The sequence below is a fragment of the Lactuca virosa genome, chromosome 7, assembly GCF_052849685.1.
Source record: "Lactuca virosa cultivar CGN04683 chromosome 7, Lactuca_virosa_CGN04683_v6, whole genome shotgun sequence".
Lineage (NCBI taxonomy): Eukaryota > Viridiplantae > Streptophyta > Magnoliopsida > Asterales > Asteraceae > Lactuca > Lactuca virosa.
In genome coordinates, this window is record NC_136432.1 from 193,995,343 (window position 1) to 194,067,431 (window position 72,089).

At 37.0% G+C, this 72,089-nt stretch overlaps 2 protein-coding genes, 1 long non-coding RNA gene and 1 pseudogene across 7 annotated transcripts; 2 read left to right on the top strand and 2 right to left on the bottom strand.

Annotated features, from left to right (window-relative positions):
- Positions 1-2,573: 2,573 nt before the first annotated feature.
- Positions 2,574-3,683, bottom strand: LOC145127418 (putative receptor-like protein kinase At5g59700 pseudogene; annotated as a pseudogene).
- A 481-nt stretch (positions 3,684-4,164) lies between these two features.
- On the bottom strand, positions 4,165-4,842 carry LOC145127419 (toll/interleukin-1 receptor-like protein). The gene is made up of 2 exons (XM_079062620.1): positions 4,286-4,842; positions 4,165-4,186 (listed from the first exon to the last, which is right to left on the bottom strand). Exons 1-2 carry the CDS (start codon positions 4,840-4,842, stop codon positions 4,165-4,167), a joined length of 579 nt encoding a protein of 192 aa, XP_078918746.1.
- Positions 4,843-20,026: 15,184 nt separating this feature from the next.
- LOC145126672 (uncharacterized) lies at positions 20,027-21,846 on the top strand. Its single transcript, XR_013716423.1, has 3 exons — positions 20,027-20,279; positions 20,511-21,148; positions 21,225-21,846. It is a non-coding gene; the product is annotated as an uncharacterized LOC145126672 (long non-coding RNA).
- Positions 21,847-46,413: 24,567 nt separating this feature from the next.
- Positions 46,414-50,765, top strand: LOC145124639 (G1/S-specific cyclin-E protein). 5 transcript variants are annotated; one of them, XM_079060052.1, is made up of 10 exons: positions 46,414-46,964; positions 47,048-47,154; positions 47,399-47,540; positions 47,698-47,991; positions 48,085-48,232; positions 48,333-49,235; positions 49,867-50,105; positions 50,202-50,275; positions 50,344-50,458; positions 50,595-50,765. In XM_079060052.1, the coding sequence occupies exons 2-10, from the start codon at positions 47,114-47,116 to the stop codon at positions 50,634-50,636; spliced, it is 1,998 nt and encodes a 665-aa protein (XP_078916178.1). In that variant the 5' UTR covers positions 46,414-46,964; positions 47,048-47,113; the 3' UTR covers positions 50,637-50,765. The 5 variants fall into 5 exon arrangements, with proteins under 5 accessions (XP_078916178.1, XP_078916180.1, XP_078916182.1 ...); XM_079060054.1 differs by having other exon boundaries at positions 47,051-47,154; XM_079060056.1 differs by having other exon boundaries at positions 47,095-47,154.
- Positions 50,766-72,089: the final 21,324 nt, after the last annotated feature.

Genomic DNA, 72,089 nt, shown 5'->3' on the forward strand with positions numbered 1-72,089 from the left:
TTCTCCGATGTTTCTTCTTCTCCGTAAAATCAAAATCAAATTCAAACTCTTCCAAATGAATTCAGCAGGTTACGTTTTCCCCTAATCTTCAATATCAATCATTTTCTTCCTTTCTTTTTCTCCTGCTTCCAACGACCTTAATGGTGAAACCTCCACCCACTGAATCAGGTATACTAGGGCTTTAGTTGAATTGCGATTACTCTCTCATCAATGATCAAGAGGACGCCCATATGCCTTCCGACGCAACAATTTCTGTTCGGGTAAACATCGATCTTCTTTGCACAACTTTACTCATCTAGGTTAAGCTGTTACTCCTAGATCTTGATCTGGTTGAGTTGAAAATTTATGTGCGAATTGATTGAAATAGTTTTTTCATCGTAGCTGATTACCTGATTTTGATTATTAAATATCATATAATCACTTGAATATCCCTTAGTGGCATAGTTGTTTTAGGTTCAATGTGAACACAAACATTGCATCGAGAAAAGTCGATCCAGTTAATTGTGTGGCTGTAGCTTTTGTACTGATGGATAATGTCAACACTTTAGCAATCGTATAAACGGTGTTGAAGTAAAAACAAGAGCTTTTTTTCTAATTTTGGAGGATGAAAGAAACAAGAGCATGATTTGAATCGTTTAGAAGTGAGAACCATTATTAGTTTTCATAACTAAAAAGGACATGTCTTAATGCAATTGCAATGTATCTATTTTGGGACAAAACAAACAGTTTTTCTTGATTGCATTCCATTCCTTGCCTGATTCATTCCATCATACCAAACACTACATACTTGTAGATTGTAGTTTTGATGATGATAGTATTTGTATATGTATAAAGAAAGTAAGTGTTTGATTTGAATAAATAACAGGTAAACTCACCATATGGAAACAATCTCCACCACAAAGAGAACATGACTCATGATCAATTTTCATTTACAACTAACGAATCAGGCAACTACTTGGCATGTTTTTGGGTAGATGGTCATCATCAAGGTACTAAGGGTCTAACTGTTAGTCTTGACTGGCGAATTGGTATTGCTGCAAAAGATTGGGAGTCCGTTGCAAAGTAAGAAAATATTGATGTTAGTTACTATTTTTCTTTTTTTCTTTTTCCAATATTATTATACCTTGCTTCCTTTATTTAGATGTGATTTATCTGTACTATAATTCTGAAGTATTTGACCTGAAATGGTCAAAAACTCAAATCTATCTCCAATACAAATAAGCATAGTATTTTATTATTTTTACTCTGAATGTTTAATAAATTATCTTCTTTTAGATGAGTTGTTAAAATTTGGAGTTTAGAGGTGGCATTGAAACTTGCATATTCAATAAGCTTCATTAATTTGCCACTTCTAAGGTTCAAAACATTAACTTCAATTCATCATTTCAATTTTCAATATTTTGTTTTCCTTTTATTTTTAAACAATATGGTTTTCTTTTCACTATGTCAACTCATTCAGAGGGATGACAGTTTGGGCATAAAAACAATGAATAAGAGTTGGGGTTGGATACGACCCAATATATCCAACACATGTTGGTGGGAAATGCACGCCTGGTTGCTGCTTGGTGTCACTCACTTGCACTGGAGATGATGATATTGATAAGAACTCTATTTTTACAGAAACTTCAATTTATTTATAAATTTTGCAAATATCTTTAATTTGTCAGGTTGATATCAATATAACATATTCTTAATTTATAACCAACTTTTTTGTAGCATCTTTTAGTCATTTTTAGCAAATCACACTTAATCCATCATATTAATTAATTTATTTATAATTACGTATTGTATTTTCTTTATATTAATTTCACTACATACATGTTCTGGTTGTTTTGTATCAAATCAATTTTGATGTTTTTTTTGTCGTTACTCAAACGTTTTTTGTCATATCTCCGTATGTTCAACGAAAATCATGCACCAAAAGTAAGGGTTTTAAAAATCTTCATTTGTAATTAAATACTTACCATTTACTGTGTAATTAAATACTTACAAATCATAAAGTTGTTAAAAAAATACAATATTACAATTCATAAGTTTTATAAATTAATGAAATATTACTTTATTACATAATTAAATTTTAAATTATATTTAAAATTAACACCCGTGGGTTCCATGGGTTTTAACCTAGTGAATGAATATAACTCCTCGGACATGTTCATGTTGTCTTGCGGTGGTGAAGTAAACCCATTTTTAACAAAGCTTGTCAACAAGTAACATTCACATGCCTTGGGTTACATGGTATGCAACTTTTTTATTGCAAGTACACTTAAATATAGTTGTTTTTGAAAAAAAAATAAGTGCAGTGAAGAGTAAAAAGATTACATAGCATAGTGTACAAAAGTAAAATGGAACGCACACAATGCAAAAACAAAAACACAAAGTGAAAGATCGAAAGAAGGTGAAAAACGACACAAGGAGATGAAATCAACAGATGATTATAATCTACAAGTTACATAGTTGTTACACAGAAGTTGTACAAGAAAAGAAGAAAAACAAAACAAAAGCATAAAATTGAAAATGAAGAAAAAAGAGAGATGCCACCAATGTTCTGAAGTCGATTCATGAAGAGTAATTTATTCGAGGATCTCATCTTCTAACTGAAGATGAATTAAAAAAACAAATGATGTGTCAGTAAGCCATGTACTTTTAAGTAGATGATCCTATTTTTTCCCTTAAAACATGTCCATATTAATGGATTTGATTTGATAAAAAACGAGATTGAAACTTTGATAAAAATGGCGTTCAATTCATATATACTTACTTGAATTTCCATGGCCTCCTTTAGTTGGAACACAACCTCAGCAATTGTAGGCCGGTGTTCCCGAGTTTCTTGCAAGCATTGATAAGCAGTAGCTGAAAACTTGAGCAATGTTATTGGATTGATGTATTTCCTTATTCTTAGATCAACAATCTTTTCCATATCACCGTTTTTGTAGCAAGTTGGAGCATAATGAAAGAGAAATTTCCGCTCATCATTGTAATCTACACACGCCACCCTTCCACACAAAACTTCAAACAAAACCACACCAAAAGAATAGACATCCGATTCTTTTGTTAAAAACCTCGTTCTTCCGTATTGTGGGTCGATATAACCATATGTCCCAGCAATATTAGTTATCACATTGCTGTTTCGTTGATTAGCTAATCCTATCTTAGCCAGCCCAAAATCCGCAAGTTTTGCATTCCAGTTTTCATCTAACAAAATATTTGCGCTTTTTATATCACGGTGTATTATTCTGTGTTTTTTTTGCGACATGATTATGAAGATACTCTAATGCAGAAGCAACGCCGATGCATATTTTGAGGAGTTGTAGCCATGAAAGTTGAGAGGAAGGGTTAAGCAAATGTTTGTCAAGGCTTCCATTGTTTGCATATTCGTAAACAAGGATCATCTCATTGTTAACATTACAAAACCCAATGAGGGTCACAATGTTGTGATGTCGATACTGTGAAAGCATTTTGAGCTCGGTGTTGAACTCCTTGCTACCTTGATTAATATTAGTGATCTCTAGCCGTTTTACAACAACTAGCTTGTTTACATGATCCCCCCAGGTGAGGATTCCCTTGTAGACCCTTCTGAATCCACCTTTTCCAATGATATTTTTTTCGTTGAAGTCATCTGTACAATACTTTATGGCCTGGAGTGGGATTTCGGGGTGGTTTGGCTGCTTCATCTGAGACATGACCAACTGGACTAATTAATATCTAACTAGGCTTAATGTAATAAACATAACCTAATTATATTATATACACATTTTTAGGTACTAACCTCTGGATGAAATCTCAGGTCTTGTGGTAGAGAACTCATTGAGGGTAAGTTTAATCTACGCGTGAGGTCTTTAACAATGTCTTGAATAACCTCTGTCTCTCGCTTAAGACTTGATGTTAGTAAGAACCAGAAAACTAACATACATTGGAGATTTAATTTATCCAAAAGATCCAATCAAACTTGCATAGTAATTCTTATTAAGTTATGTGTTTCAATAAAAATTTCATTGCATTAACCTATTTGTTTAATTAAGTTTTTAAGGGTTTATGTAAATAAATGAATGGATTCTCACTATAGTCTATCTTTCTATAATTTATAAAATCACATATTTGAAAACTTTTATGATAAATTGTGTGCTATCTCACCTTTATACATTAATCAAGTTACGTATGTCTTTATGTATGATGTTGAAGAAACCTATTGAAATGCACAGGAGAAGATTACATTGACATTTCACGTGTTATTTAGCAATATAAATCAAATGGAGTAAAGAAATATGGGTAAAAAACTGTTTACCTGTCCTCATATACTAGCATCCCTTTTAGATCCACAACTTCTGCAAGGGCATGTTTCCACATGTCCATCTTTTGAGCCCATTGACTTTTATTTACAGTATTGGTCTCCATCTCCATCCTTTGTCTATGCTTAGCCATGACATCTCCGAAGCTACTTTGTAGCTTCCTGACGTGGATGGGTTCAACATGATAAAAGATGGGAGCAACAATATGGTTGGATGTCAAACGTTGCTCAATAATCAACACCAATTCGTCAAGGCACCATGTCGAAGTAGCAAAAATTTTTGACAAGACGATAAGAGAAGACCTGGATGCTTTAATAGCACTCTCCAAAACCGGTTTCAGATCTCCCCCCATTTCAATTTTTTCATCACTACAGAAGATAGTGATGTTGGCAGCCACGAGGGCGTTATTAAGGTGATCAGTGAAATTATAACGAGTATCGACACCTCTAAAGCATAAAAATACGTCATACGTATAAGTATGACCACCAATTGGTGAAGAAGATGAACCACCAATTGGTGAAGAAGATGAAGACCCTAATTCCGGAAGAGCCATTATGAGTTACTAAAGAACTATCAATGATTTGAGACTAGATTCAACACCCACAAAACATTCAAAGCTCTAGCTCCCTAACATATTTTCAGTAAGAACAAGGATAAAATGGAATAAAATCCTAATACCCAAAAAACGTGATCACCTAAACGAAATTTGGAGGCGGGTGTAGATTTGAAAGAACATCATAATATTTGGGAGAAAGGGTTTCCGAGTATATATCATGTGATTCGAGGAGTACTGCTAAGAGTCAACGGTGGTTCCACAATCCATCCATCGGTTTCTCCTGGATCATGTCACAGTGTGGGTGAATAAAATGAGGTAGTGGGTGGGAACAGATGAGTTGCCATTTGTTTGAGACTATTGGAGTTTTTTTCCTTTTTTTTGTATGTATATATTAGGCCGAACGGAGTCGTCGGCGGGTTATAGATCGGCTTGGGGCGGTGTCACACCCCCAAACCAGAACGGCGGAAACGTTCGGGGGCGGAGGACGTCATGCTCAGTATCATAACCATAGTGAAAAAGTAAACACAACCATCATAAATATAATTTAAAAGGTTACATCGTTGCAAAAATACATGTTTCCAAATAAATTACATATGATGTCAAAATAGTTCAAAAGAAATCGGCGCCTTAGCGTCTTGCCTTCAAAAATCTTGTGGTTACCTGTATTACTGAATGCCTGAGAATACAAGTTGTTTTTGAAAGAGTATCAGCATAAAGCTGGTGAATTCATACGCAGTTTTATGAATGAAAGATGAATGTTGTTCCTTAAAGTTTGTTACAAGTTTGTTTCCAGAAAATCCAATATTTTCTAAAAGGTTTGTTGTAGTCTTAACTGAACCAAGACTTAGTATATGTAAGTAAATCGTCATACTTATGTGTGTGGTTTTATATTTAAATAAAACTCCTTAAATCCCCGTGAACTATGTGTTTTGTTAATTCCCCATGTGAGATGTTATAACCATGCTAAAACTCGAAGACCTCCTACTCGACGTTCTTCAGACGTCGGAATTGTTATCACACTTGTCACCCCAGACCTGCCGGTCTAGGGTTGCAAGCAGCTTAGGTACGGGTTTGTCCGACCCAATATAGATCTATACACAACTATCACGCTCTCCCTCCAGGAGATTCTGATTATAACTACATGACTTTTCTGTGGTACTTAAGAGTACCCCGGAGGAGAATGTCTCACAAATTTATTTATTAACAAGTTCACGTAATTTGTAATGAAATACTCGTTTTGTAAATCGATTGAGTTACTGTTTTCTTTGTTAAACGAAGTGCTCAAACTATACCTATTATAGTTTATCAAAAGTGTTGTGTGTTTGAATGAAACCTTGTTATGCATGTCTTTGTATTTCAATAAAATGACATTGAAAATACTAAGTGTAAATCGTACACACCTTGCTCAGCATGTTACAAGATGTGAATAACTCTTAAACTCGTTTTGACAGTTTTTCCCTTAACTGTCGCTGTTTTAGAATATTTATGGAAAAATCATCGTAAGTCGAAAACTAGATCCGTAAACTCAAAGAGTTTGGAAAAAGAGTATATTGTGTTCATAAAGTTTCCTATAATTTTTGGTGGTCTCAAACCAGTGTGAAAATGTTCATCTTCACAACCTGGTCCGATTTTGTTGCTGCTGTGATAGGAAGCTTTGTAAAAATCACCATAAATTGTAGAAAAATCGTATAGAGATGTGCAAGTAGTCATTTTAAAGGTAGAAACCTGAACTATTTTCATATTAAACAGTTTTGAAAAAATATTAAGTTTAAGTTGGGTAAAACAGTTCTTGAACAGGTCACAACTTTTCTGTTGTAAGCTGTCAAGTTAAGTTTCAAATATGTTTTGGTGTTTTAACTTGTATTACCCCCCCCCCCTTGAAAACTAAAGAAAACTGGAAAATGTAGGGGTATGAACTCACCTTGAGTGATCTTTTGAAGAGTGGAAGGTCGAAGGCAAGGGGTATCAAGTCAAGAACACTTGATGAACACGTGAAAGCTTGGATGATCCTAAGAACGATTCTTTGGTGTTAAAATGTGTGTAGATGATCCAAGAGTGTTATGAAAATATGGAATAACACTTGAGTTTAGATGAAATACTTACCAAAAAGTGAAGTAGTAGCTCAAGAACACTTTCACAAAGTGGTGGAAAGTAGAGAGTAAAGAAGCTTTCTTGAGGGGTAAGAAAAGTGTGTAAGTGAAGGAAATGATCAAAGTGAACAAAGAAATCCTCCAGGGATTTCTTTATATAGATGTTGCTGGAGCAATTTGCAAAGTTGAAAGGATGTTTACCTTGGTTTGTGTGTTGTGGATAAGATTGGGCTAATGAGAAGGTGACACATGGCTTACAAGTGGGCACACTTGACCCACTTGTGGTGTAGAACACTCTCCTTAATGTAAAATAATGTTCTTTAATTTATAAACCCTTGAGAAATGATTAAAACATGAGTTTTGGGAGTTTAAAATGGTAAAAATATGAATTTGGTGAAAAATCCCCGTCAAAAACGTCAAAAACGGGCTTAACAGGCGAAAGTGGTCGAAAACCGGACATTAGAAGCGAACCTGCGAGGTTCGGTCCTTAGGAGGTGAGAACCGAGAGAAGGGAGAAGGAGGGACCAAAGGGGAGGATTGGGTCTGAAGGGAGGGTCTCGGGTCCGAAGGTGCGAGAGGAGCGAAATGGACCGAAGGCTCGGTTCATTTCGGGTGCAATAGGTTCGGTCCGAGAAAGAAGATGAGAACCGAAGGTATGTTCGGTCCGAGGAGACTCGCATGCGAAATAGACCGAAGGTAGTCTGAAGCGAAATGGACCGAAGCTAGGAAGAAGCAAAATAGTCCGAACCCGAAGGTGACTTCGGTCCTTTAAAAGGCTTCGGTTCCTTGAGGGCAGTTCAGTTCTTATGTAGGGTTCGACTCTAAGAGGTTCCCTCTAAGAGGGTTCGGTTCCTAAGAAGGGTTTCAGCCCTAATTAGCTGTTTTCACGTAAACTCCCCGTTTCAAGCGGTTTTTGGCCAAGTTAAGGGTCGGGATGACCCCCGTTAACTATAAAAAGTTGAGAGAGATTTTGAGAGAGATTTGGGAGAGATTTAATTTTAGCCATTATTATTGTATAACCTCGTAATGCAAGGTTCGTGAACCCCGTTATGCTTCGTTTATGATCATTTCAAGTCCCCAAAAGGGTCCATAGTCGTGTTTTGATGCGTTTAACTCCCTTTTTAGGGTTTTACATTGATAAACACATAGATTCTCCGAGACACTTGAATTCTTGACATACAAATGCACATTTTTATACATAGAATAACTTTTATCGTACAAGTCCTAGTTAAGTTTGACCGATTTGACTTGTTGACTTTGACTTTGACTTATTGACTTTAACTTTGACTGGAATTTGACGGTTGTCACAGGCGGTACAGGCGGTACCGCCGGTTTGTGGTTCCTTCTTCGGCGGGTTGAGCAGGATGCAAGAATGATGAAGCTAGAACGGGTTCACTAACCCGTGAATCTTTCCCTCTCTGGTCTCTACTCTTTCTCTAGTGTCAAAAGATTTACAATATGTCACTTGAATTGAAGAAGGAGAAGAAATAGAAACCCTAAGTCGCATGTAGAGAAAAATTGTGGCTGTTCTTTTTGAATGAATATATATTGTGATTTTAGGTTATGTATACAAACCCTCTCTGGAACACATATGCATTCGGCCCACTCAATCCATTCAGGTTATATTATTTAGACCAATATATATAGAGATAGGTTCAGGTGTTTTAAGTAAGTATTGTGTTATTGTATGCATAAATGTGGGCCAATCAAAATTAAATAAAAATTTAAATAATTAAATAAATAAACAAGGGTATTTTAGTATTTTGATTAATAGATTCCACAAATAGTCCCTATAATCATGTTAGCATTCACTTTAAACCTATTTTTTTCTTATATACAGTCGTCATCAGTCAAACACCTTCTCTCCATCGTTTTCTAGTCGTCGGTTTCTGATTGCATCAGCGCATCGTCCATCGTCGCCTCATCCCTTCATCGGTGCTTCTGGTTCACGTTGGCGTCGGCGCTCATCATTCACGTCGGCGTCGACGCTCCTGTTCACCCTCGTGTCGCACCCTTTACTTCTCTCCTCGACTCCGACTGCTTCCCCTCCGATCAAATCCACATGTCGTCGCAACCTTCTTGTCCGACGCAACATCCTTCCCTGGCGCAACCTCCTTCCTCATCGTTGGTTAGCCGCCCTTCATCACGTATGTTTTTTTTTCTGCTTATAGTTGCTTCACTTTTTTTTCTTGTTGAATCTCGATTATATCTTGCAAACTTGTTATGAAATTGATTGTTCCTGAAATCAGTTTTTTAGAAATTGATTTATGTTCCAGGTAATTTTTTTGAAATTGATATATTCTCTTGGTAATTTTTTTCTGATTTATCATTCAAATGTTGTTGAAATCGATTTCATTTTGCTGAAATTGATTGTTGTTTCCAAATGTTGTTGGTCGTATGCAACAGGTGTGTTTCTATATAAGTTCTTGATTTGTTCAAGACAAGTGAATTACAAGCTTTTGAATGGTGGTACAATTATTAATTTGATGTGTAGGCGTGTGAGCACCAGGTGTTTGACGATTTGTCTAAGAGAAATAATTTATTTGTCGTAAAGTGTCAGATTCTTTTCTTAGATTATTGCTTTTAGGATAAAATTTCCTTGTACGTTTTTTGGTAATGCTTAGATCTTTTAGTTTCAAATCTTATTACTTGTTGTTTTTTAATTTCAGAGGAATCGAGTAAAGAGCAAGTTGGAAGAACTTAATCATATTTGCACTGCTGCAGATGGTGGCGAATTCCGATTTTGTGGGAATTAAATCACGAATTCCAATTCTACTGGAATGGAATCTTGAATTCTGATTCTGTCATAATAGAATCTTGAAGATGAACATTGTATGGGATGAAGATGAACAATGACCACCAATCTTCCAAAAAGAATGGATTATTCTACCATAATAATATACAATGTATTGAAAAAAATATATGTAATAGTATATTCTGGTAGAATGATTTATATATTGTGCTTTTTTGTTATTAATAAGTGTAACATTCTCATGTAATTCTTAACAATTGTTACTCGTATTCTATAAGAAATTATGTATTTTTTGTTTTTATTCTTCAATTGATTGTTCAAAAATTTGTTATTCTACAGGAAGTTCTAAAAGTCATGATCAAGAAATAGGTTCAAGAATATTTTTATTATTTATGGTCTAAGAATATTTTTATTTTGAAATATACTCATAAACATATTCTGTCAGAATGTCCGAATTAAAAGAATTATAAATCATCAAATCGGATTTTTAAAATTAATAGAATATATGATCCCTTCAAATGTAACACCCAAAAATTCCAACCAATTTAAAACATTTTATTTCATTCAAAAACCATTAAGTTCATACATCTTGTTTTCAAAATAGTTTAGATATCAGAGTATCCCTCAGAACCATATCACATAAATCAAAAAACATGAGGAGCGGTACGATCACGCCTTCGCCTTGCCACGATCTCCTGAAGTACCTGAAACAATAAACTGCAATTGTAAGCCCGAAAGCTTAGTGAGTTTCCCCCAAAGTACCCATACACACATAAACATACGCATGCAACAAAGAACAACCTACTATGGGTCCAATCATCTAGCAAGATGGAATACCCCAGGCCCCTCAACCATCGGGTTGGAATGCCACATACTATGAGTCCAATCATCCTACCGGGATGGAATACTCCTGGACCACAACCATCGGGTTGGAATGCCCCACTTCCTATACATACAATAACTATTACTATAGGTCCAATCATCCCTCAGGATGGAATACCCCAGGCCCCTCAACCATCGGGTTGGAATGCCAACCTACTACGAGTCCAATCATCCCACCTGGATGGAATACTCCTGGCCCACACCCATCGGGTTGGAATGCCCCACTTCCTATACATACAATAACTACTACTATGGGTCCAATCATCCCTCAGGATGGAATACCTCAGGTCCCTCAACCATCGGGTTGGAATGCCAACCTACTACGAGTCCAATCATCCCACCTGGATGGAATACTCCTGGCCCACAACCATCGGGTTGGAATGCCCCTACACTAGCAAACATGCACACATAACAGGCAACCACATAACACTCTACAAAACCAACATACTAGGTCCCTATCATCCTACCGGGATGGAATGCCTTCTGCTACTGCTCAACATACAAATCCCGCAGGTAACCTCCTACCAGCGTACATAAGGCAAGACCAACTACAGGTCTATGAATATAACCACTACCCAACTACCAGGGTGCTGATCCAACAAAACTTGCCATCGCTTAACTACCTTATTCTCCAGGATACTAAACTAACATAGCATAACATCATATCATTATCCTATCTACCAGGATACTAGCAAGCATATCATCTCATAAGCATAACAAGCTATAAACAACAATTCAAAGGGCCGGCCTTGGTGCCTTAGACCCTTGAGTATAGTGAGGATAACTCACCTGAAACGAAGAACCAAACCACGAAAGCACAAACCCGAAGCACTGCCCCAAACTCCAACACCTATAGCCATCAATGGACCATTGACATGAATAACCAATTACCATAACACCCATGAAGGTCAAAGTCAAAGTTCAGGCCAAAGTCAAACTTCATGACTGACTCTACTCGTCGAGTCAACCCGTTGACTCGTCGAGTCCTTATACTGTGAAAACTCTTAGAACACGACTCAACTCGCCGAGTCACCCCAAGATTCGTCGAGTCCAACGATCTCCGAGTCCCATCCTGCTCAACTCACCGAGTCACCTCCCGACTCACTGCTTTGAGGTTTAACCAGAAGAGATTGGGGTTCTGCAAACCATACTCGTCGATTCCAAGAACAGACTCGCTGAGTCCAAGGCAATCTTCAACAGACTCGCCGAGTTGTTCTTCCAACTCGCCGAGTTCATGCACATGTTCATACAACTCGTCGAGTACACCCATGTGACTCACCGAGTCTCTCCAGTTCTCAATCCATACAGTGGATTTTCGAACCATGCAGGGTCTCCAATCCATAGATCCACTCTTCTACAGTCTAACCCTCACATAAAGTGGCAAACTTTACGTGAAACCAAGGAGATATAGGCCCAAAACACTCTAGGGCTAGGGTTAAGGACTAGGGGGCTTCACCAATATCTCTTAGACAGGAGCTTTATGACATTTTGGACCATCACAAGCCTAGATCTGAGGTAGCAACCTCAGATCTAAGCCTCTAACTCGAAATAGCTCTCAATCATACAAAAAATGCCCCAAATCTCAAATGATAAAATATCTAGATGCAAAAGAGCCCAAGCAACAAATTATTACCTCCAATATAAGCTCTAACTGAAGTAGATCCCGGATCTACACCACTCCTTTGCAGCAAGCCTCTTGATCTTCAAGCCTCTTTCCAAGATTTCCTCCTCCAAAGCTCTATTCTCTCTAATAATGGAGGCTCACTCGATTTTAGGGTTTCTGGATCTCAAAAAGGTAGTAAAGAGGCTAAGGGTGGGTTATAATGTTCTTTATATAGGGCACAACCCCCGGGATTATGGTTTTCTCTCTACAGCGCCAACTCGTCGAGTCCAAGCCGCCGACTCGGCGAGTTGGCCACTTAAATCGCGACAGAATCCCGCTCCGACTCGGCGAGTAAGCAGACCTACTCGTCGAGTCCCTTCTTTTATTTACACTTTTGGCCCTTCATTGAACTTCTGAAATTTCAGGATGTTACAACTCTCCCCCACTTGAATTAGGCTTCGTCCTCGAAGCCTACTGCAACATACGCTTCAGAACAAACCCCTTGCACTGCAGACTCCAATTTCTCAATCAACTCAGGTTCTTACAAACCCTACTTCTGCATCTCTCTTAAAATGGCTTATTCTCGCGTGACATCCTTGCCACTACTCCAAGCCGACCATTGTCCTTTCAACTCAAAAGCACCACCTATCAATCACGAATCACCCGATAATACTAACCCTTCATATCAGGGGCACACTTCCGCGCCCTGCAAACGCTAGATTCTACAAACACCCACTGAGCTCTGCTAAGATACTAATCCATCTTCCTTCGCCCAAGATTGGCGATAACCCTGATAACTTGCAACCTGGAACGAACCCTGTTCCCTTTTCCGATTCTATCCCTTACGCGCTGACAGGATACTGCATCCTTCACCTCCCATAACCCATCAACCAACCATATCGCGCAACCACTCGTACCTGGCCCAATCAGCCTCGGGCTGGAATACCAGGCACGCCTATAACGGGTCCAGTCATTCCCAGGATGGTATACCCACGCATCCTCATGTATGTTTGGCCCAATCAACCCTCGGGTTGGAATACCAAACACACCAGGTCCAATCAATCATAGGGTCCGGTCATCCTCATGATGGAATACCCTAGATTGGAATACCTCCACACACATGACCCAAACCTACAACCATGCTCGGGACCCAAGGACCTTGTCCTTGCGTCACCCTCGAACCCTTCGGTTCGACATAACTAAGTGTAACCCACTCACACCTCCTTATCACGGTCTCTAGGTCCTCGCCATCCGACTGCAATATCCTTATACAGTCCTCATCACTGGTCCAGACTACTCCCGAGTCTGTCAACCTGCCATCTCACTTTCCTCTGTCCAAATCTCCAATCTGGAATCACTATCCTTCTCCTCTTCTAAGGAGACTGAAATCATGTCTACATATCATCCAATCATTGTCACAACGACAGCACCTCACTATACATCACCCCTTAGCGGCGCACACCGCTATCTCATAACATGCATACATACCCAGAGACTGATCGCATAACCAGCAATCCATACATAGCGTGCCGCATTTCCTCAGCATTTCCACCATTCGGGGACAACCCCACCAGCCGCTATCACATAGCAGCATCCTCCCTACTTGCTCCAAGATCCATGATACATGCCAAGCCCTTACTACAACTGAACCGCCTCATTGCACCACTCCAATTATCAACACTCAGACCGCGACAGGTAACACTCTATACCCAGCAACTCATCCGAGAATTTCCAATTGATCACACACTTCTAATAACCAGATGAACACTTTCGGTATCCAAGTGCAACTGACAGTCACTAATACTTGAATGGCCCCACCCTCATGTCCTGGAGACCAAAGATAAATGCTGCAAATAATACCTTAGCAACGAACCACTTCCCTTGGCGCTTTCATTCGTAAATCACTAACGGTTGCTGAAACCATTGAATCCTGACGATGATGGATAACCCTTATGTGGAACCCTATCCTCCGACTTCACACCTAATACCCCTTTTCCTAAAGGTGTTCCAAACAAGCTTCCCGCTCTCGGGCTCTAGAAATCATTCTCTTCAGGGTTCGCACCCTGACTCACTTACCAGCTCAACCGCCCACAGCTGAACTGCAACAGCTGAAACAACCTCTGCCCTAAACCGGGCTACAAACTACTCCCAAGATATAGTCTACAATCCCAAAAGTGCAATAGATCGCACAATCAATCCTTTCCGTCCGATACAAGAGATCCAAGGCAAACCGGACCTCACAAATACTTATGCCACGTCGACCGTCCTGAGCTCACCGACGTTGAAATAATATCGCCAATACCTTCAACCAACTGACCCCGAGCAAGAATACAACCTGATCCTGGGGTCACAAGCCTGCTCACTCCTTCGAGCTCGGAAAACTGAAAGGGCACAATCCTTGCCCTATAAAACGACAGTCTAATCCATCAATTAACCATTCCACTTCCAACTGCAAAACCCCAGCTGAACATAATCATCACTCCCTTCCGGAGTTCCCGCGACTCACATTCCGGCCTCGAGCAAACCCCCGAGCCTCAAATCTAGAAACCCACGTGCTAACCTCTCCCGCTCAACCCGCGGAAATATAACGAGTACAGATCATCTTCCCGATCCAAATAACTGCAGCCCTCTGCTCATCAGAATATGTCCCAGAACTAGGAAGCTCGACCAGCTCCTCCCTTTTCCGTCGTTACAGTTGTTAAAGCAGCCACGACAACCGTCTCGGCAATGGCTACATAGCGCTCGTCGAAATACTCAACCATGACGGTCTTAAAAGACCCAATCATCTCCGGAATCTGCCCCGAACGATCTCGATCACCTACTCCCGGATGATCCCCTCCTGACACGATCTTCTGACAATACTGGCCTATCCTGGCTGCCAGTTCTCGATCCTGATCCGGATCCGTTCTCAAAACGTCTCGAATAATCCATACCATAATCATGGGAACCGACTCCAACCCAACCCTGGGGGTTGTGACTTCCTTGATACGCGTATGGGTCCTGTGCTTTCAGTAGTACGGGCCCATACTACTTTCCACACCTACCCATATTTGTCTCAAGTATCACCACAACACCCTACAATATACCTATACATAGCGAGTGATAAATCCTCACTCTAGACGAATGCTAAATATCTCATCACTGGCCTCCCAGCCTCTCACTACCCACCCATCCATGAAACTTCCATCAACCCCTGCAGCACTAGTGTATGCTAGCCATACATAACGCTGGACCCTATAGACTTTCGAATATCCAATCCTACCCTAAGCCCTAATCAATAAGAACAGAACATAAGGCCAAATCAAACATTCTCAGGCTATAAGATCTTAATTATATACAACTGTGATGCATACACAAGTAACTACAGTAATGATGTCAATCTCATATAAGGAAAACCCTAGGCTAACAGACATCATGTAATCAGGCAATTCTATCATGCAATTCCTGAATATCCCTAGCCTAATACTAGCATGCTGTTCTAACATATCACATAATCAAATAACTGTATGGTATTTTGGGGTCTACTTACTGGCTCCGGCTGATCGTACCCTCTGCATCCTCCTTTACTTATTTCGAAAACCTTTTGAAAACCATTTTGAAAATCCCTCCTTGATTTGAGACTGGATTCACACGAATGTTCCTCCAATTCACTCAAACCAAGGCTCTGATACCAACTTGTAACACCCAAAAATTCCAACCAATTTAAAACATTTTATTTCATTCAAAAACCATTAAGTTCATACATCATGTTTTTAAAATAGTTTAGAATGCAGAGTATCCCCCAGAACCATATCACATAAATCAAAAAACATGAGGAGCGGTACGATCACGCCTTCGCCTTGCCACGATCTCCTGAAGTACCTGAAACAATAAACTGCAATTGTAAGCCCGAAAGCTTAGTGAGTTTCCCCCAAAGTACCCATACACACATAAACATACGCATGCAACAAAGAACAACCTACTATGGGTCCAATCATCTAGCAAGATGGAATACCCCAGGCCCCTCAACCATCGGGTTGGAATGCCACATACTATGAGTCCAATCATCCTACCGGGATGGAATACTCCTGGACCACAACCATCGGGTTGGAATGCCCCACTTCCTATACATACAATAACTACTACTATAGGTCCAATCATCCCTCAGGATGGAATACCCCAGGCCCCTCAACCACCGGGTTGGAATGCCAACCTACTACGAGTCCAATCATCCCACCTGGATGGAATACTCCTGGCCCACACCCATCGGGTTGGAATGACCCACTTCCTATACATACAATAACTACTACTATGGGTCCAATCATCCCTCAGGATGGAATACCCCAGGTCCCTCAACCATCGGGTTGGAATGCCAACCTACTACGAGTCCAATCATCCCACCTGGATGGAATACTCCTGGCCCACAACCATCGGGTTGGAATGCCCCTACACTAGCAAACATGCACACATAACAGGCAACCACATAACACTCTACAAAACCAACATACTAGGTCCCTATCATCCTACCGGGATGGAATGCCTTCTGCTACTGCTCAACATACAAATCCCACAGGTAACCTCCTACCAGCGTACATAAGGCAAGACCAACTACAGGTCTATGAATATAACCACTACCCAACTACCAGGGTGCTGATCCAACAAAACTTGCCATCGCTTAACTACCTTATTCTCCAGGATACTAAACTAACAGAGCATAACATCATATCATTATCCTATCTACCAGGATACTAGCAAGCATATCATCTCATAAGCATAACAAGCTATAAATAACAATTCAAAGGGCCGGCCTTGGTGCCTTAGACCCTTGAGTATAGTGAGGATAACTCACCTGAAACGAAGAACCGAACCACGAAAGCACAAACCCGAAGCACCCCCCCAAACTCCAACACATATAGCCATCAATGGACAATTGACATAAATAACCAATTACCATAACACCCATGAAGGTCAAAGTCAAAGTTCAGGCCAAAGTCAAACTTCATGACTGACTCTACTCGTCGAGTCAACCCTTTGACTCGTCGAGTCCTTATACTCTGAAAAACTCTTAGAACACGACTCAACTTGCCGAGTCACCCCAAGACTCGTCGAGTCCAACGATCTCCGAGTCCCATCCTGCTCAACTCACCGAGTCACCTCCCGACTCACTGCTTCGAGGTTTAACCAGAAGAGATTGGGGTTCTGCAAACCAGACTCGTCGATTCCAAGAATAGACTCGCCGAGTCCAAGGCAATCTTCAACAGACTCGCCGAGTTGTTCTTCCAACTCGCCGAGTTCATGCACATGTTCATACAACTCGTCGAGTATACCCATGTGACTCGCCGAGTCTCTCCAGTTCTCAATCCATACAGTGGATTTTCGAACCATGCAGGGTCTCCAATCCATAGATCCACTCTTCTACAGTCTAACCCTCACATAAAGTGGCAAACTTTACGTGAAACCAAGGAGATATAGGCCCAAAACACTCTAGGGCTAGGGTTAAGGACTAGGGGTCTTCACCAATATCTCTTAGACAGGAGCTTTATGACATTTTGGACCATCACAAGCCTAGATCTGAGGTAGCAACCTCAGATCTAAGCCTCTAACTCGAAATAGCTCTCAATCATACAAAAAATGCCCCAAATCTCAAATGATAAAATATCTAGATGCAAAAGAGCCCAAGCAACAGATTATTACCTCCAATATAAGCTCTAACTGAAGTAGATCCCGGATCTACACCACTCCTTTGCAGCAAGCCTCTTGATCTTCAAGCCTCTTTCCAAGATTTCCTCCTCCAAAGCTCTATTCTCTCTAATAATGGAGGCTCACTCGATTTTAGGGTTTCTGGATCTCAAAAGGGTAGTAAAGAGGCTAAGGGTGGGTTATAATGTTCTTTATATAGGGCACAACCCTCGGTATTATGGTTTTCTCTCTACAGCACCAACTCGTCGAGTCCAAGCCGCCGACTCGGCGAGTTGGCCACTTAAATCGCGACAGAATCCCGCTCCGACTCGGCGAGTAAGCAGACCTACTCGTCGAGTCCCTTCTTTTATTTACACTTTTGGCCCTTCATTGAACTTCTGAAATTTCGGGATGTTACATAAAATATGCGATTTTCCTTTATTAAATCTATATTAATTGACTAAAATACATTTGTAATTAAATTAGATGATATTTTTCAATTATATTTAATTCAAAAATATATATTAATCACTTTCTTAAAATAAGTAAAATTGATTGGCCCACATTTATGCATACAATAACACAATAATTACTTTGAATAGAATAACCTCAGCTTATATATATATATATATATATATATATATATATATATATATATATATATATATATATATATATATATATATATATATATATATGTATAGAAGTAGGTTCATTTAAAAACATGTATTAGTGTGAATACGTGAGGACAATTTACAACCAATCAAAATTTATCATTTTAAAAAATAATTAAATTTAATTTTAAGGGTTAACATGTCAATTTACACAAAAGTCAAACAACTAATTAAAACAAATTGCCTGTAAATATGCTAATTGATCTTTCCATATTCCACAATTGAAACCCACGTATTATTAATTTCGTATTATCAGTCTTACAATCATCGTATGATTCATCGTTGAAACGATTTGATTATTCTGTTAATCCATATGGATTTTTATACATTAGACGGTGGCCATGCTGATTTCAATTCAATGCAGGATGGAATAGATTATACTTATCATGAGAGTCCGTTCGATGAACAACAACATAGAACTGATCAAAATCCAGGTTTAATTTCGTACACTTTTTCTTAATTGTTAACTTCATTTTCTCTTATTCAGGTTGTATATTTTATGTCAATTCATCATCATTTTTTTAAGGAGAAGATTGTGATATTTATGATAATATTGATGAAGATGCAAACGATTTACGTGATAATTCGATTGAAGACGAGGCATTTAGTGGATTTGATGATAATCAATCTAATGATAATCATCAACATACTAATTATCAACATGTGATTATTAATGGAAAACAGTATTGGATTCCAAAGGTACCTGATGAATTTAAGCCGAAACTCAAAGGCCATTACAAGTCGTATGAAGATATAACAGATATGTATTACAAGTACGCTCTTGCAGCAGGTTTTGATGTCAGAAAAACGACGAATCGGAAAAATGCGCAGGGTATTATTAGATTAAGATACCTTGTGTGTAACAGACAAGGTTTTCCTAATACAGGTCCCGTTGATACATTGAACCCAATCAAAAGTAAGATTCAAAGAAGGACTGATAGTCGAAGGACTGGATGCAATGCATGTATCAGATTTAGTATGATACAAGAAAGATCTACATGGTTGCTATATGAGTTTGTAGAGGAACATAATCATGAACTTATGTCTAAAGATAACATATTGTTTTCCCGATACCATAGACAACTTAATTCATGGCAGAAATCGTTCATTATCAGTCTTTCTAATCAGAATGTTGGTGCCACCCAAGATCACAGGCTCTTTACTGCTATCAATGGTGGATACAACATTAACGGAGGCACGGTTGATATTTTAAAATTTTGATGAGGGATCTTAATTGCTTCATAGGTGGAACTGATGCGCAGATGTTAGTCGATAAGATGACTAACAGAACAAAAAATGTTCCTAATTTTTCATTCGACTTTAGAGTTTAAAATAAGCAACTCAACGCTATATTTTGGGCTGACGAGACCTCAAAGATAAATTATAAAGAGTTTGGTGATGTTGTCTCCTTTGATGCCACATTCCGAACCAACAAGTTATGTATATTTTATGTTTATGTTTTTTGTTTTACTTTTAATTTCTTAATCTTTTCAATGTAAAATTTACCACTTTTTAGGTATGACATGGTATTTGTTCCTTTCACCGGAATCGACAATCACAAAAAATGTGTTACTTTTGGTGCCGGATTGCTTAGCAAAGAGGATATCGACTCATACACATGGTTGTTGAAATCTTTTCTTAAAGCCTTTGGTAAACAACCAATATTGGTGTTATCTGACGAAGACCCAGCGATGAAAAACGCTATAGCCAAGGTTTTCCCAGATTCAATTCATAGGTTGTGTATGTGGCACATCACTTCCAAATTACCATTGAAGGTTACAAGCTTTTATTTAATAAGCTTTCAGTCAACATTGCATTCATTATGAATCATTGTTACTTATATTATGAAAAGAACCATTGATAGTACTTTTATATCTCTAACATATATTTCTACATTGAGTAATTGTATTTAATATTATTATACATTCAATAATATTACCTTTGTATATTCTTGACTGATTCAATGATTGTGATTTTTAACACTTTGCACATGTTCTCATTCTAAGGTATCATTGGATATTGTCAACGACGAGGAATTCAAGTTACAGTTCAACTCCTTGATTTGGAATTCTAAGTTGAAGAGAAAGATTTCGAACAGGGATAGCAAGCATTATTGGATGAACATGATCTTAACGACAATACTTGGTTAAGGAGAATGTATAACTTGAGATATTCATGGATTCCTACCTTTTTCAAAAGAGTCCCTATGTCAGGTCTCATGAGAACAACATCTCGTTCTGAGAGTCAGAACTCAGCCTTTCATCAAAACACTCATTATGGATCCACTTTAGTAAACTTTATGATTTTGTTTGAATCTGCCATGGAGAAGCAACGTTATACTCAATCCTCTTTGGACTTCAAAACAAAAGGCAAAATCCCTAAAATGAGAACACCATTTCCAATAGAGGAAAACGCTTCTTTATTCTACACACGTAAAGTGTTTAGACAGGTTCAGAATGAAATGTACAGGTCAATGACAACATGTTTCTCGTTAAATCATAACATCGTTGACCATGTTCATGAGTTTCTGATAAAAGAATTTAGGCCACATGGATCTTCCACCTCGAATCGAGCTGAGTCGGATATCGACGGTGATGATGATGATGACAAATGGGATAAGATGCTAAGAGACTCTATATATACGGTATTATTTTAAACTCTTGTATCATTTTTTAAGCACACCAAATTTTTCATATATATGTAATTATTTTTGTATGCAGGTTAAATGTGACCAGAAAGAAGACACATTCATTTGTAGTTGTATGAAGTTTGAACAATTTGGGATTCTTTGTCGCCACATTTTTACTGCAATGAAAGCCTACAACATCTAATTCATACCAGCGAAGTATCTTCTAAGGCGGTGGCAGAAGGATATTATTCCACCTGAATTGTTACGACGATGTTTCCGGTATTCAGATTCTGATGAGAATATTCAAAAAGTAGCAATCGACATATTTTCAATGGTTGATAACTGTCTCTCTTCTTTGAGCACCAACAAAGAAAGACTCGAAGAGTATTATGAAGCACTTAAGGAATTGGAGAGCAAGTTTATGGCCGGCGTTACTATCCATGAACGCCCAAACAAGTCAACGGACTTTGGAAATAGACTCGGTGTGTCGATACCCGCAGATGTTCAAATTCAAAACCCGACTGGAATTAGGAACAAAGGGTCTGGGACTAAAAAAAGGATTAAAGGTGCTCAAGAAATTGCAGTTCAAAAATCACGTTGTAAGTACTGTCGTAAGGGTAACGATCATGACTGGCGGAATTGTCCTTCAAGAAAGGAAGATGAGAAGAACAACATTTTTAAAGAACGTCCTGGAAAGAAGCACTAATTTTTTTTATCAGTCTTTTAGTTTTTCATATTAATTTGTTTGGTTTGTTTACTTTATGGTAAAACAATTGTTACATTCTCAGTCAATTGTCATTTTTCAGTATTATGTTAGTATAATTTGTGTAGCCAATTTAGCATTTACTTTCAAACTGTGTTTATTAAGTGGCATTGAAATATTTTTTAAAGCTTATGCACATTTTCCTTGTTTTTTTTAACCATCTGAACCCTTACAACATTCTTATACGTATACAACAATCAATACATTACACATGTCAATATTTGATTAATAAATTCATATTTAAAACTACAATTACTTCATAAAGTTAAGAGTATATGCACTTCTAAAAGATGTGTCTTTTTCATTACATACTTGTTTATATACGGAAAGCATTACATTATTCTAAAATTTTATTTGTCAATTATTCGATTCAGAAAGTATAAAATCAAAATTTATTACATGATTCTAAACAGAAATATGTTTAACTACTAACTTCATCTTCACTACAATCAATATATATCATCTCCGTTATACGTATTTATAAATTCATTAAACAGAAATACTCTATTTTCATACAGAAACCAATCAACATATGCACTTAAAAAAAAAATATGTCTTATTCATTATATAAATGTTGATAATACCGCTTAGTACATACTTCAACTTAGAATTATGTTACATATTCAATTTTTAAGATACACATGAAGCTGTGTTAGATTACATAAAGTTGTGTTATATCATGTTTTAAAAAAAAATTAAATTACTCACAACATGTATCTCATTTTAACATCCATATATTCAACAAAAATGTTAGTCCAATAGTTATTTAAGAAACATTTACATGATGCTTTATAGTATTTACAATATGCACCACAAACCCATATATTTAGAATGATATGAGTCATATTTCATATATTAATTGACCTTCCATTAGTGTCATATACCATACATTACATATGTAAGATTGGCACAATTTATGTTCACACTACTTATAATAACCATTTTTTCACATTAAATTATCCCATCACATATTTTACTTAGAATACGTCCAACACATACAAATCCAAACAAAATTAGCATATTCCAAAAAACCAACATAACAAAACACTTCAAAGGTCATAAACGATCATCAACTTTTATAATACTAAAAAACAATATTAAAAAAACACCATCTTCTTCACAAATCATTCTACTGCACCACACCTGTGATTTCCTTCTTTTCTTCAATCAGCTTCATCCTTTCAAACCAATCCATTTTTTTGATAGCTGCATAATGCTTCACAAATGTTTGCTTCATAACATTAAAATCTGACATCATCAACTTATCCAGATACGTATACCTTAACCGTCCCAAAATCTTTTCTTGAATTTTATTACCAACACATAGTCCACAATCACATTTATGTGTCGCTTCTCCCATGTATGTTTCCATGTGTCGCATAAGGAAAATTCCACAGTCAACGCCAACTATTTTCCTTTGACACTTCATTTTTATAACCACAACTTCTTTTTTAAGTAACACATTTGTTTTTTTGTGTTCAACACTATTCAGATAACGACAAAAGAAACTTTGCTGCATGTCAAATTAAATAATAATTCATATTATAATAAACATATAACAACACTAATGCCAATCTATATATGAAATTATTAAAAATACAACAAATCTAACCATGATACGTGCTCTATTCCCATATGCAGACTCAATTGTCCCCGACCTCTTGATGTGATCAAATATATAAAATGCAACCCTTTTCAAGCAAAAACACACTAGGTAGTAACCGTCGTCAACAACTGGTATGAAAACCTACAGTTACACAATATCAACATCAGTTCAACATAAATGTGTAATACACATCATGTTTAAATACTGTAAAATTTAATAATTCTATACCAAGTCCACCGTTTTCAAATCTGGTTTGTCCGATATGTCATTAATCACAGCTACAAACATGATTCTGAATTTATTGTACCTCAGCTCCTCATCTACAACTTCATTAACCATTTACTCTGTCTGTTTTATGATAACAAAAAAACGACAATATTACAATTCATAGCGGAATATGACATAGAACATACATATTATTATTAAAAACTTACAATTGTATCACATGTGAAGTACATCCTAGAGTAAGAAGCCTCTGACTTCAGTTCCTCAACTTTATTAAGGAAAGCAGCTCACGTGTCTATTACATTTGTATGCACTTTTGTTCTCATAGCTAACGTATGTGCAGATTCCAAATGCATTCCATGACCTTCAATAGGTCTCCATATAATTTCATTGTAATTGTAACATAAAAAAATAAAACTGTCACGACAATAAATAAAAATTCCATTTCTATTGACTCACATAAAATGTACATTCTTACCCTTTATCTTTTCCCCATACTATTATGCTTTGAGCCACAACATTTTCATCATCTTTAACCGCCTCATCAACGTCCGCAATCCGATCTACATATGGCGAACACACCAACTGTCCAAGTTTCCCCTTCCTTTTACCTTTTCCATTATTCAAGTCAACAAGATGCACCTTTTCACTTTCCATAACATCTTTTCCATTTCGTTTCTTTAGTTTATCTTCCGCTACGGATTTTTTTGTATATCTAATTACTGCCTTACTTCCTTCCTTATCATCCATATTTTTATCTTCGTCATTCAATTGTGTTATTCTCAAATCGAATGATGGTATGTCATCTTTGCAAAAATCCTTTTTCCTTCTCATGCTCCTTTCCACAATATCATCAGACATATTCAGAAAACCAAGAGTCAGAACAACCGAACTATCCAATGATGTATTTCCTTTATATTCCAGAAAGAGTACTGAAGGTGAGTCGCACCCATCCACAACCTTTGTCTTCTCATTATTCTTTACACTAGACTGAACATTGCATATTGGACTACTTCCTTTCACAAAATTACTTTGCTCAGAATTGACTGCAACTTTAAGGGGCGTTTTCATTGTTGTTTCATTTGCTTCATTTTTTGGCGAGCTATTATCTCCATGTTCCACAGTCGTCGCATTAAAAAGTTGGCGCACCTTTCATGACCACTCTTTTACCTCATCATCATTCCCATCATTTTCTAACCCCTTCTTAATTGCTTCCTCTATTTTCTTTCTTATCGTCACAAATCCTACAGTATAGCATTTCAATTGTTTCCACCCCTACCTGTCATTGTTATTAAAACAAGTTACACATTTTTCTTATGATTTATAATGTAATTTTTAAGCAAAATACATGACATAAATAATAAAATTACTTACCAGCTTATCGTGATCATCATTTACATCAATAAGATCCACTTCCCCATCTCCACGAAACTCCAATGTTCCAAAATTTCCCATTCACAACCCATGCTCCTCCAACATTTCTAAATCCACAGAGTCAATCTGTTTTATCAATGGCCTTGATCTACGAATATTATAGCCATTCAAAACTACTTTGTCTGCGTACGCAAGCTGTAACAACATAATTAATGAGTTATCAATTATTATTTCCATTACAGAATTAAAAATAGTACAAACGTAAATGCACATAATTACAATAACTTACCAGTAAGAGAGTGGTTGGACCTGTGTAATAACAGTTTGCGTCATTTGGCCTCCATTTGTATTTTGCCTTCTCCAAACATTCCACTATATACTTGCACCAATCAATCTTTTGAATATCTTCACACCTTGCTAATTTCTCCAGACAATTAATCCGGCTTGCCCCACTCATCTCTGTCTCCGCAAACGTGTTTATTAATAATACCAGGAAATTAAGCTTGAACATGTCATCCGCCACATCCGATTGTCTAATCCTCTTCACATAGTTTCCATTATTAAACTTTCCTCCTGGATATTGACTTTTCCATGCTTCAATCACTGGATCTGTTTTATCGCATTCCACCAATTGGTTGTAGTCTAAACCTTCACTTGGCAAACCAAACATTTCTTCAACCGTTTTCTTTGTAATATTTATTCCCCCTTTCTTATTCTTAATGGTCACTATTCTTGCTATGAATTTGTCCACCAAGTAGCAAGCCAATCTAGAAGGTATTGAATCTAACTTTATATCAAGGAACGCATCGAAACCCATTCGTCTCACCATTTCTTTCTGAGTGTACGACATTCCCTTCACCGCCATATACATTGATTTTGGGGACATACGACAACTTAGTTTTCGCAACTCTTTAGTTGTGTCGTCCTCAACAACTACATCTTCATTTTCTACTACATTCACTCTTTTCGATTTTCTCTTCTTCATTCCTTTCTTATTATCAGCTTCCTTTAATACTTCATTTTTTATGACTTTTGTTTTTTCCTACCGCTTTTTCTTACATTCACAGCATGATCAGCTTCACTATATTCATAATGTTCTTCTTTCCTCTTGTTTTTCTTACTGACATTAACACTTGATTCACCTATAACAAACATAAAATAACATACACATGATCAGGATAATACTACACCATTAACAATCATGCATATTTGTTTTTTATATGTTTTATGTTTTGAAGATTCACAAATATAATATGTGTGTATGTGACAAATGTAAACTGATAATAAATTATCATACAACAGATACAAAACATATAAGAATTTTTTTACAATATTGTATTCCTTATTGAAGCATAAAACACATAATGTATTATGTATTGAATACTACATTACACCTTAAAATAAATTTTAGAAATAATACACAATACCCCGAAACATACTAGTGAAATAATACTGTATTATGATGTGACATCCCCATTTTCACGGCCAGAAAAGACCGATTTTGTTTATGCTTTATAAAAATCAGAGTACATTTTTTAATAAAAATGTTGCGGAATTTATTCCCAGTAAAACATGATAAATACGTTATCAAAGCATTTTCGAAGAAAAGTATTTTTATTCATTTTAAAACATTTGGGATGTCATCGTCAATACAGAAACATAAGCATAAACAGAACTTACATTCATTATCACTAGTGATTTATATCTCCTTAATCTCTCAGTGTAATGTGACTTCATATCAACACCTGTTCCCGTTATCCTCACTTTACGTCCCTAAAACATCTAACACAAGGGACCTAGTCTAAGGGACTTTCATCGGGGTGACAACACATGCTTCGGGGGTTCCTCAACAATTCATGTCAAATAAGGCAACCATGTGGGGGATGGAATACTGCTGGTGAGCACACAGTTCAAATAAACACCTACAGGTTGCGAGCCTGCTAGCGTTCCACTGGACTGTCTAGAATAGTCCGTGGTCGTCATCTATACTCCGCTAGATGAATGGATCATCAATAACATCTATATCGAGGCCTCTCATTATTTTATTTGGTCACACAACAACTATTACATCTACCCATGTTTTACCCAACACGTTTTGTAGATGTAAAATACATATACAATTTAAATCATTTAAAACGTGTATAAAAATATTTCACCCAGCATAGACAGCAAGTATTCAGACAATATGCACACATAGCACGTAATTTATATTAAATACTTCATATCTATGTGTAAGATGAAAGGGACCATGCACTCACTTGAAAAGGTGGTGATTCCGAACTCAGACAGCGCTTCGCTTCTTAAAAATAATTTCCTTCGACGAAACCTAGTATTATTACCACTAGAGTTTAGTCTATTATTCGCCGAGACTAATTAATAGTCTAGCTATTATTACTATTATATAAGCGTTAAACAATACTTATATAACTCATAATAATAGTCCAAGTACTTATTATAAGTTCCTAATAACGTTACTATAATTAAATAAAAGCTATATTAAAAATAGCGTAGACGTAGCTCACTTACAATGGGTTTTATAGAAAATTGGGCTTTGCTTTGGAGCAGCATTCAGCCGAAAAGCTCTTCTTCTCGGAGCCGTCGAGCACTCCGAGGCTTCCGCCTCGTGCTAGGGAGGTTCCCTAGGCTTTTCGGGGGGTTTCGGGGCTAGAGAGAGGTTCTAGAGAGAGAGAGAGTAAAGAGAAGAAAGAATGGGAAATGTGTGAAGAAAATGAGGGTGGGAGAGGTTCTATTTATAGGGTGAAAATGGCTGAACTTGGTGCCACATGTCACCATCTAGTGGCAAGACTTGGGGAGAAAGCAATGGTCAAGATTGTGCCACATCACCCATTTTCGCACAGTACACTTCCGACTTCTAAAATCCGTAACTTTCACATACGACCTCCGTTTTTGATGTTCTTTATATCCACGCGTAGGTAAAAATAAGATCTACAACTTTCATTTTGACTCCATCGGCTAATTGTCGACCGATCTTAAATTTAACAGTACGAGGAGATTATACTGTTAAATGTCCGCGTAAAATTCATAACTTCTACATACGGACTCTGTTTTCGTCTGTCTTTTTACCGTTGAGTTCCTATTAATGAGATCTTCAATTCTCATTTAGGTCGCGTAGGCCAAAAACCGCTCGATCTAAAATTCGAGTTTCGGGCTGTGCATTGTTAAGCCAAATCTTAGAAAATTCATAACTTCCTCATACGAAGTCAGATTTGGGCGTTCGTTTTTTGTATGTTCTCGGTTTAACGTATACTACAACTTTTGTTTATATTTCTAAGGCTAAAAAGTCCTCCATCGTAAATTCACTATTTACGTCTCCCGGTGTCGTGCCGGTTTTGCCGTAAAACTTCGACGGACCATAACTTCTTCGTTATAACTCGGATTTCAGCGTTCTTTATATGTACGGAACCCTTGAGACGTATTCTACAACTTGGTTAAGATTATTTATTCTAAATAATCTTTTGTCAAAAAGTCGTTTTCGACCCCTATTATCTCTAAATTGACTAGCCCTCTACGGGCGTTACAATTATCTCCCCTTTAGGATGATTACGTCCCGGAATCATCAACGAAATAGGGGTCACATGATGACTCCATATGTTATCTCTTCATCCTAAGTAATAACCGTAACTTTGATGTTTCTTCTAACGAATATCTAACTCTAAGACTTCCTGATTGCTGGCGGTGCTCGATCTTGCACTTGCTCCTTATCTCACGTTAGACTCCAAATTATGACCTTCAAGTCACAATCTCGATCCTTACTGGAGTCTGCTTCTTCTTTTTAACAAACTTAAGATAAGTTATTTTATTACTAAAATGGACCGATGTGTCATATTCTAATGACTTATCATCGTATGTTCCCACGCTTAGACTCAGGTCTCTTAGAGTCTTCCAGAACAGACTATACATTTCTTCATGTTCTAATCACATCTTAAAAGGTAGCATTTCTAGCTACGAGCAACTATCGCGATACCTCTACCGATCGCTTTGATTCTCTTTTATTTCAATCTTCCGACTTAAGTCAGATGCTACATCAAACTTGGTTCTCTCAACCACGTAACATACTTATCGTAGTCGGACTCAATTCGATATGACCACTAGGGTCAGAATAACAATCATCCTCTTAGTCATTACCGAAACGATGGTAACGACATATTTGAATATAACGGTATCAATTACTAGCTTCTTGGTAACCTTGTGACTTTCCCTGATCCAAGCGTGAGTCATGTGCTTCCGGTAGTATAAGCCTCTACTACCTTTCACACCTACTCATACTCGTCCCAAGTATTGTCTTGCAGTTCACCCAAGTCACCATACAAGAAAATCACATAACAACTTGACACATTAGATAACAAAACGAAGGTTTTATATTATTCCTTGAAACGATTACATAGGTGTTCAAGTTCAACCTATACTATGCCTCTAATAGGCTACACCACGTGGTACTATTTACAAGACTACTTCGTAGATCCTCATTCCTGATCCCTTTCATTTCCATCTTCTTCGTCAAGGATCATATGGAACGCTCTTGCCTTCGGTTTCGGTGGAATGTTTGGTCTTGCCGCCTCTTTCTTCTTCGGGCAATCCTTAGCAACGTGCCCTTCTTCACGGCATTCATAACACACCCTAGATTTGTTGGACTTTTCAAAATTATATAGAGCATTAGTCAACAAGCATATCGCTTGGAAATTACCTGAAGATTTGGCAGGTTTTCATGATGTATTTCATGTAAGATATCTACGTAAATGCTTCAGCATGTATGATGAAACGGTTCCATTATCCAAGGTGAAACGGGATAATAAATTTATACTTAGGGAAAATAAGAATGAGATAAGAGCGAAATATCCTCATTTGTCCAAATCGTTGTGATTTCGGGGACGAAATCCTCAAAAGGAGGAGGTATTTGTAACATACACGTTTTGAAATCGTGTTATGTAAATTAAAAAGTTAATAATATTATGAAATATTATGAGAAATTGAGTGTTAAGTTCTAACAGATAGGTTTTACTAGAAATGAAGTAAAACTATGTTTAGAATCACTCATAAATTATTGGAAGTCTTATGAGATTCCAATTAAAAGCCAAATAGTGAAATTTAGCGAAAATATAAACTTTGAAATAAGTAAAATTTTATTAATGAAAGTTGTAGATAATCTCGTTAGAAACACGTAGGCGAAAACCTCGTCGAAATCCGAGTTATAACGAAGAAATTATGACCAATCAAAGATCTGCGATAAAACCGGCACGGTGCCGAATGACGTAAAAAGTGAGTTTTTGATAAACTACTTTTTAGCCTTAGAAATCTAAATGAAAGTCGTAGTATTCGTTAAACCAAGAAGTTCGATAAAAAGAACGCCAAAATCTGACTTCGTATGAGGAAGTTATGATTTTTACAAGTTTCAGCGTAGCAGTAGACAGCTAAAAACTCGAATTTTAGATCGAGTGATTTTTAGCCGACACAACCTAAACGAGAATCGAAGGTCTCGTCATTAGCAGTACAATGGTAAAAAGTCTGACGAAAACGGACGTTGGATGAAGAAGTTATGAATTTTTAACGGATTTACCAGTCCCGGTCTGTTAAAAATAATAATATAAAAATAAAGTCAAAATTTTCCGACGAAGTCTAAACGAAAGTTGTAGAGCATAATTTTCTCTACGCGTGCATATAAAGAACGTCAAAACCGGAGCCCGTATGAGAAAGTTATGGATTTTACAAGATTGGGCACATTTTCATTTAATTTTCGCATGAATAGTGTTGATCCACGTGGCAATTTCTGATTGGACCGCAGCCTCACTGGCACCTTCTGATTGGTCCGATGCCGTGTCCGCCTCGTTTCCGACGTCGTGACTCACCCTCGCCCGGATCCGACGCGTGTCGCGATGAGTCGTCCGAAGCTGCTTAGTCACCCGGTGACTCCTCGCATCCGAAGACGCCTGTTGCGTCCGAAGCGAGCCACCTGGAGCCCTCGCATGCGCGCCATCTGGTCCTCTCGCGAGCCGCCAGCTGCCCCTCCTCCCTTCGGCCGATGACCTTCGCCTCCTATAAATAGGAGGGTGCGAACCCTCTCGGCTAACTTTGGAAATTTCACACTTTTTCACCATTTTTCAATACTTTTACTATCCCGACATCCCCCGACGCCCCGATACTTATTCCAAAGCCTGAAACGCTCCCCGAGATTCCCGAGAAGCCCAAAAAATTTATCTTTTCGATTTCGAAGCTCTACCTTCGCAAGGCCCGGTTTTCAAGAAAACTCCCGGTTTTCAACGACGAAAGTCATATTTAGAGCCGAAATGCTGCCCAAATTATTATTTTGAACCCCGGTTAATTCAAGGTGAGTTTAATATGTAGAAACAATTGTATGTTATGTGTTATATGTGCTATGTGCGTTTCCATGTTATCATCTCGAGTTGTTGTATCCGTTATTTTTATAGCAAGGCTGTACCTCTGACTTGAAGTGTATGACATAGGCATCACTTGGGTATTGGTATGAACCGTTGACCATGAAGTGTATGACATAGGCATCACTTTGGCTTCGGTAGAATGTTATTCCTGAGTATTTTCCCGTGTTATTTTTATTTCTGCTATTTATGATAGCAAAGCTATACCTTTGACCATGTGATCAGTTTACGAACTCAGATTCACAGTGGCACTGGTATGTAGCCTCTGGCCAGGTAGAGCATGTCCCCCAGTAAGTGAATGACTCTATTCTATGGCATTGGCATATGGTTAGACAGGGCGTGAAAACCTGAAATCTACATTAATGTTAATCAGAAATTGTTTGTCTTCAGTGCCATTTGGGCCGAAGCGTTATTGATGTTTATCAAGTATGGAAATTGTTATGTCTAAATGATGGTATATATTTAAATCAAATCAATGATTGTTAGGGAAAGCTTATCACATTATGTCTTTGTTGTTCCTTGCTTCTAATTGCTTCTGCCATATTGGTATATATATATGGCATAACGTTATATTGTATCTATTATTGAACTCACTAAGCGTTATCGCTTACCCCTCCCAATGTTTTAACATAATGCAGGCAATAAGCACCCAATATAGTTGGAAGACTTAGAATAGTTTGTAATAATACTTTTGTACTTCAGTTCATGTATGTATAAAATTACAATATCCCGGGTAGTCATGTAAAATCTTAAAACATAGTCGGTTTGTATCCAATCTTTTGTAATGACTTTATCAATGTAAAAATATTGTTTTATGAATATGCATGTAGCATGTTTTGGAGTAACTATATTGTCAAGTATGAAAGTTTGGGTCTTTCAGAAATATGAAAGTATAGAAAGGGGTTCTTAGAATCATGGTATCAGAGCAGTGGTTTAAGTGAACTAAATCCCATGGATTGGTATTTAGACTTAAACTATTGGAAGTTCAATATATGAACTAAATCATTGTAAATATATGGATACAAACCATAGGAAACACTTAAGTGGGGTATTGGGTAGTGATAAACCCTAGTATTCTAAGACATTAAGTTACTTCAAAACTTTTAGAGAATTAGTATATATGAACTAGGAATTTTGAGAATTTCTAGATTTAAACATGAATTGTTAAGTGAAGATGATACAATATGTATCTGATATATTTTAGGTTGAATACCTAATGGGGTAAGCACTAGAATATTAAGAGGAGATATGCCTTATATTCTAATATGTGCTAAATGATAAGTAAATATAGCATGCTTTAGGTTTCATACCTATATTGCTATTATTTGAGAAAGTTTAAGGTCTGTTGCCGACCTTGGTTTAGAAAATTTTATGTTCATAATTTTAAGAATTTTCGTAATAGAATTTACATGAAACTTTTCGAAGTAATAAAGATACTTATGATAGTTGATATCGATAAGTTTATAAATAAACGATTGCGGAAAATCGTAAAATAATAAATATGAAGTGAAATCGTAAATAGTGTATTAATACCAATGGAGTGGTATTATACATTTAAAATATGTAAGATAATATAATAACATCTTTGGAAGAAAGATGTGCGTTTAAAATACATTTAGATGAGATAAATGTTTTGGCATAACCGATGGAGTTGTTCCACCGCTGTCCAGATTAAAGCAGTGATAGTTTATAGAGTCGGAAGAACCGAGGATGGTGATAAATACTTCAACAGTATTGAAATTAATGTAGTCCAAGATTTAGAAGAATTAAATGAAGATCAAAGGAAAGGCTAATGAAGTTTTTAGACTTATTAGGCCAAGACTTTGTGATGAAGTATATAGTTTGAGTAGAAACTCTATACAAGATGCTCAGACTTAGTACTTAATAATACTGAGTGATGATTGACTTCTATCACATCCTTATGGAAGTTCCATTGTATGTTAAGCCGACTTTAACATACAAGATTGGGATAGTGGAATAAGTTATTTGGTTGTGAAAAGGCTGAGTGACTTACTTGTTAGAGTAAGATAGAGTATTTAGTTGAAGAAGATATACACTCATATTATTGTATGAGAAGAAATGTTGTAGTTAGAAATAACAGAGAATCAACTTGAAGCTAGTAGAGCTTGCTGAGATACAGCTATAATGCAGACTTCTTAGGATAGATTCCTATGAAGTAGACTTAAAAGATACAACCATGAGAAGAAGACTTACTCAGATACAGGAATGACGATGTCATGAAATGATAATGAAACCAACAAAAATGCATGATGGTTTGCATGAGTTAGAAGATGATGTAAATAGTTGGAGACTATTTGTCTTTACACTGCTAGAGGAAATTTTGGGTGTAGTATGTCTTACAGAGTAGACACTACCCGAGAAAGAATTTATATGAAGAAATGGAAGTAAAATTTCTATCGACCTATGGAAAAGTATTAGGATATATTAGATCGAGTTTATGCATGAGAAGAATCCTAAAAGGCGAGTATAGGTAATCCAATATATGTTTGATAAAAATGCGAAAACCATAGTTGAGTCTAGGAGAAATTGTTGTATGTACTTGTTTGAACGCACTTAAGTGTGAAAATTTGCTTTGTGAAAACTTTTAAATGGTGACTTGGGAACTGCGAGACAATACTTGGGACGCGTATGAGTAGGTGTGAATAGTAGTAGAGGCCTATACTACTGGAAGCACAGGACTCACACTTGGATCAGGAAAAGTCACAAGGTTACCAAGAAGCTAGTAAATGATTCCATTTTATTCATGTGTGTCGTTACCTTCGTTTCGGTAATGACTAAGAATATAATTATCGTTCAAATCTTAATGTCATAAAGAATCGAGTCCGATTAGTATAAATCCGCGAAAGGAGTTGATTGGTTCAGAGAACCATGTCTTGTATAGTGACGAAACTTCAGTAGGAATACTGAAGAAGTAAATGGTCGAGGTAGTCGATAGAAATATAACGATCTTTATTAAAGGATTGAGCAATCATTAGCCAGAGATGTGACTAGTTATGTGGTGTTACTGGCCACAAGAAATGTTTCCGCCCTACTCTTACTAGTCAAATGGCAGGGAGTCAAGTTTTCGTTCAACAATCAAAGAGTACTCCAACTAAAAAGGAGGAGGTGCCAAAAGCTAAAAGATGTATATGTCCGAAAGCACGAAATAGAGATACGTGGTGCTATTCTTTCTATTCCAAAGCATCCACGTGTTGTTCAAACTCTTTTGTTTTCTTTATTCCATCAGCTTGATTTATTCGATCTAATTCTAATACAAGAGGTTGGTTCGTTATGTGTCTTGTGTGTTATAAATACAAAGGTCATTAGACTAAGACCATTCGAGTTGCTGTTATAGCAAAAGTAAAGACCTTATCTTGGGTTTAGTCTATAAACCAAGAAGGAGCAGGAGCCTGCAATGAGAATTGAGTTTTAACTCAAAGATTAGGATCGAAAGCCCAATAGAGAATGATGAGCGGGTGCAGGTTTGAGCACCGCTAGTAATTAAGAAGTTTGAAGAGTTTGACAATCGTTTGGCTAACCAAAAGTTAAATATCGTACATCATAGATTACCACAGAGGAAGTAAGTTAGGACTCGAATGTTGTGACTAGTAATTTTCTCGTAAACTTTAGATCTTCTCACATCTTATTTGATTATGATGCCTCAGATTCTTTCGTGCATTATAAATTCGCACATTCTTTTCAAATTGCTTGTTATGCAATTGTCCAATCATTTCATATAGATAACATAGGAAATATATTATTACTTGCTGATAAAGTCTATAGAGATAGTGTTATAGGAATTGAAAGTTATAATCTTCCTGCTAACCTAATTCCTATCTTTGATATTATTCTCGACATGGATTGGTTGTTAAAGAACTACGCAGATCTCTTGTGCTACGAAGAGATGATATGCATCCCTATCGAAAGGGAAGATTCTATTTAGGTCTATGGTGAAAATAATAAATTTCTTTCTTAAAAACTCGTAAATTTATGTCGAAGGGATATTCTACTTATCCGGCTTATACAGTTAATACCTTGAAAGAGGAGAAGAAAACTGTGAATGATAGCCTTTGGATAATTATCGACCGGCTGATTAAGAGTGCATATTTTCTCGTCATACGTACAACGGTTCTAATGAAGAAATACGCACAAGTTTACTTAGACGAAATTATGGCGAGACATGGTGTGCCACTAAAGATTTTTTTTCCGATCGTGATACTCGCTTCACTTCTCACTTTTGGGCGAGTATGAAGAGTGAATTGGGATCTCGAGTTACTCCCAACACAACTTATCATCCCCAGACAGATGATTAGACGGAGAGAACAATCCAAGCAGTAGAAGATATGCTTCATGCATATGTCTTAGAGTTCGGTAGTATCTGTGAACACCATTATGTTGGCATAATGTAGGATAGAAAATCCTTGGTGGTCCTGAAATGATTCAAGACACCACTGATAAGATTCAAATTATACGAGAAAGAATGAAAGTAGCCCATGATCGACAAAAGACCTGTAGAAATGGAGGAGACGATCCATAGAATTCTAAGTGGGTGATACTGAAGGTAACCCCGTGGAAAGGTATTATGAAATTTGAGAAGAAAAGGAGATTGAGTCCTAGATTTGTTGGACTTTTCAAAATTATATAGAGCATTAGTCAACAAGCATATCGCTTGGAAATTGCCTGAAGATTTGGCAGGTATTCATGATGTATTTCATGTAAGATATCTACGTAAATGCTTCAGCATGTATGATGAAACGGTTCCATTATCCAAGGTGAAACGGGATAATAAATTTATACTTAGGGAAAATAAGAATGAGATAAGAGCGAAATATCCTCATTTGTCCAAATCGTTGTGATTTCGGGGACGAAATCCTCAAAAGGAGGAGGTATTTGTAACATACACGTTTTGAAATCGTGTTATGTAAATTAAAAAGTTAATAATATTATGAAATATTATGAGAAATTGAGTGTTAAGTTCTAACAGATAGGTTTTACTAGAAATGAAGTAAAACTATGTTTAGAATCACTCATAAATTATTGGAAGTCTTATGAGATTCCAATTAAAAGCCAAATAGTGAAATTTAGCGAAAATATAAACTTTGAAATAAGTAAAATTTTATTAATGAAAGTTGTAGATAATCTCGTTAGAAACACGTAGGCGAAAACCTCGTCGAAATCCGAGTTATAACGAAGAAATTATGACCAATCGAAGATCTGCGATAAAACCGGCACGGTGCCGAATGACGTAAAAAGTGAGTTTTTGATAAACTACTTTTTAGCCTTATTAATCTAAATGAAAGTCGTAGTATTCGTTAAACCAAGAAGTTCGATAAAAAGAACGCCAAAATCTGACTTCGTATGAGGAAGTTATGATTTTTACAAGTTTCAGCGTAGCAGTAGACAGCTAAAAACTCGAATTTTAGATCGAGTGATTTTTAGCCGACACAACCTAAACGAGAATCGAAGGTCTCGTCATTAGCAGTGCAATGGTAAAAAGTCTGACGAAAACGGACGTCGGATGAAGAAGTTATGAATTTTTAACGGATTTACCAGTCCCGGTCTGTTAAAAATAATAATATAAAAATAAAGTCAAAATTTTCCAACGAAGTCTAAACGAAAGTTGTAGAGCATAATTTTCTCTACGCGTGCATATAAAGAACGTCAAAAACGGAGCCCGTATGAGAAAGTTATGGATTTTACAAGATTGGGCACATTTTCATTTAATTTTCGCATGAATAGTGTTGATCCACGTGGCAATTTCTGATTGGACCGCAGCCTCGCTGGCACCTTCTGATTGGTCCGATGCCGTGTCCGCCTCGTTTCCGATGTCGTGACTCACCCTCGCCCGGATCCGACGCGTGTCGCGATGAGTCGTCCGAAGCTGCTTAGTCACCCGGTGACTCCTCGCATCCGAAGACGCCTGTTGCGTCCGAAGCGAGCCACCTGGAGCCCTCGCATGCGCGCCATCTGGTCCTCTCGCGAGTCGCCAGCTGCCCCTCCTCCCTTCGGTCGATGACCTTCGCCTCCTATAAATAGGAGGGTGCGAACCCTCTCGGCTAACTTTGGAAATTTCACACTTTTTCACCATTTTTCAATACTTTTACTATCCCGACATCCCCCGAAGCCCCGATACTTATTCCAAAGCCTGAAACGCGCCCCGAGATTCCCGAGAAGCCCGAAAAATTTATCTTTTCGATTTCGAAGCGCTACCTTCGCAAGGCCCGATTTTCAACGACGAAAGTCATATTTAGAGCCGAAATGCTGCCCAAATTATTATTTTGACCCCCGGTTAATTCAAGGTGAGTTTAATATGTAGAAACAATTGTATGTTATGTGTTATATGTGCTATGTGCGTTTCCATGTTATCATCTCGAGTTGTTGTATCCACTATTTTTATAGCAAGGTTGTACCTCTGACTTGAAGTGTATGACATAGGCATCACTTGGGTATTGGTATGAACCGTTGACCATGAAGTGTATGACATAGGCATCACTTTGGCTTCGGTAGAATGTTATTCCTGAGTATTTTCCCGTGTTATTTTTATTTCTGCTATTTATGATAGCAAAGCTATACCTTTGACCATGTGATCAGTTTACGAACTCAGATTCACAGTGGCACTGGTATGTAGCCTCTGGCCAGGTAGAGCATGTACCCCAGTAAGTGAATGACTCTATTCTATGGCATTGGCATATGGTTAGACAGGGCGTGAAAACCTGAAATCTACATTAATGTTAATCAGAAATTGTTTGTCTTTAGTGCCATTTGGGCCGAAGCGTTATTGATGTTTATCAAGTATGGAAATTGTTATGTCTAAATGATGGTATATATTTAAATCAAATCAATGATTGTTAGGGAAAGCTTATCACATTATGTCTTTGTTGTTCCTTGCTTCTAATTGCTTCTGCCATATTGGTATATATATATATATATATATATATATATATATATATATATATATATATATATATATATATATATATATATATATATATATATATATGGCATAACGTTATATTGTATCTATTATTGAACTCACTAAGCGTTATCGCTTACCCCTCCCAATGTTTTAACATAATGCAGGCAATAAGCACCCAGTATAGTTGGAAGACTTAGAATAGTTTGTAATAATACTTTTGTACTTCAGTTCATGTATGTATAAAATTACAATATCCTGGGTAGTCATGTAAAATCTTAAAACATAGTCGGTTTGTATCCAATCTTTTGTAATGACTTTATCATTGTAAAAATATTGTTTTATGAATATGCATGTAGCATGTTTTGGAGTAACTATATTGTCAAGTATGAAAGTTTGGGTCTTTCAGAAATATGAAAGTATAGAAAGGGGTTCTTTCACGTACTGCAAAGGTGGTCTGTAACTTGCCTCTGCAACCACACGTCATGAAAGCTAACTCCATCTCCGAGATCCAATCCATGACTCCGATCGGATCTTCCTTTCCAGTGAAAGTCGATGGATTGCAAGTCAGAAAATCCTTGTACTTGCATCCATTCCTCTCGACTCCGTCATGCTGGTTGTTTTGTCGAACTATTGGTGGGTTGGCTTGACCAACGGTCCCACTGTAGTTCCCTCCTTCTGACTGCCCATCGTTCAATTCGGGCTGTTCAACTGGCATTGTAGGTTCATCCCTATTTTCATGCAACATTTGCCTCATCTCTTCCCGTTGTTCAGCCAACATAGCCCGTATCATGGCTTATACTCCGGCCATTGTAATTGGCTCAGGAGCATCTGCTACAACAGGTATTTGTTCAATCACTGGTGGTTGATTCCTGTTCCCATTTGCATTCCCGGCTCCACTACGGGTTCTTGCCATTTCGATCTATATACCAAATCAGATGTTCGGTGTGCAATGACGAGAATTAAGATAGGAAATATTTTATTTACGATCGACGTGTAATTCTCCCTATTTCTCCGAAAAGTTATATGTCAGTTCTAATATCATAATTAAACGTTTAGAAATCTGAACACATAAAGTTTTTAGATCCGGTCGGCAACAGACCATAGATCCGATCATACAATGCATATCATAAATCATTTAGCACATAAAAGCATGTTAGGCATTTTCCCTAAATTAGCTAGTACTTGTGCCTATTCAGGTGCCTTACCTAAATTTTATTAGACACACTCCTCACAATCCTTGCTTAGCATCCTAAGTTTAAGTCTAGAAATAAATCCATATTCCTAGTTCGCTTAAACTAATGCTCTGATACCAACTGTGACATCCGCATTTTCACGGCCAGAAAAGACCGATTTTGTTTATGCTTTATAAAAATCAGAGTACCTCTTTTAATAAAAATGTTGCGGAATTTGTTCCCAGTAAAACATGATAAATACGTTATCATAGCATTTCCGAAGAAAAGTATTTTTATTCATTTTATAACATTTGGGATGTCATCGTCAATACAGAAACATAAGCATAAACAGAACTTACATTCATTATCACTAGTGATTTATATCTCCTTAATCTCTCAGTGTAATGTGACTTCATATCAACACCTGTGATATAAATAAACTGAGTGGGTCAGGTTGGGAAACCTGGTGAGTACATAGGGTTTTCAACCCACAATAAATAAGTTTATTAACTTTATCAAACCAAACAAACCCGATTACTCGTTCCCGTTATCCTCACTTTACGTCCCTAAAACATCTAACATAAGGGACCTAGTCTAAGGGACTTTCATCGAGGTGACAACACATGCTTCGGGGGTTCCTCAGCAATTCATGTCAAATAAGGCAACCATGTGGGGGATGGAGTACTGCTGGTGAGCACACAGTTCAAATAAACACCTACAGGTTGCGAGCCTGCTAGCGTTCCACTAGACTGTCTAGAATAGTCCGTGGTCGTCATCTATACTCCGCTAGATGAATGGATCATCAATAACATCTATATCGAGGCCTCTCATTATTTTATTTGGTCACACAACAACTATTACATCTACCCATGTTTTACCCAACACGTTTTGTAGATGTAAAATACATATACAATTTAAATCATTTAAAACGTGTATAAAAATATTTCACCCAGCATAGACAGCAAGTATTCAGACAATATGCACACATAGCACGTAATTTATATTAAATACTTCATATCTATGTGTAAGATGAAAGGGACCATGCACTCACTTGAAAAGGTGGTGATTCCGAACTCAGACAGCGCTTCGCTTCTTAAAAATAATTTCCTTCGACGAAACCTAGTATTATTACCACTAGAGTTTAGTCTATTATTCGCCGAGACTAATTAATAGTCTAGCTATTATTACTATTATATAAGCGTTAAACAATACTTATATAACTCATAATAATAGTCCAAGTACTTATTATAAGTTCCTAATAACGTTACTATAATTAAATAAAAGCTATATTAAAAATAGCGTAGACGTAGCTCACTTACAATGGGTTTTATAGAAAATTGGGCTTTGCTTGGAGCAGCATTCCCGAGCCGAAAAGCTCTTCTTCTCGGAGCCGTCGAGCACTCCGAGGCTTCCGCCTCGTGCTAGGGAGGTTCCCTAGGCTTTTCGGGGGGTTTCAGGGCTAGAGAGAGGTTCTAGAGAGAGAGAGAGAGAGTAAAGAGAAGAAAGAATGGGAAATGTGTGAAGAAAATGAGGGTGGGAGAGGTTCTATTTATAGGGTGAAAATGGCTGAACTTGGTGCCACATGTCATCATCTAGTGGCAAGACTTGGGGAGAAAGCAATGGTCAAGATTGTGCCACATCACCCATTTTCGCACAGTACACTTCCGACTTCTAAAATCCGTAACTTTCACATACGACCTCCGTTTTTGATGTTCTTTATATCCACGCGTAGGTAAAAATAAGATCCACAACTTTCATTTTGACTCCGTCGGCTAATTCTCGACCGATCTTAAATTTAATAGTACGAGGAGATTATACTGTTAAATGTCCGCGTAAAATTCATAACTTCTACATACGGACTCTGTTTTCGTCTGTCTTTTTACCGTTGAGTTCCTATTAATGAGATCTTCAATTCTCATTTAGGTCGCGTAGGCCAAAAACCGCTCGATCTAAAATTCGAGTTTCGGGCTGTGCATTGTTAAGCCAAATCTTAGAAAATTCATAACTTCCTCATACGAAGTCAGATTTGGGCGTTCGTTTTTTGTATGTTCTCGGTTTAACGTATACTACAACTTTTGTTTATATTTCTAAGGCTAAAAAGTCATCCATCGTAAATTCACTATTTACGTCTCCCGGTGTCGTGTCGGTTTTGCCGTAAAACTTCGACGGACCATAACTTCTTCGTTATAACTCGGATTTCAGCGTTCTTTATATGTACGGAACCCTTGAGACGTATTCTACAACTTGGTTAAGATTATTTATTCTAAATAATCTTTTGTCAAAAAGTTATTTTCGACCCCTATTATCTCTAAATTGACTAGCCCGGATCTACGGACGTTACATATGAGTTGAATAATTTAATACATAATGCTTAATTTTTTTTTTCATAGACTACTATTATTTTGAAATAATACACAATAACAAAAACCATTCTAGTGAGAATAAAATCTCCACAGTCCACCAAAAACACCTATACACTATAATTTAATAAATAATAAATGTTAGCATATCAAAATTCAGTCCAACATATTTAAGTATTGTCCCAATTACGTTTTCAATATTTAATATACATATAAAACAATTGCATACATGATGTCTTCTTTACATACTAACATAAATAGTGTAACAATCAAATAATGTTAGTCATGTCAACATTCAATGCATGATTGGGATAATACTACCCTAATAAGAATCACACATCTTTGTCTTTTATATGTTTTCTGTTTTGAAGATTCCTAAATATCATATATTCGAATGTGAATACTAAATCATACAACATATACAAAACCTAAAACATTTTTTTTTACATTACCTTATTCTGCATTGAACCATTACATATATAAGGCATTCAGTATGGAATACTAAATCCGACCTTTAGATGAACTTTTGAAATAATACATAAAACCACATAACATACTAGTCAAATACTACTGAATTCTGATTTGAATAATTTCATACACAATGCTTAATTTTTTTTATAGAATACTATTTTTTTGAAATAAGACACAAATAAAACTTCAACATTGAAATTTAAATAAAGTTTCTCACATCAAAATTCAGTGCAGAATATTCAATACTAGAAATATATTATCTATTGAATTCTTACATAATGTATACACTCTCGAAATGTTTTCAATATTGAATACATGTGCAAGCATTGCATTATATCAGACATAAAGTATATTCAGTACAGAACACTTTAGTACTACTATATATTATGTATTGAAGTATTACATAACTTGTTCAATACTAAATGCACGTGACTAATCATATTATATTCCACACATAAGAAACCAAACAAAATCACGTAGTCAAACACATACAAAAGTAACACAATATCACTTACGGAAGTACCTTTTTCAAAATGGCATTTGACCTTGTTTTTTGCTAATGGTTCCCTACTAAGCACCAACACACTAGAACCTCCTGCAAAATTTTACAAACAAAAATTGTTAAAAAAATTAGAATAACTAGTATTCACTATATCAAACCCTTGAAAAACAAGTCATTCTTCTATATAGATTCCATGATACAACCACACCTACATTCTTAACTGAATTACGATTATACTATCAAAATATTAAAAAGAAAATTAACTTGAAACACACAAGGCTAACAGTCACCGTCTTCAACAAAACCCTAAAATAAAAAACAAGAACAAAAATTGTAATATGTTTCTCGTCGTCTTCAACAAATAATCTAAGTTAAACTTCAAACATTTACATTATCAACTCTATTATGAATATAATATTTGTATTTAGAAAACAAACTAAATAGTCCTCGTCTTACTCACAAAAACTAATTTAAAGTTGTTTTTGAACATCAATGAGGAATACCTGAATGAATGTTCACGAAATCGTCATCATCAAGGTTAATGGCTTCTTCAAAGGTGTTGCTGAACTTGTTGCCCTTCATTTTTGACTCTGATCGAAGAGTCCTCATTGTGTGCTATGTTGAACAATCAACGATTTTTATACTCAACTACCGAATCAGCTTTAATCGAATCCCATTCAACGTGTTGAAATCAATAATATCTTCAGCCAAAATTGGAAGATGCGTACGGATTTGGAAGACGGATTCACCGGCGTAAGTTACGAACAGAAACCCCTTTTCCTAAATTACTTACCCTAGTTTTTTACCCGTATGCCCTCCCAAACCCGTGATCAGTTAATTTTTGGGATTTTTCAACTTTTTTCCTTTTTATTTAAATAGAAAATAGTTAATTATCCTAACCATCTATTTAAATAATCTAATGGTTGTAAAATGTCCTCATGTTCTCACAATAATGGGTGTTTTTACAAGAACTATATATATATATATATATATATATATATATATAGTTTTTATTATTAAAAATAGTGATATGACAAGGGTTGAGTGAGTTGGGAAAGATAGGGTTTTTATGTGTTGTGGGTTAGGAAAGATGGAAAAGAAAGGAGGAAGAAAAGCTGATGTGACAATGGGTTGAGTGGACTGAGAGGGAAAGACTCCCTCCACCCTAACGATACTAATTTTTAAATGCTTTGTAATGTTTTTTAGAATATAAATTTTACTTTTTAATTTTTTCGGTCTATTCTTATCGGTAACCATGACTCTTATGATTTATTTAATTTAAAAAAGAAAGAACAAACCTCCACACCCCCTTCCCCTTTCTTTACTGGTTAACACCCTCTATATTCTTTCTCACCACCACCGGTCAATGCCGCCGTCACCGGACCTCCGTTGTCACCGCAATTAAGACAACCTCCACTAACAATTAGATAACTATCGTCTGCAGCTCACTCTTCCAGGAACCTATTGCCTCCCTTCCACCACCAAACTCCCCTAATTTCTATGTGTTGAAACATCCATTTGTTAACGAAATTCTTTAATTCTTGAGCACAATAACTGTGAAGTTTTTAGGATTGGAATTAAAACATACATTGTTATGAAATCACCAAAGAACCCAACATCCTATCATCATAATAACTTTCATCGCTATCTTCTTAGGTTGAAATAATTACAATAGGTCTTACTAATTTACAATGTCAATAACTTCAAGATTCATATGAAAATTATTTCCGGTAACGTTTATAAAAATAAAAGCTCATTCGAGTCCTACCTATAATAATTAAATTATTATGTTTTTTTGAAGTACGTATTTATCTGATGTCTTTTTATACAATTTTATACAAAGACTTACAATTACCTTTGTCAAATACATATAACTACAACTTACAACTCTAAATAAAAACCGTCGCTTTAAATTTTCAACTTTATCAAATGCCGTTCATTTAGTTTATCAAACATACGCTTCAATAAGTCAAGGAATTAATCTGAGTTGCGGATATTCTTATATAAAAATGACATATTTGTAAGTTACAACATTAAAAATATGTGGTATATATCTTTAAAATATACACATATGTCGAATTTCTTGAAGCATTTAAGCCTTTATTGCTTTATTATATTGTCGTGAATAAAGAAGTGTTTCATACCTATGATTGCAATATCTAATTTGAACGATAATTTAGCAAACAAGATCAACTAAGGATAAGTATTTTAATATGTTATTATAGAAAAGGATAAAACTGTATCCATGGACGCATTTGTTTTTGTTGGTTGAGAAATTTAGCCATATAAAACCACAACCACGCGGTGCCCCACACGATAAGAACAACTGCTTCACACAAATCGATAGCCATAACACGCGGCAATATAGCAGTTGAGCCCTTACATTATTACCCATTGCTTCTTAGACCCTCATGTTACCAGAAGTTGACTTAAACCCCCTTACCAAAAATGTAAAGATGTTATTACCTAATTTGTTTATGTGATTCCTACACCATAATACCAATATTACTAGTTATAAATTTATTTGGAAGTGATATTTCCACTTAATAAATTGGTCATGTTTTACTAATTTGTACGATAGTTGTAAAGGTGTTGTAGCTCATGTTGATAAATCAATTTATTAAGTGGAAATATCAACTATCATTTTTCTTTTTAAATAGACAAGTATCAACCTAATACCAAACGCAAACATTGATAGAGACGTGCATGAGACCAATATATATATATATATATATATATATATATATATATTATGTAAAGCGATTAGAAAAACATATTATGAGACCATTTATATATAGATGACAAAGATTCTTGGTGTAATGATTTTTCAAAACACATTGATAGATACATGTACTTGTTTCTTGATACCAGGTTTTATCTTTTGGCATATATGTGTATTTGTTTGATAAGGACTAGAAAACTAATATGGTTTTTGTTTTTTTTTAAGTCATGTTCCAAAAATCAATAAGAACCATGTTTAAATTAAAAACATAAATAAAGCAAGAAGCAATCCAAAACAAAATTGAAAAAATAAGAAGAAAAAAAAAATCAAATAAAAAACCCATATCAAAAGAACAAAGAAAAAAACAAATCGAAAAAGATGAGAAATTTCATAATTAGCAACTGTTTTTTACAGTTTGTACCAAAAGATGACAAACAACATGCATCTTTTCAAGATCTATATATAGATATATGCATCTTCTTTATGGATATACATGTCTTTTATGTGAATATGCAAATGCTTTATAGCTAAAACCTAAAACTGTCTATTAAATTATACACATACATGTAAGCCTTTCATGGATAGTTTTGCTGAATTTCGATGAGGTTTCTTGATTGCCTTAGCCATCTACATGATATCAAAGGGGGTTTATCTACATGATTTTAATAAATGAGGGGCTTCTTTTGCAACTAGACCATTATACAAGGGGGTTCCAAAGAGGAACCATAAGATCCCATGGACGTGAGCCACACAGTATCATCCCCAACTGACCCGCAAATCCTGCCCGGGTTTATTCGGTGGGCATCTTTAGCATCTATCCACTTCTCCGGCGTCGCTCTCATAACGGCGATGGCGGCAGAAGTCTCATACCTCTGAATAAAATTACCTTTTTGCCCCTTAATCCTTCGCTTTCTCCCCAAGCAGCAATTGAACCTTGATTCGTCTCTTACGTATGGTTGACGAGATCCACGCCATAATTCTTCATCTCGAAGTTATTCGAAGTTTCCCCTTCTTCTTAATTTTGATAGCAAGTCTCACACACATACATACAGAGTGAAGCATGTTTCTGTGTGTGAGAGAGTAAGGGAAGAAGATTGCTACGCATGTGGTATTGATTGATTTAATTCATAAACGGATTTGAAATCATCAATTCATCATCGGCGTGATATGTGGTTTAATTGCTCATGGATGCTATGATTCGTGTGGCGTGATCCCTCTCTCTGTTATGAAGTTCGGCAGTATTTCTTTCCTTTCTTATTCTAGTTCGTTACAACACGCATGTGGGTACTGGATTAATCAAGTATCTTCAGGTTTAAATTTACTTGATTACTGTTACATTATTTATGTTCATTCACCAAATTTGTGTGTTTTCACTCTTAATATCATCTCCTAGAAGCTCATGAGATTATCGCTTTGATTTGGCCAATCGAGTTCAATCAGGAGTTAAAGCGTGGTTTACATGAGGAGATACTTCTATCCTTTAACCAGCTTCCAAATTGGGTATGAACTTTTCCTTTATCGTATCAAATTCACTTGAATTTGCAATGTTCAGTTTCGAATTGCGATTCGGTGTAAAATTTGAATTTTTTTTTCTCTGGTAGACCCCTTAAAATTTCGAAATAAAGTAAAAGTTCAGCTTTAAAGCCTTGATCTCTGACATTGTCTCTTCTGGGAACAAATTGATAAAGTTTTTGTTGCAAATTCTTATACCAGACATTAATCGTTACTTTCTTTTTCCTCACAGGGATCTGCAGTCTTATCTTTCCGATCTTACCCTTTTCTTAGCCCCTGATAGCAAGACCTTTTATGTATTGGTGGATAATCGACCATGGCTGGAAGATCTAGCTTCAAGACCTGCACATCTATGGCAGTTGATGGTTACCAAGGTATCATACATCATAGATTCATAATCCATATATATATATATATATATATATATATATATATATATATATATATATATATATATATATATATGATGTTATAATTAAGTTACAATTATGTTCAAAGATTCATGATTTTTCTTCTTGATTACATCTTCAGTCAAGGATGTCCCCTTTTGCAAACACAAGGGGCAGAAAGGGAAAGAAAAAGACCAAAGAGTTTATCAACCAGAAGGTGAATTCCAAACCTTCAACCCGGACACAAAACTTGAAAAAATGGTTTTCAGTAGTTGATGCTGCAGCATTATCAAAAAAGAGAGCTTTATTACCTGTAAAGAAACTCAGAAGCTCCCTTCTTGCAAATAGCAAATTACACAGAACTTTATACGGATTCATTGTCTTTCAAGTTGAGTGGAAAGATGTTCGTGGTATCAATTACTTAAATGAACTTCAGGTATTTCCATTTCTTTCCTTATTCCTTAATTCCTTTATATAAATATAATTTATTATCCCTCAATATCTGAATGTGGTTATCATTTATCAACAGACTGATACATCTCTTGCTATAGAGGCTAAATACATGAAAAGATGGGAATTCGATAGCATAGCTCAATCAGTTAAATGCATAAATTCATGGTTTCCAGGTACACCAAATGAACAATCAATCTTGGAAGAGCATCTCAACTCTATGCTAGGTATAATTACCTTTTTGCCCTTGTCCCACTTTTGCTTTTCTTTTTGTGGTCTCATATTTATCAAGAAAATCAGGTTAATTGATATGATTTATATCTACAGGAGATGAGTTTTATGACGCCCCAAAAGAATTCCAAGACTACCCTTGTACAAAAGATGATGAAAAAACCTTACAAGGGGAAAATCTTGATAAAAAGGTAGAAACTTTAGAAGATGAAATTCATACCCCTCCACCCTATAAGAGAAGAAAACTAACAAATTCAGCAGGAATTGATGTCGAGGTGAATATTTACACAGACATAAGTAACAGAAGAACCGTAATTACCAAAATGCCCTCGTTAACCGATTGTGATGAAACAGCTGAACCCAGTGAGTCAAAAGACGTGTTACTTTTATTCAAGTTTAACAACCATGATCTCCCTTTTGAATTAAAGGAAATAATCGTATCTGATTTAAGATTATTGACTCTTCTAGAAGCTGGACTTCCATCTTGGGTAATTTTCTCCCAATCTTACCCTGTTTTTTGCCATATTTATCGACCATGGATGTGCCCTTTAGCAAGAGCTCTATATGTCATCATCTCCATTGTTACAGTTGTCATTGGTTTCTACGATCTTTACAAAAACGTCCCTGTTCTTAAAGCAACTGCTTCCCGATTATGTGGGCCACTTTTTGATTGGATTGAAACATGGGAAATGGTATCGAGGATTAAGTATTTAGGGACTATGCTTTTTTTGCATAATTCCGAAAAAGCCCTTGTGTGGTTGTTGATGATGACAAGGACTGTGAGGTCGTTTGTTTCGATTGTTACACAACCGTTATCTGGTCCGTTTCTTGATTTTCTTGAAATTCTTCTTCCGTTTTGGAATTTATTTGTGCAATTTGGACAATATTTGTGCTCGTTTTTTGGGATTTTGATGGAAAGTTCGTGGGATTTGGTGGAAAATCTAATTGAAGCTGTTATGCTTCCTGTGTGGTTCATATCTTCGGTTGTTTGGACAATTGGTAAGTTGAGTATCTTTTGAAATGTCGATTTTGTTAATTTGGAGCGCTTTTTTACTCTTTAGGGATAATAACAAAAAGTTCCCATTTAACAAACTGACCATTTTTTAGTGCCTTTTAACGAAATGACAATTAATTTAGCAATGTGGTCGATTGTGAAATGCTAACTTGCTTTATAAATGGTCCCCACCTCACAAAAAAAGGCCTTTAAAAGATTTAAAAAAAAAAAAAAATCATATTTCACAAATATGTGTGAAAGTAATTTCGCATTTTATTATAATGAAATAGTTGGTCATTTTGTTAAAACGTCAATGGGGTCAATCAATTGATTTACAAATAGTCCCATCATTAACAAAATCGTTAAAAAAAATTGAGAACAATTATATTTCGTAATTATATTACAAACTTGTTCATATTTTGCGAAATGATAACATTTAAAAAAATAAAAATAAAAAATAGCAATCTGTCATTTTTCTTCACCTCTTGTCAGTAAAAGTAAATTTAAACTTTATGGAATTTCACAGTTTGACCCATTGCAAAATAAGTGGTTATTTTGTTAAAGGGTCAAACTTGTTAAATGCTATTTTTGTGATTGTCCTTTTTTAAATTTATTTTTTATTTGTTTTTATTGCAGTAATGAGTATTATGTACCCAATATTTTGGTTCATTTGGGGGATACTCTACGCACCAATAAGTCTCATTCTTGGTGTATCCAATTTTGTGGGATTTATGTACAACCAAATATACGATTTATTTGGAGAAATATGGATTCTCGTGAGTGATATATTTAAATTAGCTTCAAATGCTGAGTCAGCAGCCCACACTTACGAGGTTTCCATTTGGAGATCCCTTTGGAACGACTTATTTTCCCAGGTATATTTCAATATTTCATTTCCTTATGTCTTTATTTTATTAATTAATTTTTCTCCTTTTCGTTATTTTTACTTACACTTTCCGTTACTTTTTCAGGTTTTCCGTGCTCTTCGGAGTATTTTAAACGGGTTTGTTGCGTTCTTTGCAGCTTGCAATAGACATCGATTGAGGTTAGATTCGTAATTTCTACATGTTTTTCTTATAAAAAATTTATAAACTTTTTTTAATGAATATGCAGTATATATAATCATTTACATGAGTTGATTCGAAGAGTTAATCAGCCAAGTGAGAGATTAGAGGGTGTGAATGTGAACTCTAGCCATGAATCACAAAGATCTGGAACTCGGTTACTTGTAAGTAGATGTCAATAATAGCAATGTACTTTTTTTTTACATTATTTTAATATTTATATTGTTAATAAAAAAAGTAAAGTATGTTGCAATTTCTTGATTTGAAGAGAATGTTGAGTTTGTTTTGAATGTTTTACAGGGGGGAGAAAAGCAGGAGAGTAGAAAGTGGAAGAAGAGTTAGATGATAAATGCAAGAGATGAGTATATATATATATATATAATATAATACTAACTAAGAAGTGTATAAAGTACTAGTTATGTTATGATGTTTATAATTATAAGCTTAGTTCTTTTTGCTAACTAATTTTAATTTTATTTGTTTGATTTGTTACTCGGTAGAATGTGAATCAAAATAAACTATTTTATATATAAATGGATTGAAATTGTCGCTTCAACAGTAATAAAAGCAAATATAAATATGTGCTATGGATTATGGGAAAGGTTTTACAGTTTGTTACCCAAAATGATTTCTTAAGGTTGTTGTATTGGTAAATGGTATTGACCGAATTAATTAAATATGAATGAAACTCCATACTCCATAGTCCTAAATTCTGTTACAATGTTATTTGTTATTCCCAAACATATCATGGTCACTTCTTTGCATCACCAACTATTTTGATTCTGTAAATAGTAATTTTTCGTTTTGTTTGATTATTAATTCAATATGGTATTTATAAAATCCAAATATATTATTGAGAGCGTCATTTTTATCTTTCATAACCATATAAATATCTCATGATCCGACATATTGAACATGACATATTTTCAATTGTAAAATCCATTTTTATTTTTATATATCGCGTTATAAAATATCATAATGTTAAAATTCATACAAACCATATGTATTGAAGATATTATAAATGCCGCTTGATTGTGAAACTTATTACACGACCATCAAGTTCAATTGTTTAACGATTACTTCTTTGTAACTTATCTCAATATAAAATATCATCAAAATGTAAAATTAGATCAAATTCTTTTGTATCCATATAAAATGCTAAGGGTGTGTTTGACAAAACTATATAGTCTGAAACTGTGGTTTTTATTCATGCAAGTGTTTTGCAAAAGTAGCTCTTATATTTTAAATGTATAAAAAATTTTAAAAAACTAAAAAGTTGGTATCTAATAAACTAATTTATGAATTAATAGCATTTGATAAAAAATAGTTTATAAGCTAGTTTATAGCTACGAAACAACAAAATACAATAAAATAGCTTATTTTTGTCAAATGTGGACTAAAGCTCCCAACACCTAAGGTTTATGTTTGGCGGTGGATAATTTTTCAGTTTTACAAGAACTTTTTTCAAAGGAAAATGAAAATTAAAACGAATTTGGTTGATTCAATTTTTGAAAAATTTCCAAAAAATGAAAGTTTTTGTTTTTCAATTTGTATGTAATTATAAAGTGATTTTTATAATTATAAAGTGATTTTTACAGTTTTTCAAAGTTTTTAAAAATTTCTAAATTGGAAAATGAGAACTCTACAGGTTTCAACCAAACACTTTTTCTAAAGTTTTCATTGACAACCGAAAATGAAAACTCAGCTCTATTTCTTGAAAACATTTTTCTAGAAAAATAAAAACAATTTTCCACAACCAAAACACCCTAAAGCTCTTAAAAGCTACTTGAAGTGGTTTTGGATTCAGATTTTTTTTTTGTTAAAAATAAAAACTAAAAGTTCATGTTGCCAAACAAAGTTTTTTCTTTTTATTCTAGTTTTTTTTTCATAAAAACAAAAAACTAAGAGTGCGTTTGGTTGCGAAAATATTCTAGTTTTCTTTTAAATTTTCAAATGAAAATGAAAATTTTAAAAATGCATTTGGTTGATCCAGTTTTTAAAAAATTTCCAAGAAAGTGAAAATTTTCTTGTAACATCTGGTTTGAATTGGAAAGGATTTGAGCATTGACTCGACGAGTTGGGAGCTCAACTCGTCGAGTAGGGACGTATTTCAGGGGCACGAATCGGAAGTGACTCGGCGAGTCAGAAGGCTGACTCGACGAGTCAGCGCTGTTTAATGAAAATCCTAATTTTGGGGTTTGCCCCTATATAAGCCTCATTAAACGCTCTAGTAGCCTCACTTAACATCATAAGAGACTGTGTACGGCCGCAAGATCCCTGCTGAGTGAAGTGTGTGCATTTGAGAGCTTGACTTTGGGAATTTGGGAAGGAATCCAAGCTTGGAGAGGAAGAATCAAGGGGAAAACACTAGATCTAGCATCTAGTTCGTCTTGGGCATCAAATTGAGGTATGAATCTGTTAGAACAAAGTTCTAGTAGGATCGATTAATTCTAAGCAGAAAAGCAATAAACAACGTAATGAAGAACACAGGAATGGTTTAACTGATGTCGAATGATTAAACTTTAACACCTCAGAAGAGCTCGATTAAGAACTTCGACTGTAGAGGTGTTTAGGGTTACAAAGTAATAATGATAAATAATCACGAACGTAACTGAGGCATATATGCATGCACTATTTATAGCTTAACCCTAATTAATAATCACGGATGGATAGGCCCAATCTGGATATACAAAATAAAGCCCATGACGCAACACTAAATACCCAACAATCTCCCCCTTTTGCGTCCATGGAGCCGAGAGCTCAGCTCGGTTGAGCTATAGAAGACTTCTTAACTGTCTTGAACACCTTCGGTATAATGGCCAGTAGATTATGACGAAAAGTAATATACCACCGAAGCATGTCAGTGAAGTTTTTCTTGTCTGGCTCAGTGTTGTGCTTGCATCGATGAATAATACTAATTATATGCTCCAAGCAGTCCGTTGAGAACATATGCTTATCAACCAGAGCGAAAAGAAATCTGTTAGCTTCGCCTTTTGTGAACATCACTGTGAGATGTGTAGAATCAATTCGGCCCATTTGCATCTTGTTTACATCTCCAGGTTTTCCAGTTGGCTTCACAGTTGGTTTCTTCTTCAAAACTTTAGCAATCTCCTGATCCATTGTAACAACTTCATGGACATAGGAAGCCAACATCCTCTTCAGATGATCTAGGATCGGCTCATACTCCTTCGCATTAGTGAGCAAAATGTTGAACAACAAGATCAAATCATGAGGATTCAAGTTAGGAAGATCTACCAGGGATATCACAGAAACCGAGTTGTCTGAACCTCGGGTCATCTTGAAATTAACATTGACAAACTTCCCTGCAGGCGAAGGTTTCAGCACCTTGACCGTGGTAATCTTCTGTGCACTCCAAGTCAGATACTGAGGCTGACCGAACTTGAGATAGAAATCGATAAGTTCACGATCAACTTGAGGCTGAGGTGAGGGAACTTGAACTGTTGAATCGAAACAGTGAAAAATAAATGCCTTTCGTGTTATAGGCATGTCAAACTGTGAGTCCCTCGTATTCTCACAATCAAACGAAGCTACATGTTCCAGCCAGTACATGCTTGGAAACTTTATCACCTCTTTGATGAGCGTTTCCCTAGTCCAAGGAGGAAACAAGGCCTTTTTGCACATTAAGGCATCTTGCTTTTCCTTGTTCTTTCGCTCCCTCTCTTCAGCTTCCTTTGCAACCCGAAGGTTTTCATCTAACTCTTGATCCCTTTTCTTTCGTTTCAGGGCCTCAACAATAGTTTCGTCTTCATCACTATCATCAGCAAGACCCTTCTTCTTTTCTTGAGTACCAGAACCCGAAGCTTCATTACCCTTCGGTTCGGTTTTGACATTAACTTTTGGTTGAGATTTCTGAGCACCTTCTCCCCCTTGTTTTGGAGGTACGAATCGCTCCGAAACACCCTTCATTTCATGTAGAAGTTCAAGTGCAGGAAAGAGCTTGGAGGTTAGGTGATTCCGGATTGTCAAAGTCAAAATTAGATCATGAGCACTAAGAACATTATGCAGCATGTTTTGAACATCACCGGCACAACTCCGAAATACAGCACGTTCGGTTTTTAACAATGAAATCTCCCTCTCAGCTTGAGCCAGTTGAACCTTCTGGACTTCAACAGCAGTGGTTTGACGAGCAAGATCCTCCCTTAATGTGTTCTCCTTTGCTAAATCAGCATGGAGTTTTTCAAGATGAGAATTCACTGAGCTAAGAAGTGAAGTGTTCTCAGCGTGAATCTCAGAGCGAACATTCTCAAATTTAGCTTGCTCCCCTTGTAGTGACTTTAAGAGAGAGTCAACTGATGCATTCACCTTGGCTGCATTTGCATCTGCATGACCCTTAAGAGATTCAAGGAAGATCTTTGAACTGTGAAGGAGTTCTGCAACATCTGTAGTAGCCTTCTGACACGAAGAGGTGGATGCTTCAACCGTCTTAGTTGATTTATCAATCGCACATGTCTATTGTTCAAAAGCAGTGTCCAGGAAGGCCTTCAGCACAACATCATTATACTTGGAAGAAGAAGCGAGCAATCGATCAAGCTTCTCATCAAGACTTTGTACTTGTTGTCTGGTTACCGGAGCCTCTTCATCTTCATCAGTAGGGAGTCGATAAGGACTGTAATAGTTGGAGTCAAACTCAAGATTGTCATCTCCAAGAGTAGCACCAGAATTAGTTGAAGGTGAGGGTGAAAGAGGTTTGGGTGTAACAGGAGGTTCGGTTTCAGTATTAGCCCCCGTATCAGATACGTTGACGTTTACTGGAGGTTCGGTTGTAGTGGTGGAGATAGGAGTAGCTGTGGTAGTTGCTTGTGAAAAGATGGGAGGTGGTAAAGGAGTTGTAGAAATTGGAATTGTACTAACTGGTGGTGGTATTGGTGCAATCGAAATTGGAACAGTTGCTTTCGGTGGAGATGGAGGAGGAGTTGGAATCTTGTCATGAAGTTGTTCAGTAGGTGTTTGAGATCGAGGAGGTGTATTACCTCTCGGTGAACCATGATGTTGAACTTCCTCTTCCTTATCAGCCGATTTCTCCTCATCTTGTTCTGAACTCGAAGGAGAAGGACTCTTTGATTTCTTAGCCATCGTTTTGACTTTCTTTGGAGCCGAAGAGTCAGCCTTTTCAGCCTTTCGCTTTTTGGACTTTACAGGCTTAGAAGAAGGACCTTCGGTTTCAACCTTCTTGTTATCTTCCCTCCTCCCTCGCTTGGCAGGTTTTTCCACAGCATCTAAGGCAGCCTTCTGTTCAGGAGTCAGTTCTCTTGGACCCTTGGGAGTAAGCTTTCGGTAGTCAGCCATCACCTTACTTTCGCTCGACACACACGTGTACATAGTTTCAGGTATCGAACCATTGTAAGAGAATTTGGTGGCACCTGAGAAGATAATCTTCTTTGTATGAAAAGTAGCCACAGAAGAGAGCATTGCGTCCTTCATAACCGGAATCTGTAAGGACTCAATGGATCGTCGAGTGATGATGGTCCAGAAACGACCACATGAAATCTCTGAATGTCTCGTTGAGGTGTTGAGACTTTGCACCAGCTGCGACCAAATAATTGATCCATAATCCAAGTTAATGCCATAATAGAGACCATAAAGAATGGTCATAAAACCCTTACTGGTTCCATCTGAACCAGCTACCCGTTCCGTCAAACCCTTGTTGATAAGAGTAAGTAACCCATTCCATTGCGGCGTCAAACATGACTTCTTAAACTTGGTCACTGTGGTAAGGACGTCAGTATATCCCATCTAATAGAACATCATGAACATTTTGGTTGTGGTGATGAAATCAGGAGAGATAACAGAAGCATCGACAGCAAGCCCTAATAGGGAGCAGAATCGAGCTTTCGAAATAGAAGCCTTGTGATTGAAGATTTGGAAGTAGATCCTCTCATTGTTCTTGTCGTAAGACGCAGTAGAATACACTTGTGACAGTAGAGACATGGGTATTGATTCCACCTGCGTGAGAGCGATAACCAGAGGAGAGTACTTGAGACATTCAACGACATGGAGCATGTACGAATCATACAAAAAGGGGTTCAGTTGAATGATCAAGTTCTTATTAGGTTTGATCACAAGCAATGACGATGATGCAGTTTGATCTTGAATAGATGAAGATTCCGCCATTGTTGATGTAAGGAAGAAGATGAACAGTTGCAAATCGTCGGGTGTATTTGAGAGAGTTTGAAGAAGGTAAGAAGGTACAAATGGCGTGAGAAACACTTTATATACCATTTCCTGGAGAGAGAAAGAATCTTCGTGATAATGATGCGATCACTGAAACGTCGCCTGAAAAAGCGCGATATGACAGGTTGGTTTTCCCAGATAGACGTCATCACGCGTGGGTTTAGGAACCGTTCAAATTCACTCGCCCAAAATCTTATCCACATATTGTCTTTTCAAATTCATTTTCGCTCCAAATATAAACTTTAAACGAGCCACATGGAACATCAACCAGAATTTTGGAAAATCACAAAGAATTTTCGTGCAAGAGTGTGACAAAAATAAAGAAATAAAGCAAAATGTGGATAGGATGTGAGTGATGTCTTTAATAAGACACGAAACAGATGATTTCGGGCAAGAATCTCTTCCTTCAAAGTCAATAGAGACTTGAAGTGCTTGTGTGGTTCCCCGAGAAAATACGATCGAGTGTTTGTAAAGAAACACCGAAAGGCTTCTTTTAAATAATAGGTCTAAAGGGTGGCTTATCTTCAACCGAACAACGATTCTTAACATAAGACCGAAAGTTAGATGTACTTGTCAGACCAATGTGGTCTGTTGAACAAGTAGGTTGGATAATATTTGTTGTGACTAAAGATGTTATAAAAATCTCAAAAACAAAAAAAACAAACTGGATCTTTTTGGGTAGAAATGCCTTGGTGTTAGACAATTTCATAAAGACCACTCAAAACATAAAATGAGATTTTGATAGGTAACAAGTGAGATCCTGAATATAAATATTCACCGTCAATTCATTATTGGTATTGGATTTTGGGTCTCACTTAGCACGTGGTGTACGCATCTAAGATCATAAACACAGAGTTGGTGTAACCATAAACCTAAGTGGTAATATCTGAGAGTCTCAAGGGTTACCTTGATGAAATGAAAGTTGATGGAGAATGTAGAGTAGGTGGTTGAGGAACCGAAAGTACCCCTGCTATATAAAAGTGACAAAGCAGAAAACTCTTAACTCATTTGAGAAGAGTAAGGTAGCTCATGACTTGAGTTAAATTAGCAGCCTAATTGGGAAGAAATGATAGGTGTCGATCGAATCATTAAGGCCTTACTCATAGTCTTAGAGGCTTCGGTCTACATGCAGCAGCATGCTTCTAGGGACACTTAACTAGTTCAATTTAAAATGGTCATACATGCCCTAGCTCCAACGTATGTATCAACAATGTACTTGGTACCCAGTAAAGAGAATAAACAAAGACAAACAAACCACACAAACAAAACAAACAAAACAAAAAATAATCAAGAGATAAAAAAAACAAAACCTTTTGGAATTTTGAATTTTCTGAAAAATAATAAAAACAAAATATTTTTGGATTTTTGAAGTTTCTGAAAAATAATAAAAAACAGAAAATATTTTTGGATTTTTGAAGTTTCCGAAAAAATAATAAAAACAGAAAAAGAAACAAAATGAAATTAATGTTAAAAACTTTAGGAATAAGAATAAAACATAGCAAGAAAAAGAGTTAAAAGAAAGTTTACAAAGTATATAACCGAAATCAAACCATAAAGTAATGAAGCGAAATAAGTCGAGCGTTCGGTTCATTTCGGTTCCCTAAAATTCTGGAGCCGAAATAGACCGAGTGTTCGGTTCATTTCGGTTCCCGAAAATTATGGAGCCGAAATAGACCGAGCGTTCGCTTTATTTCGCTTGTCTAATTTTTAGAGAGAGGTTTGAGGGTTCGGTACCGACTCTACTTCCATCATTCCTAAACCTTGTAGAATTTTATTGAAGCTCGCTTCTGGTAAGGCTTTAGTGAAGATGTCAGCCAGTTGATCAGAGGACCGAACGAAATGTACTTCCACGTTTCCATCTTCAACATGGTCCTTGATGAAATGGTATCTTAGTGCAATATGCTTTGTCTTTGATTGTTGCACAGGATTGTGACATATTCTTATCGCGCTTTTAGAGTCACAATAGAGGAGTATTTTCTTCATACTCAGTCCGTAGTCTCTTAGTTGGCTTTGTACCCATATCACTTGTGAGGTACAGGATGCTGCAACAATGTACTCTGCTTTGGCTGTTGAAAGAGACACACAGGTTTGCTTCTTGGACTGCCAGCTAACTAGTTTACCATCAAGGAATTGACATCCTCCAGTTGTGCCCTTTCGGTACAGACCGCATCCTCCAATATCGGCGTCAGAAAAAGCTTGAACAAAGAATCCAGATCTAGCAGGGTACCAAAGACCGAGAGAAGAGGTTCACTTCAGATAACGGAAAATATTTTTCACTGCCACCATGTGAGGTTCTCTTGGATTTGCTTGAAACCTGACACAATAACAAACAGAGAACATAATGTCTGGTCTACTAGCCGTTAGATACATAAGAGACCCTATCATTTGACGATAGAGTGTTACGTCAACGACAGGTTTTTCCAGAGATGGTGTTAACTTTGTGCCAAACGTCATAGGAACCTTCACCTTCGAATCTCCCGTCATACCAAACTTCGTCAGCAAGTTCTTCGTGTAGGCCTCCTGGTTGATAAAAATGCCTTCTGGTCCCTGTCTAATATTCAATCCAAGGAAAAAGTTAATTGGACCCATTGCGCTCATTTCAAATTTAGTCTCCATCAACTTCCTGAATTCAGCCGTTAAGCTAGGATTCGTGGAGCCGAATATGATGTCATCGACATAAATATGAACTATCATTAGATTTTCGCCTTCTTTCTTTCGGAAAACGTTTGGGTCAACCGAACCTTGCTTAAATTTTGACATTTTAAGAAAGCGAGTTAATGTTTCATACCAGGCCCTCGGTGCTTGCTTCAGATCATATACAACTTTGTCCAACACATAGCAGTGATCAGGGTATTTCTCGTTTACGAACCCAGGTGGTTGCTCAACATACACCGTTTATTCTAGTTCTCCATTTAAGAAAGCACATTTCACATCCATCTGGAAAACTTCGAAGTTTTTATGTGCAGCATATGCCAGAAAGATTCTAACTGATTCCAACCTTGCTACAGGAGCGAAGGTCTCCTCATAGTCTATCCCTTCTTCTTGGCAATATCCCTTCACCACCAACCGAGCCTTATTACGAATGACGTTGCCCTCTTTATCCAATTTATTCCTGAAGACCCATTTTAGTCCGACCACAAAAGCATCCTTTAGAGTGGGAATCAGCCTCCAAACTCGATTACGTTCAAACTCATGGAGTTCATCTTGCATAGCTTGTACCCAATCAACATGATCAAGTGCAGTATTAACCGTCTTTGGTTCGATTTTGGAGACAAACGAATTAAACATGCAGAATTCAACATGAGAGAATAAGGCAGTTTGTTTCACTTTCAATTGAGAACGTCTGAGAACTTGTTCAGATGATTCACCAATTATTTGTGTTTTGGGATGATCCTTAGTCCATTTCATTAGAGGAGGGTAATTAGGGTCATAGGCAGGATCCAATTCTGCATTTACCTCTTCTTCAAGTTCCGATTGATCTCCTTCTTCATTTGGATTCTCATTCTCCCCCTCAAATGGCGAACCGAATCCCATGTCAAGTTCAGGATTCTCCCCCTCAAATGGCGAACCGAATCCCATGTCAAGTTCAGGATTCTCCCCCTCGGTTGGAGTTGGATTCTCCCCCTTGATTGGACTATTATGGGTTGGGATTGGTGTGGTGTTCTCCCCCTCAATTGGACAATCAGGGGTTGTTTTTGGTACAGATGAACCTTCCCCCTTGAACGTTGATTTGTTGTTTGGCGAGTCAGTTGAGGGTTGACCACCAGTCGATTGTTTAGGAGGTTCATTTTTCATCTCTTTTGCAGCTTCATCGATGATCTTTTTCAGATTGTCAATTTTGTTGTCTGCTGCTTTCATCTCTGAGTGGATAGCCTTTTCTGGTTCATCAAATAGCCTTATGTACTCTTCAAACAGGTTGGAAATGGGAACCGAGACTTGTCCTGATGCTGGAAATATTTCCCCCAAGGTATTTTTGCTTGTTTGAGCTTTCTTCATGTAATTGTCATCAAAGGTTACATAGTAGGTTTCTTCAATACGCTTGGAATGTTTATTCAAAACCCTATATGCCTTTGATGTGAGTGAATAACCAAGAAAAATTCCCTCATTTGCTTTGATGTTGAACTTGTTTCGGTTCTCTTTTGAGTTGAAAATGAAGCATCTTGAACCGAATACGTGGAAAAACTTAACATTAGGCTTCCGATTGTTTAGAATCTCGTATGGAGTGATGGAGAATCGTTTGTTAAGTAAGGATCGGTTCTGAGTATAGCACGCAGTTGCAACTGCATCGGCCCATAAGTATAGCAGAAGAGAAGCGAAGCTTAGCATGGTTCGGGCTGCCTCACATAAGGAACGGTTTCGTCTTTCAACAATTCCATTATGTTGTGGTGTATAGGGGGCCGAAAAGTTGTGAGATATCCCCTTTTCTGCCAGAAAGTCTTCAAAGTGTTTATTCTTGAATTCAAGCCCATTAACGCTTCTAATGTTCCTCACCAGCTTTCGCAGCTGCACTTCCACTTGCTTAATAAACACCTTCAACTTGGGAGTCGCTTCTGATTTCTGTTTAAGAAAGAAAACCTAGGTGAAGCGTGAAAAATCATCTACTATGACAAGAATGAACTTACTACCACTGAAGCTTTCGGTAGCCGAAGGTCCACATAAGTCAATATGCAGAAGTTCAAGAGCTTCAACAATCTTTGTATTGATACGTGTAGGATGGCTCTTTCTGCTTTGTTTGCCCAGCTCACACGCTGCACACAGGTGTTCCTTATCAAACTTGAGAAGAGGAAGGCCTCGAACATGATCACCAAGTACCAACTTATTAATGTCTTTGAAGTTCAGGTGTGATAGGCGTCAATGCCATAACCAGCTTTCATCAGAGTTCGCCTTTGACAACAAGCATATTGCGGGTTTTCCTCGAATTGGGTTGATATTTAAAGGATACATCTTTCCCTTGCGTTCAGACTTCAACAGAACTCTTTTGGATTGCTTTTCGATTATTTCTGTTCCCTCATCATCGAAAGAAACTTTCAAACCGGTTCCTACAACTAATTGAGATACACTGATGAGGTTGTGCTGCAATCCTTCCACGTAAGCCACTTTTCTAATCGTGAATTCTCCGTTGGTTATCATTCCATATCCTTTGATTGTGCCAAAAAAATTGTTTCCAAACTTCACACACCCACCATTCTTAAGGGACCGAAACTCCCTCAACTCTTCCCTCCTTCCTGTCATGTGACGTGAGCAGCCACTGTCTATGTACCATTCGTCATCGAACTGCTCGTCACTTATAACCTGCAAATTCAAACAGATTTAGGAACCCAAAGTTTCTTGGGCCCTGGTGAGTCTTTTACAGAAAAAGGAATAGCAACAGAAAGATCAACCAAATAAGTTCTTCTTATTAGAGTGGTTTCGTCCTTTCTTTTGATTGTATACACCTTGATTTTGTTTTTATCTTGTTTAAATTGTGGTGTTTCAGATGGTTTGTTGTTAGATGGTTTTGGAATATACTTGTGAGTCTTAGGGTTAGCTGACTTTTTCTTATTATTGATATTAGAATCCGAATCAAGCTTTCCCTTTCCTTTGATGTCCTTCATTAAATTCGGCTTTTGTTGGTAGCATGAAGGACCAAAGCTTGACTTTCGGTTGTTAGCCTTGACGGTGTGACCGAAACTGGATGTTCGGTTCACGGCTCTGGGGTTAGAACCGAAACTGGATGTTCGGTTCTTAGCATTGGAATAATAGGAGCTTGGACTAAAACTTTCCTTTCGGTTTGGCTTGTCATTTTTCCTGACGTTTGACTCTTTCTTGGAAGGAACGTAGTTAGGGTTTTGAGACTGCCAATACCGTTTTCGCTCATTCAGATTCTTCATGTACCTCTGATTTCTTTGGCGTTTCTGTTCAGCCAGCTGCTTTTGAGATTTATGAATATTGAAGCTTGATTTTGGCTTCTCCTTTTGAGTTTCGGTTGTCTTGGAAGATACATTGGATGCTTTCTTTGGTTCTTCTGATATCTCTTTTGTTCCACTCGTGCTTGGTTTGTCAAAACTTGAGGGTTTGTTGATGGGTTCTACAACATATCTACCTCTTACCCTCTACGAGGTTTGCTCAGATAAGCCGACGGTTTCGTATGCATTATCGATAGGGGCGGACCAGAGATAATCGTCGCACCCTTCAGCATTGTCTTTGTCTACCAAGATTTTCAATTCTGCTGTTTGTTTTTCAGTGACCCCTGTAACAACATATACTTGATTTGGCACTGTTTGAACTTTCTGATAGACCATTGCTTTCTCTTTGAGTTTCTGTGGCTTGTCCTTTGACAGGCGAGCATATTCAACTGAGTTCTCAGATATGAGTGGTTTTTCATTCTCGGTTTCGCTCTTCATAAATTCAGAGCAATCAACCACATCTTCCACCGAGATTTTGCTCATATCACTTTCCTCATCAAATTCAGACGTGTTTTCTATATTCATTTTATGTTCTGAAATTAATTTGGCGTTAGACGAGTCAAAAGTTTGAATGGTCTCGGACTTAATTTTCAACCTATCATTTTCATCTAAAAGATTTTTGAGCATACACTTATGTTCCTTAGAGTCAATAAATGTCTCAATCTTGTCTAGTCCGGTTTTATAAGTGATGGAAGTCTCTTCTGAGGACATTATGGATTCACACTCAGCGATGACCTCATCCTCCTTAAATTCAAGGAAGGGTAAGATCATCTTATGAATCTTTTTCCCTATTTCACAGTTTAAGTGCAACTGAGTAATATTCGTATATAAGCGTTTAGCAATCAAGCAACAAACATTCCTTTGTTTTAAAAACTTTAAATTGTCTCGTTGCAAATTAATAATCTCATCCCTAGCCCTATTTAACTCCGTCTCCTTCAGCTCAATCCACATCCTTCTCTCCTCACTCTTCGAAGACACCCTGTTGAGTTGGTCAGTTAGGTTAGAGTTCGCTAAGCGAGTTTGCATGAGACTGTCACTTAAGTTAGAAAATTTAAATTTTAGTTCATTTAATTCTTCTTCATAATTTGTTACAGGAACTTTAAGTGATTCAAGGATGGATTGTACCTTTTTGATCAGCCGATCACAGTCGTTGATCTTCTCACTCACGGTTTGGCTGCAAAGCACTTGTCCTCATTCAGGTTCGGCTCCTTAAGCTCACCTTCGGTTGGTCTTCCAGCAGTAACCATCAAACATTTTCCAGCCGAACCAGTATCTATCGCCACGTAAGCTCTTCCATGTGTGGGTTTTCTCACTTCTTCATCCTCAGAATCAGTTGACCAGACTTCAACGCCACCGAACTCATCTTCATCCACATTTTCCTGCACAATCAAGGCATTCATTGAACTATTAGTTGCCTTCTTTTTCTTTATTTCTTCCAACTTTCGCATGTAATACGCCTCATCATCTTCACCGTCCCTTTTCTCAGCCATCTTCCTCAACATGCAATCTTTGGCAAAGTGGTTCTTGCCATGACAGTAATTGCAGTCGAATCCAGAGTCTCCTGCAAACTTGCTTTCTTTCTTGTCGTCATCCTTTTGAGAGGAGTTCTTCGTTTCTTCTTTCACCTTCTCAGAGCTGTAACTTCCTTGCCAGTTTCTGTTCTTATTGACAGGGAACTTCTTTCGTGCAAACTTCTTTGGGTTGGTGACTATCATTGCATATTCTTCGCCTGTAAGGTCACACTCAGACATATCTGAATCCTCCTCTTCTTCTGCAAAACTTTTTCCTTTTGAGACAAGGACCAGCGATCCCACACCTGAAACTATTTTCGCCTCCTTGGTTACCACGTTTTCATGGGATTTAAGAATACCCACCAGTTTCGCTAGCGAGTATGATTTGAACTGTTCATGAGCTTTCACTGTTGAAACCACTGCCATCTATTCTGGTCTTAAACCATTCATGAAGGTCACCTTTTGCTCAATCAATTTTCTTTCAATACCATGCTTGATCATCTTGTTAAGGAGATGATTGAAGCGATCGAAGGTTTGTATCAGTTTCTCTTAAGGTTTCTGTTCGAAAACTCCAAATTCTGAGAGCAACAAGGTTTGGATTGAGTGTTCTAGATCCTCATCGGTTGAGTAGAGTTCTTTTAATCTATCCCATATTTCTTTAGCCGTCGTGCATGAACCGACTAAACGAAAAGTGTCAGATTGCAATGCGAATCTGATCATTCTCATGGCTTTCACGTTACATAGCACCTTGTCCTTTTCATCCTGTGGCATCTTATCTACGTCCGCCACAAGCTGATTATATTCTTTTTGAGTCTTCACTGTCCTGTTCGTTCCAGAGTGAACAAACGACCCAAGCATGAGAGCTTCCCAGATAAGATAACCATTATCTTTAGATCCAACTACGTAATCTTCAAAGTGATACGCCCATAATTCATAGTCTTGAGTGTAAAGAATGGGAACCCTTGTAGTGGATCCAATGCTGTTGGAGATGTTGATGGGATTAGTTTGAGAATCGTCGTGAGACATGATGAGCCTTTCCTTAGAACTGCTAGAATCAGACCTGTAAACTTAAGATTAGGGTTTTATCAAACACAATAGTTACCGTCGACAGGAAGAAGACGGCTTCTTTATATTCGATAAAAGCGGAAACCCTTAAGAATTCTTCAAACATAAGGAATGTGTATTGATAACACAGTATCCTGCTCTGATACCAATTGTTAGAACAAAGTTCTAGTAGGATCGATTAATTCTAAGAAGAAAAGCAATAAACAACGTAATGAAGAACACATGACTGGTTTAACTGATGTCGAATGATTAAAATTTAACACCTCAGAAGAGCTCGATTAAGAACTTCGACTGTAGAGGTGTTTAGGGTTACAAAGTAATAATGATAAATAATCACGAACGTAACTAAGGCATACATGCATGCACTATTTATAGCTTAACCCTAATTAATAATCACGGATGGACAGGCCCAATCCGGATATACAAAATAAAGCCCATGCCGCAACACTAAATACCCAACAAAATCTTTTACCTTAATCCTATATTCTATTTGGGAGTTCATGACCAAACTTTGAGGAAATGGAAGCAAGCCTAGATCTGGACCTATCACAGGGGTATGGTTTCAGATCTGAACCTCACTAGGTCCCATTTATCATAAAGTTGCATGCTTTATAAGTTTATTCCCTCTCTATGTATGAAAACCTTGTTGGAGGATTAGTTTTGGTGTTTTCGGTTATGAAAGGCCCTGCATGCACGTAAAGTTTGTAACTTTACGTGAAATCTGATGGGTTTTAAGCATAAGAACAATCCTATGTGCTCATACAAACCCTAATGCTTGGATCTAGATTTCTCTATTGTACATGCAATGAATCCAAGACTCACAAACCCTAAATCTATCAAATAAGAACTGAAGTAAGGGTTTAGTAATTACCTTTGATTGTTATATAGCAATAACAATCAATCCTTGCTTTGATTGGCTTCAGAAAGCTTAGTGCCTCAGGTGTTGCACCTCTAATGGAGTCACAAACACCACTAAGCAACTTGGATGAAGAGGGAGGAGAGAGGAGGCACCAAAAACGGCTGGAAACCCTAGAGGAACTCTTATACACGTTTTTGGGGCTTAAGGGTCCTTTATATACATGTAGGCTATTAGGGTTTACAACTAGGAAACCCTAATCTGGCTGCTTAGGCCCTAAGCAGCCCATGGACTCCTTTAACATATCCCTTGGACGATTTCTAATGGGCTTCCCATAGAATTCGTCCAACCTATATATTATTAGGTGATCCATAGCCCAATCGTAATTATCTTATAATTACAAATCCAGTCCCCTAAGTTTAATTAATCTCTTTTAGTCACAAAATTAATTCTTAATTAATTCTTGACTAATATTAATTAAACAATATGATTTCTCCTTTAATATATTATTCTTATAATATATTAATAAATCATAATTAAACCTTTCTCTCTCCTTAATTCATCCTACATATTGCTATGGTGAAGGCAACCCAAAAGGACCATGCTCATAATCGGGTCAAGTACATACCAAAATAGTTATGGACTTAGACACTAATCCAACAAAATCTACAATAGGAGATGATGGATCTAAAGTTTCGGACCTTAAGTCCCACTGGAAAGGACCGTAATCATGATGAACTTTGGGGGACTCGACGAGTCGTGCAAGTGACTCGGCGAGTCGAGAGGGTTTTCTCGTTTACGGCCAAGGGTGTACGGCAAAGGGTGTTCGGCCAAGGGTTTATGGTCAAAGGTGTACGGTTGGTGGTTTACGGCTGTAAACACCAAGGAACTCAACGAGTCCCTTGGGTGACTCGGCGATTCGACGAGTTAAGCAGGGAACCCGACGAGTGAATGATTGTACTCGACGAGTCAAGGTCAATATGGACTGTTGACCTTGACTATAGACTTTGATTTTGACCAGGGTTGACCCTGGGGGTATTTATGGGACTATGCTGAGATATTTACTCATTGATTGTTGTCACAACCAGGATATTCTAATGCTTTTGTAAACATTAACAAGGATAACATTTGTAACTAAAACTTGAAAGCACGCATGATGTTTATTCAATGACAACATAATTCCATCAAACACTCTATACAAACACTTCAAACAGTCAACAAAGGATTGGAAACCCTAAAAATCCCGGTTTAAGTCCAATATGGACTAGGATTTTCTTATTGGGCCTAATGGACCAATAAGTCTCCAATTTGACTAGTTTGGGCTTAAAACTCTTAAATGGGCTCTAATTGGACCCACAATCATAAAACCTAACTTTTTGGGCCATCATGGGCCTAAAAATGAAATGGTTTACCCTAATGGGCCTTATTGGGCCATAATTGATTTAATTAGCATTAATGGGTCATAAAACCTATTCTATTATGCTAAATGGGCCGTGAACCATCCAAAGGAGCCCAATGGGCCGAAAACCTTTTCTAGGAACCTCATGATTTCGAACCAAGGCTAGAGGTGGGCCAAGTTAATCCATGTTTCTTTTATTAAGCCCAACTCGGCCCAACATCATTAAACAAAAAAAAAGGGAAAAGAATTGTGATAAGAGTGATTAGTGAGGTGTCACCTCACTAATAACCATTAGTCCTACATGCCTAATACACAACATACATCCATAAACTCTCATGTTTCCATGCACCATCATTTCAAGCTTCTCTCCTCTCTTCTTCTTATCCTCGGCCGAAGATCACAACACACACACACACACATTTACTTTCAAACACCTCAAAATCTCTCAAGAACATCCCTACTTGCTTCTAAGATTTTTGAGATTTAGAGCAATTTCAAGAAGGTTTACCACCAAAAAGTCATCACTCCTTGGTAAGTTCTTGCATAATCAAGTGTTATAACTCCATTTTATGTCAAGAAACTCCTTCTAATCAAGTGTGTGTAATCATACTCTTAGAAACATCCTAAGTCCGAAAACCACTCCAAGAAGTTTGTTCAAGCCAAAACAACACCATCTTCTTCCATTTCTACTTCAAAACCGAGAACAACTAAGCAAGGTGAGTTCATACCCCCTTATTTTTTGGTTTTTACTTGTTTTTGGGGGGAGAATACAAGTACTATGTGTTGATCTATGTGTGTATGCTTGTTATATGTGATTTCTTTGGTTTATGTTGTGAAAATATGATATTATTTGCTAAATCTTGAAATATATGGCTAAAGTGTGAAGGATACATAAACAAATAGCATAACAAACAACATACTTCAAAGATCTAAGAGTCCTTAGGCTCAATAAGTGAAAACAAAGTCAAAAATCCTTATAAGTGTCATTTTTGCAAAAATAACAAAGACTTGGGTAATATATGATATTTTCAGTTTTATAAGGATAAAATGGTATTATTTACATAAAAATCTGACTTTTATGAAAATAACACTTTTCTAGGGGTCAAAAACATAAATTATAGCTTAATGGGCTTACATTTGGGCCTCACAGGTTTTTGGGCCCAAAGTTGCGAAAAAGGAGAGTTTGGGGGGCTGAAGTAGTAAACTTATCAAAATATGAGTCTAAAACGTGAATAAACTATTTTAGGGGCTGAAAATGACTTTGATGCAAAAATTAGACTAAAAATGCAAAGTTTTTGATTTTGGGGTCAAAATTGTAAAACTTACGGAATTTGAGCCAAAAGTGTACACTTTTTACAAATAAGGGTTGGAAATGGCAAATACAATAGTTTTGCGCTGAAATTATTATTTAAATAAAGTTTGGGTACGGTAAAAAATGTCAAGAAAAATGGTTTAAGGACCAAAAATGTCAATTTTCATAAAAAGTGACTAAAAGTGTCATTTTTATAGATAAAGGGGCTGCAATGGTCAAACTAAATGTTTTTGGGCCAAATAGGCAAATATTAAATTATTGGGTTAAAAATATCAAGTTTATAACGCATGGTTTTTAAATATATATATATATATATATATAACCAAAGCTTCGTTATAAACATTTAGATTACAACAAATACCTACACTACGAACTTAAAATCGATAAACTATAAATGATTCAATGATTGGGCTCAAAAATCTTCTGTTTGTGCTATTGGGTCTTTGTGGCCCAATATCATGATTATTGAGCCCAATATATTCACACATGTTTATTGGGCTTCCGGTGACCCAATTGCATACCCAATGGGCCTTTATCAGCTTTAACATGCTTTTGGGCCTTAGTGGTCCATTTGCATTGCTAATATGGTCCTAAACTTTCATCATATGCTTAATGGGCTATAACGTGTCTGTAGCATACTCGACAACCTGTAATAACATACAAAGTTAGTGGGCCTCCGTTGTCCTCTTTTCTTTGTCTGTTAGGTTTACCTTATATTCAAGTAAACATAAATCGGGTTGTAAAACAATGTTATTCAATTTCATTTGGATTTAGTGAGAAATAACGGGTGACACCCATAAGTGTCGGTCGTAGTATGTAGTTATAATCAGAGTCTCCTGGAGGGAGAGCGAGAGTTTGTGTATAGATCTATATGGGGGTGACTCCCCCACACCTGAGCTGTTCGCTACAGTTAGACTCGGCCAGTCTAGGGTGACAAAATCTTAATTCAAGACCAACATTCGATAAAATGCCAAGACAGGCGAATTAGTCATTATTATGCATGGTTATAACGACTCACATAGAGATCCATTACCATCTAAGTAATCATGGGAAATCATATTCATACGTTGTAACGATGCAAAGTGATTATACAATAATACAAAACTATCATACTACTTATATCGGAAAACATCGGGTTTTCCGGGGAACAACATTATTCACTTCTACTTACAACAACTATAATTCAAGGAACTATTTTGAAAGGCATTTCACTTTTACATGTTTTGAAATCATATACACGTATACTTATGAATCATCACACCTTTTTCGTAAACAGTTTTTGTTACAGAAAATATCGGATTTTCTGGGTTTCACAAACAATACAAAACATTTTCACATCAAACCTGCTTATGAACTCACCAACATTATATATGTTGACCGTTTTCAAAATAACTTGTGTTCTCAGGTAACCGTTAGAATGAAGAATTATCAAGCATGTTTCTGAAACGTCTTTTGTGTGATGTCAATCGATAAACAATTTATGTTTCAGATTATGTAATGTAAACAATGTACTTGATGTGAACAATGACGGTTGTAATGTATTAATGCATGGTGATGTTTATGTTATGTTTCATGTATATTCATTGTGATGATATTTCAATTTAAGTCACACGAGCCCTCGGACCTTTCCGCCGTCTGGTTCGGGGGTGTGACAATTATAAACAGTTTGGGAAGAGCAGCACAGGCATACCTGAATCCAGTTTTCCAGTTCAACCTTTGAGAGGTGAGTCTTCTCACCATACCAATGGGTATAAGGCACCAAGGCCGGCCCATTTTGCGATAGTTGGTTTACTTGTTATGTAGAGGTGTGATATGTATTTGTGCATGATATGTGGTAGAGATAGCCTTTGTGGCTAATGGTAGAGATAGCCGTATGGCTAATGGTAGAGACGACCTTATGGCTAATGGTAGAGACAACATTTATGGCTGATGGTAGAGATAGCCTTTGTGGCTAACGGTAGAGATAGCTTCATGGCTAATTGACATGTGATATGTGGTAGAGGTAGCTTTATAGCTAATATGATATGTGGTTTGTGTGGGGTATGCTCTGGGGGACTCACTAAGCTTTCAGCTTACCGTTTATGGATTTGTTTCAGGTACATCGCAGTCCAAGGGTAAACGCAAGGCGTGATGATGCGGCGTGCACTCTATCTCTCTTTTCCGATCTGGCTTGGGGGACACTCTGATGTTTTGAAAATAATAATGTTGTAACGTTGATGGTTTTGAAAACGATTATTGGAATCTTTATGTTTTATGAAAATGGTTGACTAATTAAAAATGAAAAAATTTCTTTGCAAAAATTTGGGTCGTTAGAAGTTGGTATCAGAGCCTTGGTTTGAGGGATTCAGACATACCCTCGGTGTGTCAGGACTCAAACTAAGGAAATGGTAAATTGTTTTCAAAAATGACATAAAAAGCTTTTGAAAGAAGGAAAAGATGAGAGTGCAACGCGCGTGATCAGCCGATCCAAGTAAGTAGATCCCCAATATGCTAGTCATGCTATTTGATATTTGAACTTGGATGATCATATGGAATTTGCTATGTGTATGCTTTTAAAATTATATACGGTTAGGAGCTTATAGCCTTAGAATGATCGATTTGGCCTTATTTCCTGTTCCTTGTCTGGTTGTGGTCCTAGGGTAGAATCTTTTATTCGAAAGTCTATTTGATCCTCTTCTGTGTATAATTTGCATGCATAAAGGCAACCTGTTATGATTGTTCTGTTGATATGGGTAGAGAAATCTTAGAACAGTCTAGGATTTGGGTTATACGGTGATTGGTAGTATATGGTTTATTTGGTACGAATTGGAGTTATCAGGTCGAGTCTTGGGGAAAGGTACAGGTAGGTGAGGAAGGTAGTATTGGGACCGTACTACCGGAAGCACAGGATCTGTACCCAAGCCAATGTTAGATCTGACAACTTCAAGGAGGGACGGTGTGGAGAGATTCGTTTTATGAAAATCCTGATCGTTATGATTTATGATATTCCAGTTCAGCATGGTAGTAACATGTTTCGGGGCGGGAGGATCAGGATCGGGATCTGGATCAGGTGACACCATAGACGACATAGATGAGAGGCTGCACAAACTTATTGCAGCCGAGGTTACCAGGGGCATCATTGACGCTACCCTAATCATTTTTGGGACGGTCAATGAGGGCATAATGGAGATCATGGAGGAGGGACTCAAATCATTCAGGACCGAGATTGTTGCGGGCCAGTTGGGGGCCCGAACTCCCTCGTTTCGGGCGTTCAAGGCGTGTGGGGCGCCAGAGTTTTTCGGGGTCAGGGACCCCATTGTCAGTCGACGCTGGGTAGCAGATATCGAAAACGCCCAGCGGACGAGTTCTTGCCTGGATGTGGCAAAGGTTGGGTTTGCTTCTTGCATGCTGAGAGACAGAGCCCGAGATTGGTGGGGCGAGGTTACCAGACAGGTGGGACCAGCCGGGGTGGCTGAGATGACGTAGGCCGAGTTTGTTCGGCGATTTGATCTGGAGTTTGCACCACCCATTGAGGT

What these genes read in the sequence shown, in the direction of transcription:
- LOC145124639 (XM_079060052.1), top strand. Translation starts at nt 47,114, where the DNA reads ATGAGGAGATACTTCTATCCTTTAACCAGCTTCCAAATTGG. An exon ending in GGCAGTTGATGGTTACCAAG is followed by an intron (nt 47,541 to 47,697) that starts GTATCATACATC and finishes TTACATCTTCAG; the next exon opens with TCAAGGATGTCCCCTTTTGC. An exon ending in GGAACGACTTATTTTCCCAG is followed by an intron (nt 50,106 to 50,201) that starts GTATATTTCAAT and finishes TTACTTTTTCAG; the next exon opens with GTTTTCCGTGCTCTTCGGAG.
- LOC145127419 (XM_079062620.1), bottom strand. Translation starts at nt 4,842, where the DNA reads ATGGCTCTTCCGGAATTAGGGTCTTCATCTTCTTCACCAATTGGTGGT. An exon ending in ATGCTAGTATATGAGGACAG is followed by an intron (nt 4,187 to 4,285) that starts GTAAACAGTTTT and finishes GCATTTCAATAG; the next exon opens with GTTTCTTCAACATCATACAT.